The sequence below is a fragment of the Sipha flava genome, unplaced genomic scaffold, assembly GCF_003268045.1.
Source record: "Sipha flava isolate LNK unplaced genomic scaffold, YSA_version1 38_pilon_pilon, whole genome shotgun sequence".
Classification (NCBI taxonomy): domain Eukaryota; kingdom Metazoa; phylum Arthropoda; class Insecta; order Hemiptera; family Aphididae; genus Sipha; species Sipha flava.
Window position 1 is genome coordinate 2,933,387 of NW_020273099.1, and position 72,089 is coordinate 3,005,475.

The 72,089-nt window shown below is 36.3% G+C and overlaps 4 protein-coding genes across 5 annotated transcripts in view; 1 reads left to right on the forward strand and 3 right to left on the reverse strand.

Moving 5' to 3' along the window:
* Positions 1–2,206, reverse strand: part of LOC112688385 — a 10,888-nt gene extending 8,682 nt beyond the window's left edge. For both annotated transcript variants that reach the window (XM_025561550.1, XM_025561549.1), the window contains exon 1: positions 1,980–2,206. In XM_025561550.1, coding sequence (XP_025417335.1) covers positions 1,980–1,999 — 20 coding nt within the window. In that variant the 5' untranslated portion in view covers positions 2,000–2,206. The remainder of the gene's footprint in view (positions 1–1,979) is intronic.
* A 19,302-nt stretch (positions 2,207–21,508) lies between these two features.
* Positions 21,509–23,755, forward strand: LOC112688401. Its single transcript, XM_025561566.1, has 2 exons — positions 21,509–21,855; positions 23,103–23,755. The coding sequence occupies exons 1-2, from the start codon at positions 21,513–21,515 to the stop codon at positions 23,519–23,521; spliced, it is 762 nt and encodes a 253-aa protein (XP_025417351.1). The 5' UTR covers positions 21,509–21,512; the 3' UTR covers positions 23,522–23,755.
* Positions 23,756–28,414: 4,659 nt separating this feature from the next.
* LOC112688453 lies at positions 28,415–39,963 on the reverse strand. The gene is made up of 4 exons (XM_025561634.1): positions 37,813–39,963; positions 31,076–31,270; positions 30,109–30,260; positions 28,415–29,476 (listed from the first exon to the last, which is right to left on the reverse strand). Exons 1-4 carry the CDS (start codon positions 38,132–38,134, stop codon positions 29,162–29,164), a joined length of 984 nt encoding a protein of 327 aa, XP_025417419.1. The 5' UTR covers positions 38,135–39,963; the 3' UTR covers positions 28,415–29,161.
* Positions 39,964–45,283: 5,320 nt separating this feature from the next.
* Positions 45,284–47,448, reverse strand: LOC112688353. The gene is made up of 2 exons (XM_025561517.1): positions 46,805–47,448; positions 45,284–45,748 (listed from the first exon to the last, which is right to left on the reverse strand). The coding sequence occupies exons 1-2, from the start codon at positions 47,274–47,276 to the stop codon at positions 45,438–45,440; spliced, it is 783 nt and encodes a 260-aa protein (XP_025417302.1). The 5' UTR covers positions 47,277–47,448; the 3' UTR covers positions 45,284–45,437.
* Positions 47,449–72,089: the final 24,641 nt, after the last annotated feature.

The window sequence follows — 72,089 nt, forward strand, 5'->3', positions numbered from 1 at the left end:
CAAATTATTTATCCGGAACATTATATTTTTATCGTTTCGTGAATGTATCTCGAAGAAAATATTACGACATCAATAAATCGGTGTTCATACACGCTCATATACGACCTTGTCAAATGCAGTCCTGAAGTGAGCATTTTTTCAAAGCATAACTAATTGAAGTGTTCGATTTACATGTTGACGAAGTACCTACATACTGTTAAATATTTTAATCAGCACGTCGATTATTGCCGATTTGACATGCACGATAATATAGGATATTATTCATTCGCAATCGTTTCGTGAAGAGTATACGATCGACACGAGTTTATACGAGGAGGACGTTAGTGAAACTGCTAAAATCTCGAATCGATGGCAATTATTGGCATCGAACGCAACGACCGAGTCTCGCACGAGAACGACGCGCTGTAAATATATATATATATATTATTGTGACGATTAGAAGACGGGGGGGGGGGGGGGTGAAACTAATCGTCGTAGATGACGAGCTAGTGTTTAAGACAACGGAGGTTGGTAAAAACTGATCAATTTTACTACGTCGGTCTCGGTGGATACCGGAAAAATGCTACGTGTACGGAGAAAGAGATTATAAGGATATGAAAAACCGAAATGAAAACGAATTGTTTATTCGATAAAAATTAGGAAAACCCGATTTATTTCATCAAATTAGCTGTACTTATTATCACATTATCAAACGAAATATTTTAAAGCGCTGCAGTATTCATCCTTGTAATTGAATATTAAGAATTACAATACCTACTGAAATGACAGATTTTAAATTTAATAAAAAAAAAAAAATCTGCAGTAACACAATAACGTATTAACGTATTTAGTAAGGAGAAATGTGAACTTCCGACCAAAAAGAGAAAAAATATTGACCATTACGTTTCTGAAAATACGGTTCTTGTGAGAAATTTTACGTACCGGGAATTCATATAAATTGCTAATTTAGTGTGCCATAAATATATCTTATATGTCTTAGTTATCTAATGTATGGTTTTGAGATGTTTTTTATGTAAATAAAACGTTTTTACGACTTTAAACCGTACAAATATTCGCATAGTGAATACATGGTTGTATGTGGAATATAAAAAACAATACGTGACGAGTGCTGAATCAAAATGTACATAAATATTACTTTCTTAGGCAATTAAATTGTTAGAATGAAAAGTAGTTTGGGTGGATAATCTTTAATAAATTGCATTTTTTTAAAACTTTTTGAATAGATAAATTTATTTCGCTATTAAATGAATTAAACTGTCGTAAAATCGCGAAAAGAAACACCTTTAATCACTGCGAATATTAAAACTATGTTTAATAAAAACAACATGGACTCTCAATTATTTCGTCTACCTTGGATGACAACTGTTACAGGCTTCTGAACTGCATGAAATCGATCCATTTTTCATTAATTACAATAATATTATGAATAAACTTTGTCTCTAGATACAAGCAGAAAACAAATTCACCTCAGGAGGTAAACATAAAAATTCACCCTCGGTTTTATACTACCTAAAGTTTACTATTTAATTGGCTCACAAATCGAATTCAAGCATTAAATCGATACCCATATGGCAAAGGACCCCATTTTTGTAATAATAACTTCTTAAAACAAAAAGTAAGATGAGTTTTTGTGCATTGATAAACTGTATTATGACTTATGCTATCATTTCAGTTAAAATATCTTATAAATTACAGCAAACCCGCGCGGGAAATAGAAATCAAAAAACATTTAATTTTTGAAAAATCCGTTACAGGAAATACGTGATACGCAGAACTCATTTCAAGATTGCAAAACTTAAACAAAAATGAGCCACGAGGCATAGTTGATGTTTTTTAAGAAGTTCTAAATTATAACCGTTTTCGAGCGAGGAGTAAACAATTCAATGTGATACGTTTTTGAGCGAAAGCGATAAGATTCGGAATTCGGCAATTGAACAACACGAACGATAATAATAATAATAATAATTAAAAACATTTACCATAGCAGGGACGTATCCATGTCTGCGGGGCGGTGCAGGCGTGCTCGGTTTGCCGTACGGAAGGATCGACGGTCTCCTGATGTTCCTCTATATAATGCGCAAAGTGCTGAACCAGACTGCGGAGGACTACAAGAGACTGAATATTATTTCTAATAATAAAATGTGAGTGCTATACGGGACACGACAGCGACGGTTGCTGGTCGGGGCCGACTGAACGTCGATCGGCCGGCGTTGGCTCGTTTTATCCGACCGGCGATCGGCTATCCGGGCCGTGTGTAGGACACCGGGGTGGGGGTTGGTCGGCCGAGTAGGCAGGCACTCGAATACCGTCGCGTAAAGGCGTGTGCGCGCGCGACGACGAAAACGACGTCGTAACGGACCGTAAATAATGAAAAGTGCTCCACTTGAGAAGCTGATTGGATTGCACGGCTTCCATTGAGTTGTCCGGGCGGCCTTGTGCAAATATTTAAATACGCTTCGGCGACGCGCGTCCGTCAGAATCGTTTAAGAACGTTTTACACCGTTATAACAATAAGACAATGACAAAATTATTGATTTTTTTTTCGAACAATCACCACTTGGATGATATTGCTGCTGCGATTTCAATAGATTTCTATCGATATTACTTAATTTTCCATCGTTTTTACTTTTGTGAAAATCAACAAGAAGTCGGTTATCATCTCAACGGATAATCCCCTCGCCCGTTTTTTTTTTTTTTTTTTTTTTTTGTTACGAATTGTGAAAATACGAAACGAATAAAAAACGCTTATGAAACCGAAATGATACGGAAATACCTTACAACGGAACTATATAAAATTAAGTATTTCTTCGTTTTAGAGACGGAGAGGTTATGCAGACGTAATGAAACAATGAATAATAAAATTAACTGTTTTCAAACGCAAATTATGGTCCGAAACAAAGCTACTGCTTAACACCCAATGTCAGCAAGTACCAGTGGGCATATCACACAACTATAATAATACACAAAAATTACGTTAAACACGTACCACTTTAAAAGATAATTGTAATAATATTTAAAATTTACATTTGATTATAGATTTTTCATAATTTCTCGTTTTTTTTTTTAATTTTTATTTAAATCAAGGGAAACACGCGCATTCCCTTGCACTTTCATCGCGTTTCCCCTAGTAATACCCTTTTTAAGTTCCAAAAATATATGGTATTATTATTTTTATAACATCAATAAAATATCCAACAAATTCTTAAAAAATAATTAAATTTGTATTGAAAAATTATATTTATTTAATGCATACAATTCGTAAATATCGTTCTTTGAATGTGTAACACACTAAACTTATACTATATACGATATAATTATGATGATTTTGAGTGGGCATATCGACGGTTGGCTGTGGCCATAATTCACTAGGTAACGAAACTCACATTATCAATTCTTTTCCCCTCGTTCGCCGACTGGATAATCATAATGTACAGTGACAGAGAGAGCTGGTTTTCTTTTTACTGTCACTTGTGCATACGTATCTCTTATTATTATGGCACGATGTACTGACGTCTTCCGCGGGATGAGCAGAAAAATGCGATATTCGGCCATAATCGGTCGTCAGTTTTTTCGTCTCAGATGACGGACATATGTGCGATATCATATATTTTAACGTGTATTTCAATATATAATCTTATTGTTGTCATTATTGTTGTCAGCTCAAACGGCATACGTATGCACACCGAGATTCCGACCGTTGGCGTGCTCAGCGTTTTCAGGCGGGAAAATTATAAGGTTTGAAAACGTTAATTCACTTTCCATCGATTCATTTGTTGTGTCTAATCGAAAAATAATAATATTCCATCATAGCGTTCTATACTACATACTATATATATGAAAACTATTAAAACGAGATAAGGGACATAAAAACAGCTTCTATGGAAAAAAGTCATTAAAAAAATGGCGTCTATACTACATATTAAAGTACCACGCTGTTACATCAAATGCGTGTATTTTTAACTCAGAAATTCTTCCTTCTGTTTAAGTAAGTACCATGAAATAGTTTTTTAATATATTTTAATGGTTTGATGAGGTATGATCTTTGTGTCCGACTTCCTAAGAAGAATATACATAAATAGTCATTAGAATTGAACGAAATTGCAGTTTAAAAAAAATTATTTTCAAATTTGATCTGTTATTATTATATAAGCAAAAACTTTTATTTATTATTATTATTATTTTTTTTTTTTGATTTTATAAATATAAATTTTCATAATGAGCAAAATTGATGTGAGGGTTGTGATTTTATTCTTGATTGTAGAATCAAGACGGTGGACAATTCTTTTATCATCTCGGCACCATTTAAGTCACAAATGTCTTCTGGCAACGCCTGGGAAGTTGAGAACATATAATTTTGAAAGAAGAGAACTGTGGTGGTTGGATAGGTTTCAGTGGAAGCGTTTATAGGGATTTTTAACTACTTCTTTTACTGTTGGAACGGAGTAGTAATTTTGGAGTGTGTCATTTAAGTTAAAGAAAGGAGCTTTTGTAATTTTTCGAAGGAATATAATCAAGTATGAATTAGAAATTAGTTTATGACGAACAACTCTGCACCTAATAGAACTATCACAGACCTTATATTATACTATGTCGATGGATTATTATAAATTTTCCTTTAAATTGTACAGTTTTTTAATCTAAATATGTTAGCCAATAATAATAATAAAAAATAGAAAAAAATTTAACGTTAATCTAGTCAATAAATGCGTTAATTGAAAATAGATAGGAAGAGAGGCAAAGAAATGGAAAATGATAGGGACATTGTCATGTTCCGAGACCACGGTACGAAGACCGTAGAAACTATAGAAAATGGTCGACATAATTGCACCGGTAGTTCAGGATGAAAACTGAAAGCGTTTTTCCCTGAAATTCTTCGTCGTATGGAATATCGTCAAAGACAAGCCACGCACGTACACATTGTCTACGGCGTCCGGAATTTGTTTAATAGCTCGATATTTTAGCATGATGCTGGGCAACAATGGGGCACGCAATGTCAATAAACGGGTCGTTATTATTGTTATTATGAAAAGTGTTTGAGCATTGTTACAAAAGTGTGTCGAGATGATCCTGATTGCCGTTGATCAAATACCTCTGCATGGGGATCGTAGAACTGTAAATGTGCGCGTAAAACACGTACGGGTCAAAGAGTGCGGCAATAAATCCGTCGGGTATTACGCAATAATAATTCAACGGACTATTAGATTTTTCACGAATCCAGCCGTTAACGCGGTTCGAAAACGTGGTCCCGAACAACAGCATGTGTTGCTCGAGCATTCAGAGCGAATCCTTAAGAAAAAAATAATAATAATAATAATAATAATAATAATGATAAATGTTAATGAAGGTCAAATGAGGCGTTGTAGTTGTGCGTTAGAAGCACAAACGACAATGTTGGAACCCGGACGATAAAAATATAGTTTTGAAATATAACGACAATAATCGCTAACAACAATGACAACGGTCGTGCACCGTACAAGACGTAAAACCATCGGAATCGATGAAACGGTCCGGTTTGTAACCGAAGTTGCGATTTAAAAAACGTTGTGATGTTTCGGCCGTACACTTGACGAGTACGCGCAACGTCGACGTGTAAAGCATTACCGATACGGAGGTGTTAACGGAACCGATAGCGCACATCAATGTCGGAGATAAACGTCGCGAGTTTAAACGTACGACGATTGTACCGCGAAACCGGTCGAAACGCGGTACACGGTCGATATACCGGTATCGCGGTTTACGGTCGTATTCTGGTAATCGCCGGGTTACCGTAATAACTCGGAAGACGGTTGACGAGATGTCGACGACGCGGACCTCGGAAGACCGCGGACGGCAAGGCCGAATCTAGAAATTATTTTCGGAAGGGGTCCAAAACAAGTATATTGTAATTTTGTTGAATTTAGATTTTAACTTTTGATATTCGGTTAAAAATAAGACAGAAAACGATTTAATCTTCTTTTATCAAAACTAATATCATATTTTCATATGATATTATGATATAAAATTAAAAGCAGTCAATGGAGCTTAAGTCATTTTTGACTGAAAATGTGTTTGTTGGTATTAAAAAATAAATAATTATTTTAAGCATTCGTAAAATATTGAAGAAATTTTGAGGGGGGGAGGAGTCCAGGGACCCTGATACGGCCTTGGTGGACGGTACGCGATTCGTACTACGCCGCGCTCGAGCATAACGATAAATTCGCGTTATCATTCGACAATCGATAAACATTACCAATGTACATTGGACTTTTTTTCAATCGAAACTACGATTGTTATTAATTGTTTAAAGCGGTCGAGTACGCCAAAAAATGTCCGAATTAGTACATTTGAAATTACTAACGCTTATTATTGGGTTTCGTATATTTTCGCATAATTGTGTATTTTTCCCATTTCAATTGCATACATATGGGATTAAAATATACATCACCATAGCTTTTGTTCAGTAGTACATCGTAGTAAAATGTATATACGTGTACTTACGTGTTGGACCGAGTAAAGTTCATAGTAAAATGTTGTCCTCTTAAAACTTACACAAATCATATGGCGTCATTGATTGGTTTAGGAAACGGATTGTTACAATTATTATTATATTGTTAATACTATTAACTGTCCATAACCAAGAGGTTTGATATATTTTCGATTTTTTTTTTTTGTGTTCACATCAACAAAATAATATTGTATAAATCGTAAAAGTCTTAAGCACATTATTATCGATTCGAGTGCTAACAAATACATGTAGTTCGGTACATCGTCGTCCGCGAATCGGTCGGAGGGTTGCAATCAGATCCGAAAAATATTGCTTAAAAATAATATTAATTAATTAAAACATCCGCTAATTATGTTTCGTATCAACACTACGATCGAACAATAATGCATTGCGATCCCGCAGCGATGCGGACATGGTTCTCAACGTACGTCATGCGTGTTTGTCTTCTCCTCGTCAGTGCCGTGACCAGAATTTAACGGCGAATTTTACGAAAAATAAAAAAATAAAACAGATTTCGATTTAACTCAAACGCGCCCTCTACGTTGCTGCGCCCTCGGTAACCGCCCAATCTTACGATAGCCGCTAGGTCCACGACCACCTAAACTGCGACCACAACTCAACACAGTGTTACCATGCAGTACGATAGTGTAACAATGGGATTACCGTGTTGATGCGGTGACCGACCGCAACGATTTACGGTCAACGTTTAAAGGAGGAAGAAAAAAAAGAAACGAACTGACGGCCACCGCAGACGTATTCACCGACGCCAAATCGGTTTCGGTGCTCCTGATGTTAGCCTTTCCGAAAGGGAAATCCGTTTCGCTGGGCTTCACCACGTCGTCGTTCATCGCTACGTTGGTTATCCTCCACGGAACGCAGTCGCATTCGTTCGGCCGACGTCGACGGCGCAACCATCCACGCAACGGCCTAGCTTTCACAGGGGAACAGTAGCAGTGCCCTCCCTTCCGGGGGGCCCTAGAGCACAACAGGTCTTTTGACGGACAGCTTTGAAACTACTCAATCAATTAATGCATATTGGTATATGATGTATGAATCAAAATTCGCGTGAAATATTATACATTTGATTAGATATGTTAATAAATTAATATAAATCTAATATTTCAAACCAAACAATCAATAAAAATAGTATTATGATCTGATAATTAAGGTTTTTAAAGTAAAAAACAGAATTCTCGTTTCATTTTGTATGTTTATTATCTATTTATTAATTATTCGTGATTTCACTACTGACAGAACAATTATTACATGTACATTTTGAATTTTTATATGAAGATAATATAAGTCAGAGCCTAATCCGGGGTCCAACCCTATCCAGCTACGCAACAGCATCCAAGGGATAAAGAATTTTTTGCCGAACGATCGCGTCACGTCGTGATACAGTCCCGTCGATTATTGTTAACGTCAGAATGCCAATGATTGTGGTACATCGCTCGTTCGATCGTTTTTCCGGTTTTCAAGTAGAGGGGCACTAGACGAAAATTTAAGTGTTTTAGATATTTTTTTTCATATTTATTTATTATTTTTTAATTATATTTTTATGGAATTTTCAAAAAATTTATAAATAATAAAACTCCCTTTCACTTTTAGTTAATATCCATTAACATCGCAAAACATTTGTAAAAAGACAACGAGGACAAAATTTTTTTTTTTTTTTGATGTTTATCGTTTATAAAATATTTCATTATAAATACAATTTGATAATGCGAAGTATTAAGTATCAAGCTAAGAATTTTGGGAATTAAAAAAATTACTTGATTATTAACGGTTACCGACGTTGAAGTCTCCCGAACGGATTTAAAAATTGTACTTACGTATAAATATAACCCTGGTGGTTAGAGTTTAATTCCACGAGAATTGAAAAATATTCTAATCATAAAAGTAACTGTACTGCATTAGATGGTATTCGTAGGCCAATATCGTAGTACGGACTACCAATTACGTTTAGACGTTCACATTTTAAAATTAATTTTATATTTTTTTTTTCTTACTATTTAGTCTTGTTAATATCGTGTATAATACGAGTATAATTCAATTGCATTTGTTCATAATTTTATTCTTAAAAAGTATTAGTATATCATAGCCAACTAAATAATTCAATCATGACTATTGTACAGCGTAATATTATGATTGATGTAACACGTCTCCAAACAGTTTTTTCGATTTTGAAGACGCCTTTAGGAAAAAAAAGTTATAACTGTTTTATTTGTGAAATTGATATGGAAATAAATAGTACAATTTGATCGGTTGTGAGTACGTGCGATCGCGTATAATTTCAATATTATAATAATTAATCTGTGTACCCGCTCACGTTTACAGAATTATGTTATTATGACTCGCGGTTTTCTATTAATTTCTATTCCAACAAACGTACACTTCACAACTTTTTTCATTATGCAACGGTTTAAAGTGTTTTACACTGTAACAATGCATATTTCGACTCGAAATTTAACGTATGACTATGCGATAATAATAATCGTAGATATTATTTTCATTTATATTTTCGTATTCCACAAAAGAGAAACGCAAATTTCAAGATAAACATTTATACGTGTCATGTCTCATGGCTACCGTTTATGACAGCTATTGATTCTATATATATATATAAAGAATTAAACATGGTTTATAAACGCATAGTGTGATATATTCAATATATTATTATGTGCATATAAAATCGTTTCTCAAGTGCGGAGTCATTTATGTCGCTTTTATTATATTAAATACGAACAAACAACACGTGTAGCATTTAGGTATGTGTGATGATTATTTGGTTCACGCATAAACGATAAGTTCCATTACAGAAATACTTTATTAAAAACATTATAACAAATTGTATGCCGTTGTGAATCGCGAACCCGTCCTTTATCATACGAGAACGTTTTACATAACGTAAGTTTTTACGGCAGTAATAATACGTACGAATTCAAAGAATAACAGTGTTGTTCTACGCGATATAATACGAAGTGCCGTATTCAATATTGTGTCGATAAGCCCGGGGCGAGATGTTGACCATATTATAATATTATCGTAGGACAACAATTAATATTATTAATATTATTTTTAAACCAGACTGTGTTATTATAAACTCTCGGTAAGTATACAATAATAATGATATGTAAAACATATTACCATATAAATATATATTGTCACAACAGGGAAAATTAATCTTTTTTCAGTGTGACTGGAATTATATGCGTTACAGTTCATTTTGAATTTTGAAACACTAATAATATGTACATGTAAACATATAGTGTCATTCAATTGTTGTAACGAATATAATGATAAACCGAAGAAGTGACAATGACGTGAAAGTAAAGTTAAAAATAAGAATAAGATAAATCGTATTTTGATATGAAGAGAATTAGACACTTCAATATTCGACTAGGCCAAAAATTTCAGCATCAAAATGATTAAATTTTGTTTTAGGAATAGCAGTGGATACAGTAATTAGAAATCGTGGAATCATTTAGATGGCTGCCACTTAACCAATTTTATTCTGGGTAGGGGAAAACATTTTTCTTATTTGCATATAGCATTTGTATTAATATTGTATACTTCAATATAAGTCTAAAAGAAAAAATATATATATTTACATTTTTCGTAATCGAGTCATTATAGAACTTGTTATTAATATTCAAATCTTTGACCTCTCCCATGTTTTTGTTTGATAGAATTTAATATTTTATAAATGGATTTTATATAATTTTATAAAATTATTTCATAATTTTCAGTATTATTAGCTTATATAATATATTAGAACATATGTTAGAACCTGATTTAGGGGAGTACCTGGATGACTTGTAACCTGATCACCAATTTAAAACAACCTCATAATATTTTTATTTCTTTTGTTTGTAATCTTTTAAAGATCACCATTTTTTTATGGAACAATAAAATTTAAAAAATTCAAAATTTTTTTAGAATCGTCATTATTCGTAATATTAAATATTATCTTTGAGATCGACACATTCATTAACCACAGACTGTAGTCTACAGCTTTAGATAATTATTTATTAAATTAAATAATATATATATATATATAATGAGGTTTTGAACGTATTATGAAACTCAATTTTACAAAGAATCAATAACATTAGCAAAGTCTTAAAATCAACTAAAATTAACGTATCATATGTTCATTTTCATTCATGATATTTGATTGATTTGATTTAAGGTGTCCGGGAAGATTTTGCAATATATGAAGAATAAACGTTGCACGATTTTAGATTATTCGAGGAAAATAAAAGTAATAGCACCCCTAAAGTTAAACATTTGGATGTAAAATCAGTGAAAATGTTGACTTGACGTCCAAAGAAAATTATATGTTCTATACACATAATATCATATGTGATAAATTCATGTTTGAACTATGACTGAAATCGTATTTACACAAAGATAGGAAGGCTAGACAGTAGTGCTCTGCATGGTCTGGTCTTAATCAGTCCCGTCCGGACCGGACCCGACCGTGGTCCGGTCTAGTACGGTCCTAACATACAAAAATTATTGAATCGTCAGTTTGGTCCGGTTCAATAATTTTTAGGAGTAGTTCAGTCCAGTCCTCAGATCAAACGCATTAATTTCAGTCCGGTCCGGTTTCAAAAAAATAAAATGAAAATCAGTCCAGTCCGGTCTCAGTCCGGTCCCAACTATGGTACTTAAAATCTAAATACTGTTATGTAAATAAAACGAAAAAAACCTACAACTTTAGGCAAATATTTTTTTTATAAAGTTGAGTAATCCGATCCAGTGTAATACCAAACGCATCATGGTACGGTCTGAGCTAATACAAACTGAACCTTACGAATCGGTCCATAAACGGTCCAAAATGTAATATGATCGAACCGAAAGTCCGGTTCACGGTCTACTTTATTAAATGTTATTTAATTAGTAGTCCGGTCCGATCTAAAATTAATATGAAGTCGTCGGTTCGGTCCAATTTTGGCCTTTGATTAACGTTTAAGTGTGGTCCGGTCCGACTTCGGTCCCCTGGTAAAATTTGAAGACCGGTCTGGTCCTTAAAATAACGGACCATGCAGAGCACTACTAGACAGTTTGACGTTACTAACGGTTGAACTTGAAATAAAAAAATAATTATCGTATGATGACATAATTGATGAATTTGTGAAAGACTCTTGAAAAAAATCGATGTAATAAAGACTATTTTTTATGACTCAATTTATACATTTATAATATAAAATAATTATATTTTATTTTAATAACCAAAAAATTTTATATGAGACATCTTTTTATCAACGTCTTTAGTTCCAAAATTTGTAAGTCAGACTCTGGATTAGGTGCATTGGTATTAAAAAACTTAAATTATCATCGAGTACACACACTTTATATATATGTGTATACAGTTATTGAATCAGTGTTCACGTTTGTATTTTTGCCAATTAATACCACCAGTTCATTTAACTACGTGAATATGTAATTCATTTGCACGTTAAAATGTTGCTGTTCGGAAGAAAAACATAATGCTTGTGTCACATCACACCTTCACTTAAAGTGTTATAACTTATCAATTATCATTAAAATCAACTTCTGTAATACTGGGCTATAAAAGATCATACAATTGACGATTGGACGTCAGTGCGTTTTTTTCTTGACGGTATGGTAAGAATTACTCTGCATGTTGACTTACACCTTTAATAACGAAATTCTACTGGGTATTTGAAACGTAAAAATTCCGATCTGACATCTTAAGTCGGTATAGCAAGCTTTCAATCGATCACAGGGTACTGAGGATAATTTAGCCAAAATTGTCGTGTCATATATTCGTAAATAAAATTCATGATACTTATCAATTTAAAATGTAGTCATTTGAGTCATTTATTTCTTTTTCCGTTTACCAGGATGATAATTAAAAAAAAAAATTGGATTTGTTAACATAATTGTAATCACTATAAATATAAAACATTTTTTTTTTTTTAAAATTAAAGGACCGATTTTTACTAACAATAAAACAATTCAGTTTTTATTAATTAAGTATTTAACAGTAAGTTCATTGTACATATTGCACACTATTACTGATTCATTTTTTTTAAATATAAGAAAAATAATATAAAATCAACTATTTTTATTATTTTTGAATTTGATAATCCTTTTTCTACACTTTTCACTCTTTTTCGTAGTTATCTGATAAACTTATTGAATTTAACAATTTATGATGCTTCAAAATAAATCCATAAAATTATGAACAAGTTAAACTTTTAAATTGTGTTTTCGCAACAATTATCAACCTTTGGTTTCGATATGCTTATGGTTTGTAGTATAAAATTGTTTTTTATTTGTTTCAACAATTTAGTTTTTTTTCTTCTACAAATGGAGAGGACGGGATTAAAACAGGACTGATAAAAAAGGGACAATCCTATGTTAAACGGGACGTATAGTTACCCTACGCATAGATCATATTGAATAAACAAATAAGTACATAAGTTTTGTCATAAGTTAATAAGCTGTATAAGAGTATCCCTTTTTCTGCCTACTAGTTCTCCCGGAGTGTAATAAGAAACATGATAAAAAAAAATAAGAAAACAAAACTACCAACTGTTAATACCTCAAAAAAGTTTCGGTACGAATTCTTTATTTATCCCTGTACTCAATACACATAATTATTTTTGCGTCATTTATGTATTCGACTTTAGTGACTGTCGACCATAAATGTTTGTTATTTTCTCACCATTTACATTTAATTATGAAATTATATATCATTGATTATCATATATTTAAAACAATTAGTAGTTTTCACTTGAACAGTATAATTTACATTTAAATTGAATACTAATTAAAACATTTTGCATAGGTGATTGGAAAAATGTTTGTTTTTTTTTTTTTTTTATCAGGCCAATACTTGTGCCGTGAATATGGAAGAATCAATGAACTCTGGTAATGATAGAAAATTTGAATCGAATAATTCAAACATTGTTATAATAAAAATATAAGAATATATCGATACAAGAATCCTAGCTAGTTTTTTTATAATTATATTTTTTGCCATTTAACATTTACAAACTCTATGAGGTTTATCGATAAGGTGATTTGGTTACACTGTGTTCAGATGTGAAATACTATTTTATCATTTTTCATCATTAGGTTCAATATCATGAACATATTGTTTTGACTAGTTTACACACATATGATCGCAGTACTTTTCTATTCACCGTTTTTGTCTCTCGAGGGAGACTTTCTATTTTCGAGTGCTTATCAAGGTATTTATTCAACTTACTCATGTTCGAACAAAATGCCTTTTCTGCTCTGTTACGATGGGTGTATCCGAAATGGGTCACAGATAATATTTATAATAAAGAAAAATAACTTATATGGTCCGATTATAAAAACAATAACATACGAGTTCAGACCTATTATAAAAATCATAACATAATAGTTCGGTTCGACCACTACGACAATAAAACCTGTAACTTACAAGTATTGATACACTTGATAATATTAAAAAATTAACAGATTTGAGTTTGTAAAAGCTCTATCATTTCAATTTTTACCAATAATTGGTAAAATTAATACAATTATTGCGTAAAGTTTTAAATTTTTTATTCATTTAATTAATTTATTTATCATAAATCAGTAGGTATTCTCATTTTCCATAATAATTATATAACATTTATAAGAAACTTTAAAAAAAAAAAAAATCATACCTGTGTTCTAATTTATAGGTAACTGACAGTCTAAAGTCTGTAAAAATGAGAAGCGAATTTTTTTTTTGTATGGACCCAACTAAAGTAATACTTGTAAAATCGTGGCACCCAACTAGTGTACTACCTAAAAAACACTGATTCCTATTTAGACTAAATAAGGGTCTTCGGAACCCAACTAGTAAACATCGGTTACGTCATGTGATAATGTACTATGTATTTGCTTTGTCCAAAATAGCTGGCGTATTTATTTTTAAACCAATCGGTCCCTGAAAACATTTTAAAGTTTCATATTTGCAAGGGTTCCATCATTATTTTTAATTAGTCTCGTTGAGATGAATATGCGACCGGATTTCACCTCGTCCGCGTCTTTTTGAAAAAAAAAAAAAAAAAAAAAAAACAAAAACAAAAAAATAATATAAAAAATTCCGGCATTATTGTCTCCGTTGTTACTTTCTATAACTTGTGCTCTATTTTTCTCCCATTGTCCTTTGGTCTTTATTCCACCTTCTTCAGTTTCCGCTGCTTCCTCGCCCAGTGTCCTTTTGTTTTCCACGCTGTAGCTTAGTCCTGCAGCAACATAATTTTCAACATACGAATATATCAATAGCATTACAAATTCTAAATAAATAGGTATCCGGTAATGAACAAATACATGTCTGCTAACACTGTACGCGATTATTAATCATGTTTATTTCCACTATGATATCATTCTTAAAACAATTTGATTGAAAAAATAAGGAAATTAAATACGTTGACGGAATATGGTACTATATATAATACAATTGTATTACATGCGACGTCGATTTTATTAGTACAACGAAAACTCGCAATCTTATCTACGTACACAAATCAACATTATAACATTGACTGATTGTTAACTAGATTTACGTTAACGATGTTAATCATGGTCATCGAATTATTCCTTATCGGAATAAAACAACAAACAAAAAACTGGTCGGAGGATAATAATGTTACAAAGACGCGCGCATTGCTGTTTATCACGTTTAGCAATCGAGAACCGTGAACAAACGAATGTATTTATTAGCGTCGTTATAGTTCACTTACACCACTCGTGTGCTGCTGCAGCACATCGCGATAACGAACGCACGCGAATCATCGCAATAACAAACAATTAGCCGCAGCGGCCAGATCGATTTCAGGCGAAATAACAATAATTTACTCACCTACTTACGAATCGTATAGGTACAATAATGCAAATGCGCGATTCCTTTGTCCTACCTACGGCATAATTGTAATACGTGTTTGTGCGATACATTCGAACCACACTGCGGAGCATGTCTAATGAATGTTAACGAATCGCCCGTGTACGTACCTGTGTTGTACCTTAAGTACGTACAATGTCCCGTTGGACGAGAACCTATATAGTATGTTGTACGTAGGTATTTACCGCGTATTACAATATCATAACGCGTATTACAATACCATAGGTATAACGTGCACGTCCTGTGCCGCGCAGACTCTTGTGCTTTACGATCCTCCCCCCGCAGCGACGATAACCGTGATCGAGAAAACAATAATATTATTATGTTCGGACTCCACCGTTCGTCGCAGTGATTATTATATTATTAAAATCGTACGATATGAATTGACACACACATGTATATACGGTTTTTTAACTTCAGATCTTAAGCCAACAATGGGGTGATGGTATAATCTTTGAGTTTTTATCTAAAAGTGTTCACTCTTGTATAGACACTCCAGTGTTATTGAATATTCAATTTTCTTTCCTCCTCCTCTTTCTTAGATAACAGTCTAATTTACAAGACGATGAAGTCGTCCAACAAATATCCATCATTTCTAATGTAATTTATTATTTCTACTGTAACGATTGTTACACGATTATTAGTCTATACACATAATATGTACATTGCTGAGTAGACGCTATGTTTCATCTAGGGCATCATATATCACTATTGTAAATCCCACGACTAATGCCGAATATGTAAGACGCGGCAGTTCGGCCACAATGACCATCCGGTGCAGGTGTGCTGAACTCCGTACTGCTTAGATGAGAGATCCATACTCGTGGGTTATTTCATGTATTAAATCATAGTGATTATCTGAATCAATCTGTAATTGTTTGCAATATTAAGATCCGTTCCTCTTATGCTCCCGAGCTACGGTCAAATATATTCAAAAGGACTGGAAAACCTTTCTCGAATATCCTGTATTTAACTGGTCACTCCCAACCACTTTACACCACCATCATTATCATTACTGTTGATCATCAAAATGTTTGTACATTTATTTGTCATGTTTATATTTCTTTAGTTTTTATATTTTGTTATTATATTGTTGTTACATACTTTTAATTGGACATCATCTGTTTCTTCACAATAAATAAATCAATAAATAAAATGCATGCACTCGTAACAAGTGTATACGTATTAGTCTATGAACAGAATAAATAAGTACTTGAAAAATGCAAATACATTGTTCTTGATGGGTGAGTTGGCATATTAATATTTAATTTATTTATTATTTTCGAGTATATTATAAATATTATAATTATAATTACAATACTTAAATGATTCTCAAAAATCTTTTAATATGGTTAATTTTTGTTTACCACTTTCACACTGTCGTTGTTAGGTATTATTTTCACCAACTATAGTAAAGTACATTACTATACGATTATCAATAATATTAAAAAATCCTTAAATGTCTGTACAATAATAATATTATGATAAAACGCGCAAGAATTAATGTTGTACCATGTTAATATGATACATAGTGCGCAGCGTAATGATATGTTATGTTAAAATAATATTAAATAATTTCTTAGCGGTTTTTTCTTATTATATACAAATGTTTTACATTCTAATAGTCCAAGCAAATAAAGTAAGACGCGTTTTATGCAAATTACTAGGTGCAGTGCGTTGATTAATATTCACGGCAAGACAATTAAATTTAATGACTGAAATGTATATTATTCCGTGAATCCAGGAACAGTTACTAATATAATATATCACCATTAATCTTATATCTATTATGAAATCAATTGAATCACCAATTTGTTCTAAGGTATGCGACGTACTTGCACTTGCGTTTTACTAAATTATTATTATCTTACGATTTACATAATAATTCGCTATTCATCTAACATTTTAATAGTTGGTTTTTGAAACGGTAAGGAAAGCCCATATTGGATTTCTTGTAAAACATACACGATGCGATAGTTTATTATAGTGAGATAGGAAATAAGAAAACAAGAAAACAACTTGGCAAACTGAAATGGAACAGCGGTGTTTTATCACAAATGAACGTGTTTGGTAATTACAATTTATTTTTCATTTTGAATATTCAAGCGATAAATACTTACGAGATTGTTTAAATCATGAGTAATTATAACGAAAGTTTTGGAAATATTGTATTATTTTAATTGAAAATCAATACAGCGGACGCGAATAAATATGAATTTTGGCCACATGAATGCATTCATCGTGGTTTTTCACCTTGTTACCGTTTGGCTTGAAAGGTAAAACATATTCACAGTCCAGTATAAATATTTTAATAAAAAAAAAAAAATAATAATAATAATAATAGTAAAAATACTGAAATAATTTACGTGAAATCTTTAAAGAAAAAAAAATTATAAATAGGATTAGTCAATCCTTCGACGCGGTGATGGACAAAACGCACAGATACTTTTTACATGAAAATTCAAAGCGCTTTGTGCTGTCAAACTGTATATTCGCATTGACATGCGCTCAAACGAACGAGCGAGAAGGCCTAATTTCTATATTTTAGAAAAATAATAATACACATGCACAGTATTCGTTTATCACGCACACGACCGCGCACAATATACAGCACGTAATCGCTACATAAATATGTATTGTAAATAACTGCAGTTTAATACTTACACACACACACACACACATACGCACGCACACTCACTCGGCCCCTGTATACCATAGATATATTATATTATATTGTTAAGTATTATACTAGCTGAATCACCCGGTATTGCCCGGAAAAACTATTGCGAGTGTTCAACTCATTCGGGTACAACTCGCCGAGGAAGCAATGTCTTTTTTAGGCAGTCGTCGACGACCATAGGGACGTCAAGGCAGAGCTGTGCTGCTGTGTCGATTTCCGTACGATGACGATATGAAATCGATACACGTGAAACTTCAATAAGTATATAATAAAAAATAATGATTTATGACAACAGTTTTATTCGAAAACTTATCTATAAGCTACATTCGATATAATTATTTTTTTGTGGAATTAAAATAACTAAGCTTGCGGGCGTATCTACTGACTATGGAGCATACTACATAAAACTGTTGATGTGAAAAAACGGTCTTCTCTTACATCGATCCCTGCAATTTTCAATATTTTACCTTGCGATTTGTTTAGTGTCATAGCCAAATATACTTTGACAGAAAATTACATTATTTTAAATTGGAATAGGTAATCTGATTGGTAATCATTGGTATGCGAAGAATAAAAACTGATTCGCTTTTTGCAGATCCAGTCATAATTTCAGGTTCTATCAGATTTTTTTGAAGACCAGTTATACGTAGAAATGTCCAGTTGCACAATTTCGGCCGGCTAAGATTTCTTAGAAGCATTATAGGAGTGCCTATTTTTAATGTTAATAAATGTGGTGGAAATTCTGTATGGCTGAGTGAGTTAAAAAAATTAATCTGGATAATATTTTGTTTATTTCTCCTGCTGCATCATGTATTATATAATAATGATAATATTACTCAATTACGTTTCGTTATTATATTTTATATAATGAAATGCATCGATTTTCTAATATGAACTTCAAACAGAATCTTGTCTTTCCAAACAAGCACAATGATCGAGTATAATACTCTGTTTATTTATACATTTTTCACTTGACAAGATTGGTTTACGTAGTAGCTTCATTAGTAGTGAAGTTAATAAATTAGTATGTCTTGTAGATAATGATAAATAAATAATGAACAATAATAATAGTAATAATATTTACACAGCACACCATAACATTTATTGAAGCTTTCAATTCAAATGTGATATACGTATAACGTACAGTTAGAAATTAACGGCTTATAAACCTCATCGATATAGTATATAAAAAGAAAGTATATACATATACATCCATATAATTCAGACGTAAATTTTTTGCTTATTCACCAAACCCTTAAAATGAAATTTTTTAAAAATAATTTCATTGTACAAGGTTAAATTTTATATTTCAATTATTTATCATGGTTGATGAATCAGCAGAATAAAAATGTTACGCGTAAATTGTATATATATATCAACCTATATTCTATAATATACTATCATAAATCTACCCTTAAAATTTCAAATCTAGAGCTCTAATAGGCTCTAGATTGATTATAAATCAGTCACTCAGGACAGTTTCGTTTATGTACATAGAATATAATATTTAATAACTATTCATAGTATAATGTATCAATCGTGTCAATGAATCAAAAACTGAAGATACTTGTACTACGGTCAATACTATAATACTCGGTTGTGTAACAGGTTTGTGTCGATACAACCAGTGTTCGAGTATCGACATTTAAGAACATTTAGCTGTAACGAATTTTAAAAATTTTAACTCTTGACTGTGAAACGTTACCAACATTTAAAGTCTTCTCACAGCAACATCAAAAATTATTGAAATGTCATTTTTATCATATAAAAATGTATACTTTCACGTTCCCTCTTACAATTTTCTGTACCGGCCGCATCAATGCAGATAAGACTGATATATCGATGTCATCGACGGCGCTGTTACCGCACATGTTCAACTGTATTACTAACGGTGATTATTTTGACATTCACTTAAAAGTGAATTTAAATGTTTATAAAAATATTATAATCCATTGAAAAACACAGTGCCACTTCAACGCGTACTAAGTACAGCATATTATTATCAAAATTTCCTCCTGCAACGACAAGATTTCGGACTTGAACCATTCCGTACCGTCATCCATACATCGACACACCGGAACGTTTTATTATGATCATTCGAGCTTAATTTTCGATGAAGTCAACAATCATGATGCCCGGTTATGAAGTGGATATGGCTTCAGGTGTAATGAATTAATGGTTGACATACCTTACGAGTACACGAAACGTGGCTCTTAAGTCCCGTAAAAGAACTGATATGTTACAAGTGTTTGATATGAAATATTTCAGATAGAATAATACACGAATGAGTGACATAAAATCGGGTTGTTCCGTAAGCGTCGCAGCTAGGAGAAATAATTAAATTTTTACAGTTTTCCGGGTTACTCGGCGGTGTCCGACTTGGGCATAGGCAATATCATAATGTACGATATTATGCGTCATGCTTCTTGTTTTTGCATTTATCTACACGTTTTATTCTACTGCGTACGCCCTATTTAATGTATTGTATTATCGTACGTTTATAATGACATGGTCGGAAACGGAGACTTAAACGCAAAGTTGTGATATACATATTTCGGTCGTCATTATAATAATACGTCGCGTATCGCATTATAATAATAAAAAAAAAAAAAAAAAAAACACTTGGCCGAAAATCCGTCTTCTCGTTAACCCATCTCTAAACGCGGTAATTATATTCACACGGTCGCGTATCTTATACAACGTTTATGTTATACTCTAGCTGACCCGAGAAGGCTTTGCCAGATTTCATTAGGTGTAAATAGTTGTCCCGGACGTGAACACAATGAACGGATGATCTTAATGGCATCTATGGTGGAACGACGTGGAAAAACGAACGATCACTAATGACGATCCGTAGTTTTCGTTACCTATTACAACTATACGATTGCACGTATTTAAGCCTTTTCCGGAGAACTCGGAGAGGGTTTATCGAAAAAACACCAACCACACGAATCATTTCACCAGTGTTTGGGTCTATTGACGCGTAGGTGAACGTCGATTTTTATAAAAATGAAAAGATGATCGCGTAACGTATAGCGAGCGCGTACGTACTACGCACCTACTACCCAGTGCTCGTCTCAGACCATCCGGGAACAAACGAACAAACGTTTTCTAGGGGTAATATCCTGCCCCACACCAGCCGACCGGTCATCCACCCGGACTGAACGTGCCCGCGGAAGTAACAATAATTGTTCGCGGTCCGTTGTGCCGTACACGTGTCTGGTTCCGCGAGGCCGGAGACGCGGCACCGACAATTACGGACCCGCTCGCGAACGGTACGGCATTTTACGTCGTCGTCGTCTCGTCATCCGGTCCGTAGTCGATCTAAACGGCACCAGAGCGTCATTACAGTGCTCGTGCCGCGTGCAGTTCGTCGGCGGCGGGCGAGCAGAGTTCTGACCTATAAGAACGAGGTACTCGCACCGTTCCCGGCTCAATACCACCTACGCATCATGCGCGTGCTGTACGTCGCTATCGTCGCAGCGGTTTCGGCGCGCGCGCAGACCACGCGGCCCGCGAACCATGCGACCACCCCGGCGAACATCGCGGCCACACCGGCGGACACCGTGGCCACCCCGGCGGATGGTTGCCGGTCCGGCGGTGCCGCCGAGTGCTCGGGCCGCGAGTCCCGCGGCAACCGTACGTACCGGCTCGACCCCTACGTGACCGCGACCGCGGTCGTAGCAGCCGGCAACCGTTCGAGCAGCAGCACCGGCGTAACGGACTCGTTGGACGTCCGCTACGGACCCGAAGCGGAGATGGATCGGCCCATCGGGGAACGAGGCGTTTTCGAAGGTACGTTGAATGGTTAACGCTCGTCGGCACTGGTTGCACGACTTGGTACCAGGGGCAGCTCCAGAGCCTTGGTTGGGGGGGGGGGGTTATAGTTTTACAAAATCTTATAACAAAAAGAAAACGACAATTTTTACAACACAAATTAAAGTCGTCTATTTTTAAAACTGGCGAAAATATCAATAATATGATCCACTTGATCTAGAATATCTACTTTATAACATACATTAATTAGACATAATGCTGATAGTCTATCTTCAGCCATCCTCGAACGAAGCCAGGTTTTTAGTCTCCGAATTGCGGAGAAACTCCTTTCATACCTCTACGGCTCTATCTACATACTTGTTCGTGTCGTATAGTCCATATTATAATATGCTTTTTTTTTATAAATACGGTTATAAATAAGGCCCCTAGGCCCCTCCCTGGAACCACCCTTGCTTGGTACGGGGTGTGTACACGAGGGGCACTCGGATGTAAACACGGAAAACCCCTCGGACGAAACGATCACTAACATAAGACCGCGTGTTGCCATACAAATATTTAACCGGCTTTGTAGCGGAAAAAGAATTAAAATAAAACGTACAGCTGGTGCGCGTCGATTTCGTCGTAAAAATCGTACACGGGGTAACACGGATGTTACGTGTTACAAATAACGGGCAGGACTAAAAATCCGAATCGCAATACATTCACATTTTGTCTTGTGGTTCTTGATCACATACTCGGTTACGTACGTTTGTGCAACGGTATTTTATCAACATTGTGTATTTTAAACTCGAACGTGTTTGTTGGAAAGTATGATTTTTTCGAAAAAACACACACTATAAGTTTATATTAGGTCGTTACAGCGACAAAAAAATCTATTCCAGATTACGCGATTAACAGTTTAGGATTTATAAAACAATTATCCCAACTATTTACGGGATCTCTATAGCGACTGAAACGGAAAAATCATTCGAAACGCGTGCGTGGTATACCTCTCTCCTCACCAGTACAGCTTTAAACTTTTATTATAACTTCAATTTCATCAACAAGAAGTTATCCTCGGTGATCAATTGGGACATTACACACGTTATATTGATTGTAATCTTGTAAATACACCATTCGATGTTCGATAAATGATTATTGTTATTATAATATATTATATTATACTTTGTCATGAGTCGGATCACGAAAGTCGAACCGAGTTATTTTTTTTTTTACAAAGCGTTTGGAATATTGTTATATTGAAAGTGCTCGGAAAATGATTACAGGTCGTAAGAAGTATAAATTCGGCAAAAAACACAAGATGGGCATGATGATGGCGGCCACTTCGATGGGTATGACCATTATCGGCGGTATGTTCACGAAAATGATGATGGGCGGCGTGTCGATGATAGCCATAAAAGCCTTGATCATCGCCAAGATCGCGTTGCTGCTGGCGTCCGTCTTGGCGATCAAAAAGCTGACGCAGGGATTCGGCGGCAGCAGCGTTGGCGTCGGAACAATCGCGCAGCCGTCGTGGAGCTTCAACGGCGGCGGAGGAGGATCAGGAGCAGGAAACGAGCACGTTTCGGGGTACCGCAAGATTTCCGGCCGCCATCTGGACGACGAGCGCAGTGTGTGGGCCGCGGCCAGCGAGTTGGCGTACAAAAATCAACTGGACCGCAGCAGCGTACGGGTTCCGCAGTAGTCCGCGCGACAATAATCGGAATGTAGTCGTCGAAAGCTGGGTCGTAGCTAAAAACGCGTCCGCGTTCAACAGTAAATCGGTGGTGTACACATATTTTTTTCACAAAAAGTATATTTTTTTTTTCACTTAACGCGTTCGATAAAAACATGTGTACAAAATCGATTCTTTCAAGATTTTATTTCTACGGTGTAATACGTTTCTGGGATTGTAAATACATCAGTTTTAATTAGAATAGGTGATGCGTGTGCTTAATATTGTTATACGTCTTTTTCGTATAGCTGACCCATTTAACTATCCTGATGCAGTTAATTATCCTTTCAACGATATTGGGTTACGTACGTTCACCCGATGGATACGGAGAAACCTTTGACAATAATTTTAAGATAATAAGACACATGTGGCCCTTAACATTTGCAGGTAGAAAAAAAAAGTCGTTATTTTAAAATGCCATGGTTGAGTCATGATTGATATTCATTGGTATGTAGGGGTGAGTTGCGTACATAGATGTTTTTTTTATATTTATTATTGAGCATAAGCACCGGTTTCGATGTTTTTTTTTTTTTATATAATAGCATTTTCTAATCGTATTGAGATATTTAACGGCGATGGATGTGTAACAGACCAGTTTTATCATTATTCTAATTTTTTTTTACTGATATTGGTGGTACATTTTATTTCGGGATGTCCCATCGTTCGGCAGGCGTGTCCGACTAGTCCACAGATTAGTAACTCTTCGGGAACGTATACCAGCCGTACTTAAACGGTAGGTACGCCATGTTGAACGGTCGGCAGGTACCCGAAATCGTTCATCGCACTATTTTGAAAAGTGTAGGTATCATATTTTATTTTTGTTAAACTATATTTTTTTTTTTGGTTTGATTCCTTTAAATTTTATATGAGGGTTTTCGATCGCTCGATTTTTCGCCTCACGTTAACTTAAATTATTTTTTTTTAATAAACTTAAACTTTATATCTTTTTTTTTGTGTGTTCTGTTATCAACGGTCTCACAAAATGTTTAATTATTTCCTTTCGAAAATCATCTTTAGTCATATAAAGTACGCGCAACAGTCTTTTTAAAGATCATCCTACATGGTATGTGACAGAATGTCACAAGGTATGGCGTAACACAACGACTCAACTATTATCTACATTTTTATTATTATTATTTTCATATTAGTTTTCAGGTTTAATTTATTTTAAAAACGAGTCATTAGATGTTTAATTTTAATTTTTTTTTTTTTTTTTTTTTGATGTTACCTAATGGATTATTTTTATAAAAAATCTTATTGTGGTCCAAATTAATGGTCTCGCCCAGTAAGTTGGAGACGCAATTTTTATTATATTTACAAGACGCCATGTTAGTTACAACGGGATCCGTTGCGCCCGGTCAAATTTTATTTATTTCATCATTCGTTGTCGCCTTACAAGTACAAAAATAATTAATTATGATCTAACCAGTAAATTCCATTTTTAAATAAAATAAAACGGAAATAATTATCTATTTATTTTTAAACTAAGCGGGATAAAATCTATTTGCGTGGTTAGAAAAGTTCTCATAACCTGTAAGCATAAACGAGCATATACGACTTTTATGTAAAATATACACTAAAATAAAAAACGCTGTAGTGTTCTATGACAGAAGAAAACGAACGTACAAGTATTTTGACGAAACTTTTAATGACGGAAGAACAACGGCTTATAAAATAGCTTCTATAGTTACCGTTGATTATACGGTACATTATCATAATAAGATAATATTCTTAGAGTGCACGAAGATTTTTTTTGCAAGAAATCAAAAATAAACAATTCTGGTAAGAAATATATGTTTAAAGCAGTTCGGTAATTTTGGTTGTAAAATATTTTATATTCAAACCCATCGTAACATAAAAAATTGAACTCAATTAACAAGTCGTTACACGAGTATAATGTGAACGTACCGTACTAGTTCTATTATTCTGTCGGTTTAATAGTTTGTGTATATAAAAATTTGAAATACAACTTTTGTCGTTAAATTGGTCATGAGAATTAAATTGCTTATTTTGATTGTATCTTATTTTAAACACTACTTTGATCAAAATATACCTTACGCTGAACATGATCATAACTGAACATATTTTATCACGATCATTTAAGTGTATATGATTGTTATCATTTTCCGAAATTTGTTTTGTAGTAAATCTGTATATATTTTATTAAAATATACATATATTTATGCATAATTCAAATACCACTCGCTCGCCGATCTCAAACGATTGCCATCGTTGCATCACTTAATGACTACTCAATTTTACTGTGTTTAACTGCGGTATCGCGTTTATTTTCCGTCACGCACGCGACCGAATAAAATATTATACATAAATTACCAAATAAAATGATCATATTGTTTAGGACCAATTGCGTATGTATTATCTGAGTGAACTAGCAGGCAAGTACAGCAATAATAATGTACATTTTTGAGCAGTCCTTGTTGTAATTTGACAAAAATAAATAACAGTACAGAATGTTGATTGCATAATAAGCTGAATTGTGTTGTTTCCTCACCACTTCAGCTTCTAACCAATTATACTTTTGCATTATAGACAATTTTATAGAATATTTTTATAATATTTTTATCACACAAATCCTTTTTTTTTTTTTTCTCCAAGTGAACAATTAATCCACATACTAGAGTCATTATTTTATTATTTATCCTATGAAGATTTAACTACAAAACAATATTTCTCGTTTGTCCATAATTTGTTAATTTATTAAATTATACGCATTGACTTTTTATGAGAAAAACATTAGTTCCAGCGAATATTTAATTTAGTTTTGCTAAAACCCACGATTTCATGAACTAGTAAATCTGAATACCGCGAAAAATTCCTCTACGCTTATAAATCATAATACCAGTCGCGTAGCTAGCTATTTCAAAAGAGGGGTGTTATTCAAAATTATACACAACAAAATAAATACTTTACGTACACTTTATTGTACAAGAATACAAAGACATTAGTACATTACAGATGAATATATATTCACGTGTAATGTACTATTGTATTAGTATTTAAAGTATTTAAATATTTTATTAAAATTTCAAATATATATTTTTGTCATATGTACCTATTTTAAATCGCACATGATACGACATAAAACTAAGACTTAGGTTTATAAGATAAAACGATGTAACGAGAAGCTGGATCCTGGCTTTACATGTCTCTTCGTACAAAAATACAAGAAATTATTTCAAATTTAGATCCAGTAACTTCTATCGATATTAGAAAAGCTCAAAATATTATGCAAAATAAAACATTGAAAACTAATTTAATTTTCATCTCAGTGAGTTTTAGTTAAATTGCGCATACATTTACAAAATTAGAAAAAAAATATGTCTGTGAATAATAGTATGCAAATTGTCGAATCAACGATTTAAAAATGAAAACTTGTAAGCGGAGCAATAGATGTTGTAAAAAAGAAAATTCAATCTGTTGCAGAAAAAAATTCCAGGCTATATTGATTTTAAATTAATCAATAACATGAGTGGCAAACACCCTTATAAAAATTTGGAATTATCGCCTTCTGATATTATGCGTTTCAAATGCTTCAATCGACCGATGTAGGTTGATGTTGAACGACCATTTAACAATTTTAAAAATATTTTCAGATCTAATAGGCGACATTTAATATTTGATAATTCAAAAGATATTATAATAATTCAATGCAACAAACCATTTTGATAGTTTAATAATTATAATTTTTTTTTTTTTTTTAATTTAATTTTTTTCCTACATATTTGGATGTTTTTAGGATATATTTTTTAAATTTTACTTACATATATATGTACATATTTCTGTATTTTTATTACATATAAATCCGTTCCTTAATAATTAGTATTGTTTACCGTTTACTTTTGCTCAATTATTCTAACTAATATTAACTACGTAGTTAATATTAGTTAGAATAATTTACGTACTATTCACTGTTGATAAATTCTTCAAACTAAAATCAATTACTACAAAATAAATGTTATATTAAATTACTAGGTTATAATAATTTGATTAATTCAAATTAGCTAGTAATTAATTATTAACTATTAAATTAATTTCAGCCTAAACAGTTGTTATACATGTTAGTATAAGATCGTGACACAACTCGATCATATTTTCATCATCATTGCTCGTCTGTTCTTTTTTATTTCGACCATCATTGGCTAGTAATCAATTACTATTGTGTATTAACGGTCAAACGAGTATAATAACAAATCGAAATAATATTAAAATAATTCACATACGAGTATTCTCTAAACAAACGCTTTAAAAAAATCAAATGAAATTAAAATAATGCACTAGCGTGTATACTGTCAAAAAAATATACTAAAATAATTTCGTTTTCTTGATTCGTCTATAACACAAAAATCGGTTTAATTTTGGACAGCATATTTGTTGCAATACCGTTTGTTAGTGCCAACATCGAATATTGTAATTTATAACTAGCATACACTTGTACGCCTCGTTCAAAATGTAAGTGATAAAAAGTACAAAAATACATAAAAATTTAAATGAAGTTTAACACTTTACGGTTTTTGGAATCATTTTTACACCGGCCATGGCTGTTCCAAGGCTAGTATGATATTATTGTAGTAATGATATTATTGCTAATCACTTTACCGACTATTAGTTTATCATGAATCTATTCGCAAATGTCGACCCCATGACCCCCATGGTCGTAATAATAATTATTTGAACACGTCCCAATTCGTTTCTACGAGGTGATTTAGTTCTCTATACGAGAAACGATTTGTAGTACTTCACGTACACTGCGCATTGTATGTATACGCGTTGAATACATTGAGTATACCTACTCAATGTATGAAGTGTATCAAACGTGAAAAACATTATCAGAATAGTCCGTTAAGTATTTTTTATTCAGCCGTATTTGAATATTATTTGATATCTCTATTGACATACTTTCAATTCTCATAAAATTTTTCGTTTGGTTTGTATCGAAATCGAATACACACGGAGAATCCTTAAAACAAAATCTTCCATGTTACATTTTCAAGATATAAAAAAAAAAAAAAACATAAAATAATACGAACAAAAAAAGTTACTTTCAAATGCACTCAACTCTAGTCACGTAGTGTAAACATTAGTTTATAATTTAATTTTAATCATAATTCCGATTGTTTAAATATTATTATTATCATGTACAACGTACTATAATATGCTAGGTGGTTTAAATAAAAAACAAAGTATTAGCTTAATATAATGGATTACTAAAAATAAGTAGGTCTTGCGAGTTCAACGTATGAAAATGTATAGAAATAGTTATCACAATAAAGGTGCTACGAAATATTCAACAAAAACAGGTGTGCGTGTGTATTACCGATTACAGTACATAGACCTTAGGAACTAAATATATATATATATATATATATATATATTATTATTATTATTTAAATACAGCCGTGGCGTCGGTCCGCAATAATATTTTTAGGAAACAATATCTGTACAAGAGGTGTACGCGTAAAAAAGTTGTAGCCCCAACGAATGAACGAACAGTAATAATATTCAAAACGAACGTATCGTACCATAACTACGTTGATGAATACCGGGTGGTAAACGCGATTTTCAATCGGAAAACGTTAGCCCACAGTTTTGTCATTCCGCTTCGCGTTTGGTCGCGTCCGCCGATTCCTTGTACGCGGCGTGATCATCTTCTTGCGGGAAATAGTTTACGCCTCTGAATAACGACGGTGGCTTGGAAGCGGACGACGAGATCTGCTGGAACCCGTTGAAGTCTCCGGTGAACTTGTCGCCTCTGATGTCACCGACGAACGCGTTGTACGGACCGCCGCCGATGGGATGATGATGATGATGTCCGTCCGCCACGGGATGGTAAGACGGATGACGGTAACCGAAAGAATGGCCGAAAGGCTTGCCGCTGTGTTGCAGGAACAACGAGCCGTATCCCACCTTGGTCGAGAACGGAACAAATGGTACAGATTAAATGTGTTTCGCGATCGCTTACCGAAAATCAAATGACCAGAGCTGGGCCAGTTAACAGTTGTTTTTTTTCTAAATTGTTCAATTTAAGTTGGCACAGAGAAATGTGAGTTAAATCTAACGTTCAAAGTCATTATTCTTTTCTTCTAATAACTAGTAAAAGTTACTTTCGGCTAAAAAATGTTATTACTTTTGTATTTTTGATATTTATATAAAGCTATATATATATATATATATGTGTATGTTTTGGTCTCTGTTGAAACCCAGTAACAATGCATTCAACGCTTTCATAATATTTAAAAAACAAAAATTGATTTGGACAAAAAATTGTCATTTTGGACACCTTAAATCATTGGCATTTAATTAACCGAATGTGAACCTTGAAATTAATTGAGTGATTAGTAGCTGTTTATCACAAAAACAGTTCAATTCAATAGGTAAGGAGTTACTTTTAAAAAAAAAAAAAACATTAAGCTGGTTAGCTAAATTACTTAGTAAGCAACTCAATATTTTATCTCTACTTTTTAACACGTTAACGCCCATCATTGATAATAACTATTGTTTGCGTATAAGCACTAGAACTCTATCGGTCGTACACTTACTACACTAGTGATGATCAACGCGAACTTCGACAGCAGGAAAGCTTTTTTCGTTAGAAAATAAAGCGCAGCGAATATGAGCGGGATCACTGTCGCGACACTTATTTGCGTGGTCAACAGGTTCGGTAAAAAAGACCTTTTGAATATCATATGGCCTAAACAAAAACGATCACGTTATGGGTAACATAACATAATATTATACGTGAAAAATATATTTGCGGTAAATTTGTAATTCTGCGTTCCGTAGAATTTTGAACGTTGTAACTTGTGAATACATAAAACTATTATTATATTTTTCATATGCGTGCGCACAGGAGCAGCAGGGTGTTCCTTTTCTTGCCTTGGATGGTTTAGAGTCTAAAACATTTAGTCTAATCTAAACTTTAGACGGATTGCTAGGGGCCAAACAGATCAAGCTGGCCACCGTGTAATACTCAATAAAAATAAAGTTGGTTATCAGAAAAGCGTATTCGATTACCGAGCTATAGTCTTTACTGTGTTCGAATAAGTTTTGGATTACAAAAAGACACAGTCACTACAGCCCTCTACGGTATACCAGTTATGTATAGGCAGTTTGTATGAAAATAAATGGTAAAAATATTCGCTGCCCCGACTTGAAACTCTGCGCACGCCTAATGACATTATTTATCGTTTAATTTATATTTTCATGACTGGAAGCGACATCTGATGGTACGCTATGTTATTAAGTCGACTCCACAGTACGTTTTTTTTTTTTTACTACATTTCACTAATTTTGTTATTTATTCGCTTCGGTTTCCGATTGTTTTAACCGCGTGCGCAATGTGATGCATGGCGATCCGACGAATAATTTTCGGTGAATGTTATTTTGTTTTTAAAAATTTCTCAGTACAAATTAAAAGTTTGATTCCGCCACGATAGTGTTAACACATTCGGAACGCAGAATTAAGCTTAGAACCATAAAACACGGTAATTGCAAATAGAAACGTACCGTAACCGAAACTCCTCTCGTCCAACTGTTTTCGTTGGTCCACTACGAAATCGATCATTCCTCGTCCGTTGAACGTGGGACCGATCCGCATCTGTAGTCCCGGGTACAGGGCACTCATGTCCCAACAGAACGTTCGCCTGGACAGCAACGAGGATGCCGCTTCAACAACAGCACCGATGTTGTACGGGTTATCGCCTGCATGCATTTCAAGGAACAGACGTCCAGTTAAATACAACTCATCCGTTCACAGCAATAATAATAATAATAATAATAATAATAATAATAACAATAACAATAATAAATGTTAAAATGACAATTTTTCCTTGTACCGGACGATTTTATTTATTTTATATTTTTATAATGTTCAACGATAATCAGTTGTGTTCCTGTACACGATACCGTGTACTCCGGATATTGGTTCTTGAGACTGGTAACATTTTTTTGCGAGTCTTTCGTGTCAACACGGTTTTGCGACAGAATATCTTTGGAAAAACGAAATTTTTAAGTCTAACATAGAATTAAATTAAATGTTAATATATTCATAATAATATCAGTTCAAATGAAATGTAATATAATTCTTATATTTTACAGCTTTGAAATTTCTGGTATTTCGCGCGAATCCTATCAAACACTGAATATCCGATTGAACTGCCTTGTACCGTTTGGATACACTACATAATATACACCATGCACTCAAGAGATTATTTTAAAAAAAACATGGTTTATGGTTATAACGTTACGTATAGGCTAGAGAAATTTACGAAAAAAAAAAAAAAATAATAATTCGTTTTTACTCGTGTGACGCGTTATATTTAAATTATTTAATTTTAATTTTATTCAACCAATATATATTTTTTTTTTCAGTAAATATTTTAAGGAAATGTAATATGTTACGTACAGTTTTCTTTAAACTTCGAATTAGATTTGTCATCAATACTCATTTCATTAGCCATTGACCAAATGCAAAATGCTCGTGACGACACTGCTTAGTATTCTTTCAAAACTTTCGAATTTAATATCAGTGATCACTATAATATAGTGATCACTGATATATATTATGATATCATGTTACACCACTAAACTTATAAGCCGTACGCAGGATAAAAATTATCACTCGGGATTAATAATCGTAATTAATATATTGTTCTGCAAACGATAACTCGACCACCGTCGATTGAAAATGCGATCCATAATCATCATGTCGTCGTTGTACCTATTGATCCGATACCGACATGTTATTGTCTAGCCATTCGTTTATCGGGGACCACAAATATGCAAATTTTTCATTAAGTTTCTTGTACGTCGTACAAATACGTGACGGGGAAAAAAACACGTTATCGGAAAACAAAACGCCTTTGTTCACTTTCAGCCTTACGTTTTAAACGTGTTAATGTACAGTACGTTGTTAAACGTCTGGACGTACATAAGGACAGAGTTGGGCAAAAACAAATCAAAATAAAGAATAAAAAATAAAAGCATGAATAACTAATTTATTTATGAATAAAGAATAAATTTATCCGTTAAAACCATAAATGATATTAAATATAAAAGTATATTTAATTTATTTTTGTCAATTATTATATGTATTAATATGTGTTACCTTTGTATATATTATTTAAGTCTAAATAATAAGTTTATTATTATTATATATCGTTATTTAGAATTTAAATTTATTATTTATATGATTATAGGGAATAACGAATAACGAATATTAATACAAATTAAAATAATGAATAAAAATAAAAATCAATGAAGAATATTATTTTATTCAAATATTCAATCGAATAATATTTTATTCGGCTAATGCCCAACTCTGCGTAAGGAGCAGTGGTAAAGTTTTTATCGGTTTAGAATTATGTATTATGAATTATGTATAGCCTATGGTGTTATTGCGCGATGAATGAAGTTTACGAATATATTTGTAAAATATTAAAGTTCCGTCGGCTAGGGAAAGTATTAGACAGAAGGACGGTCAATATTATTCGAAGACCTTTTTTTCCCGTTTCGATATTTTATTTTAATAGCTAGTTATACCAATACATTTTGCACAGCATTTGTGCGGTAAAATAATATTATTGTTGTACAAAAACTCTTAGGTAACCGAATCAACCTTTCCCATACACCGGGTAAAACATGATGATAATAATAAATTAACATGTAATATTACACACTCTGCGAGGATATGTAAAATAGGCTACTGATCAGGAATTTGGACGAATCACCCGGCAGAATGCGTGTCAGAGCTACGTTATAATTTTAAACATGATGGCCACTCACGTCGTATACCTGCTCAATACACTATGTAAGACGGGTTTAAACGACTACGCTCGTCGTGTAAACGATTACAAATGGAAGTATATTTACCATTTTTCAAGATTTTTTTTTTTTATCGTTGTTAACAAAACTATTATTGTCGCTCCAAGTTTCAGCGATGTCCGCCGTGTACAACAGTATATGCTGTTCAATATTTTTCACATTTCATATTCAAAAGTTGTTTATAAATCTGGTAAATCTTACAGTACTTACTATTGCTTTAAATAACACGTGTTCTGAATAAAACTTTAAGTTGGTTTTTTCAAATTAAGTTCTTTAGGTCTGGAAAATCAAACAATTCTTGTTTTGATAGTTGAAGTTTTGAATCTTGTTAAAATCTCATACTCATCATTAGAAACGCAATTCGATACAGCGATAAAATGAATACAACTCTTTACAGAACATTTGTCGGTTGGTACGAAATGAATATATTTGTTTCATTGCAAGAATGGTAATTCAAATTAAAGTTATTTAAAAAAAAAAAAAAAAATCAATTTATCAAAAATGTGTGACAAAAAAATAATCTCATTACAAATAAAACAATAAATATTATCTAAATATAAATATTCGGATAATCTACGCGAAGCGTTTCATCGAAATAAATAACGAATTAATAAAACGAATAATCTGCGATCAGCAAATTTTTCGACGTTTTGAAATTGTTGATAATGTTATCGGAGCGATCTCGAAGGTTGGAATTGGAAAAGTCTTCTTTTTTTCGCTTCACTCGAGTACAACGAAATAACCAACATTGGTGGTGGGGGGAGGGGGCTAAAAAGATATTTCCGTCTCGAAAATCGCGACTCCGAGTTGCGACCGAATAGTTGTTGGCGACTATAAACGGATTTCGGTAAATCGGTCATTACGATATTGTAATTATTATCAATAACAGACGGACACACGGGCGCGTACAGTGAACGATTTTAATTGCTTATCTTTATCCGAGTAACGGTTCGTACAAGCGTTGAGCACCGGTGCGCGGACATTAGGCGTACGCGTTAATTCATTTCGGACGTACATATGTGCGCGCGCGTTTATAATAAAAAAAAAAAATAAATATATATACATCGAACTTCTCTCCCTATAATTATACGCGTTCAACAGTGATAAGTGTGTCAAAATTACCTGTATAATGTACGTACGCTGACAAAAACAAGTCGTAACACGTGTTCGGCGTACGTCGTAAATCATAATTGTTCCAGCACGACGACGACGTCGCATTACGCATTTGCGCGTAGGAACGACGAGTTCGACGTAGTATAAGTTATGAGTAAACGCGCGGGGTTAATTAAATTTTCGTTTTCTCGCGAAAAAAGAAAAAATGTACTCGAACCGTACGGCGATTATTACTAAACACTGTTGTCCCGCGCGATCCTGTCCTATTATCCTACGCGCAGCCACACACCGCCCAATGGTCGTTTGGCGGTCGAACGTTTCGACGACAAATAGGCATCGGTAAAACGAACTATGCGATGTCCGGTCGGTTCGTATTATCGCGCGAGTCGACCGCGTTCGCCGTTGCGTTTACGACCGGAGTTGAATCGATTATCCATTTCCGTTCATATTCAAATAACGTTGAATATTGGACACACGCGTCGACGTGGTGCCGTGTTCGTTCGGCCGGCCCGGAACACCGCGGGTACGCTTTGCAAAGCAAATGCGTACGTTTGATACGATAAAGACTACGAGCATTTTAAAATATTAACAATGTTCGCAATCAAAACTCATTTGAAAATTAAAATATTGTAAAAAACCGACGAGAAAACACAGATAAAGTTCTTATCTATAAGTTTGATAATAGGTTAATTCACTCTAATATCAAAACTAAAAGCGAAAATTTACCATGTCGCACGTGTATACGACCGAAACAACACATGCGGGTACGGCGTCCTCTTAAGAGTGTACAGATTCACAGTGATTGTCGAATTAAATTAAATCGAACGGAATTTTACAATACGCCGAGAAATTAATTTATTATAAGAGCTCGAAAAGAAAATAGAAAATAGAAAAAGACAATAAAATCTTCACTGTCTTAAATTTTTTTTTTTTTTTAATTCTTCTCGCTTTACCTTTGAAACAAGTACTTTATTATTTTTAAAACAAAATTTTTAAATTATTTTATATTCATCTTTATGTAATTAGTAAAAAAATAATAAATAAATGAATAGAAAACAATTTTTTTTTGCTTTTCTTAATTTTTATTTATTAATAGCTCAAAGCCGTTATATTTTCATCGTTATCGTTACCTATAAGTTTTTACGAAAAAATTATTATTATTAAAATTATTTTATTCCATTTTATTTTTTACTGGGTTTTTTGCACATTTTATATTTTATGCCAATTTTTTTTCCACTATGTCTATTATTTTTTTACGTGCCAATTATTATACAATACACTGTATCATTGTTGTACAGACCGTTGATTGTTATTGTATGTAAATAATTAACAGTATTTAATTGTAATGCAATAATATCGTCCCGAAATACTTTCGCCAGGAAACCATATGATCCATACAAATCTTATCGGACAGATTCGACCCGGTCGGTCTACGACGACCATTTAATACTTCGCCGTTATCGAACTATACCGTGTTCGTCGCGACCGCACTGATGTTTGCTGTGTTTCAAAACTAGATACCACCCTAAATGGAGACACGCGAACATCAACTTTCTTATTTGAAAGTATTTAAGAAATTACACACACACACACACACATATATACTCGTACATACTAATCGTATCATGAGACTATCGCACACGTTGAAAATATAGCGATACTTATGAAGTCGCAGGAGACAAATGATTCGCACACTTCACCACGAATGTGAACGCGACCTCGTTATTTTTTTCTATTATTAATAGTAGCAAAGTATTCGAATACGACTTTTTTAGTCCGAATGCGTAAAACTGTGTATTGCGCGCGTTTTTGTTATATTACTGATTTTCTGCGCAACTTTTTTTATTTTTTTTTTTTGGTCAAGTTTTTATACGACTGCCTAACAGCTGTGTAATCGTAGACATAAATAGCTAGCGAGCGATAAAAAGAGCTCAGACGAACTCGTCGTTTCCTTCAAAGGAGCTTATAGTTCAATCCGCGAAAAACGGCGTACAAAAGTCATGGCGATACGTGTTCGGCCGATAAAGGACTGACGATACTACTGAAATAATTACAAAAACATTATAACAATATTTCAATGCCATAACGTATTACGTTTTCTTGTAATTCGGTTATGAAATACATTTTTTTGCGTATAATGTAAAAGTTAGGTTACTTTGCTCGCACCCTATCTTAATGACGAAAAATATATTTTTCGAAGCTTCAGCACGTCGCTCCTCGAAATATCTAAAATAATCGAACCATTACGACTCCCGGTCGCGAGCTTGACGGATTATGTGACCGAAAATGTTTGCTGAGCATTAAGTCACTGCAAAACCTTTAAACATCCCCCGAACGGATAATACAAAAATTACGAGCACAACACGCACAATTATCAAGCGTCTATTTCAATGTCGAGGGAAAATAATTTATACGAAAAAAACGACGCGTTGTCGTCCTTTAGGTGCTGTCGATGATGCGTACATGATATCGCATTAGAATCGAAAGCAAGTGAATAAATAAATAACAATAATAAAAATAAATAAAAATAGTGTCGGTCGCCGAAATCCGTTTTTAAAAAAATGTTTTTAATTGTACCTACGCTATAATCATTTTTCGCACGTCGAACGACCTACCTATGCGGAACGTTCCCCGTCAAAGGGTAAACTACGAGTAACTACCGTCACGATCGCCGTGCTTCACGGGCAGGGTTGTATTTAAGGGGTGATTCGGCGAGGCAATAGATCCCCTGAAATATTTAAGGGGGCGGCAATTTTTTATGGTGATTCCAAATAAAACCAAGACGATTTTTGTGCGTTCTTAATGGAAAATTATTTATGAATAAATAAAATGATATAAAAAATAAATTTTATACTATAAGATCATTTATATTATTTAGTAGCTTACAAAATGTATATCTATTTAAGAACATTTTATTTTACATGGAATTTTAATGAGGATGGCACGTTCAGACCGAAAGATACTGAATTATTTAAGAGTACCACCATCAGTCTTGTGAAAAACAATTTTTTAAAACCTTATTTATGTAATTATAACTCGTTCATTATTTTGGATTCGATATTAATTACAAATATTGTGCAATAGCGTATTGAAACGGAGAAAATGAATCGCGAGCAGCTTTTTAACGAATAGTCCGAGACGCTTATTTTTGTTTTTACACATCACGGAAGAAGGGCGGCAAAACGTTATCGTCTTCGGGTGAAGAAATTTTAAATACGGCCCTGTTTCCCGACAACTGGCGCATACTATTATTATAACATTACTATTGTGATAAAACACGTCGAGCGTGTCGCGCGGACGAAGCTTACCGAACGTATAGACTCCTCTGGGCGCGAACGCCTCGGGACCGGGCTGCTTGAAGATCTCCAGACCGGGATCCAAGCGCACCGCGTCCATCGACTCGGTCTGCTCGATGGCGGCCATAGCCCGTTCGTTGATGCACGGCAAGAAGGGATCGGCGCCGGCCAAGCAACTTTTCACCATCGAACTGACCGTCAGCGTTTTGTCGTTGTCATCGTCGTGGCTACCACCGTCGGTCACGGGCCCCTCGGAGAACATCACGCATGCCGCGAAGCCGACGAAAATCAACGGAGCCGCGACCGTGTAAGCTGAGCCCAGGATGAACGTCATGACGACGAAGAATCCGCCGGAGGACACTCTGTACGGACCAGGAGCAAAGGACACGCGAACGAAACAGAGGACGCCGAACGGTGTGCAGAGGACGCCGGACGCAGTGCCGGATATTGAACGGAGGACGAGATGGACCCCACGCGGATTGTGCGCGAAGGACGATCGCGTTTGGCAGAAGGATCTTTCGGGCTAACGGCTGTCGACACTTGGACTCGGTCGGCGGACGGCGACTGCACCGGTGGGCAGTGCAAGCCGGTGCACCGCGCACGCATAACACAACCTCGGGTATTACACCACCGCCTCCGCCGACCGATATTATAACAATATAATGATCGAAGAAAGTTTCCGAGATTTTCCTTTCGAGCGCATCCAACTGTGAGCGAGCGTTCGCTTTTACCCGAACAACGCGCGTGTACATAATACACGTTATTATGCGCAGTTAAATCGCCGATGATACATTGCACGGAAACGCGCAACGATCAGCCGTGTTTCAAATCGTGCACGTGTACGTCGACCGCGGTAACAGTCGTTATTAAAGGGTTATCGGTCGTCGCGTTCGCCGGACCGAAACTATCGGCCGAATCGAAACATTAAACGTCGGCGAACCCACCGCTTTCCATTGCGCGCGGAACAATACGCGGGACTAGGGCCTGCGAGTACAACCGAAACATCCGAGATACACCTCCGTGATATCCGATCTTATCGATCTCTCACCGCGCACTCGGTTTCAAATCACAAAGCACACCCGTTGAATGGCGACTCGCGCGGTTCAGGTTCTCCGAACACGGATATTGTGTCCACAACGTAACGTCCATACCTAGGCAGTACACACGCTCGATTTGGTAAAACATTTCCAGTTTTCAATCGAATCAATTGCAGGCCGTTGAAAAATCACAACGATTATGGTAGGCCTCCGTAACGTGTGTACGAAAGCTGATTGTCTTGACCGCCGATCGTTAACCGTTCCTCTGCGGTCTTTAGCGCTCAGATGGGTCACCGTTCGAGGAAATGGAGAATCGGATATTTGGTTGAATTTCCCTGCACCATCCAGCAGGTGGTTGAGCCTTAAAAGGTAACAGTCGAGACGGAAGGGGGGCGGGATACACAGTTAGAGAACTGCGGGACAAGCTATTTTAAAGAGGCCATTTATCAAGGCTGAAATTGGATTATAAATGTAACCTTGTAACGAAAAAAAAAAACATTAAAAGATCATATGCGTATTTTGGTTAAATCATAACTCTCAATGAAAACATTCATAATTATTTTATATTATTATTGAGTCCTACATGGCTTGGATATGTTTTACCGTTCTGTACGATTAAACCAGTGGCATCATTTGGGGGATGGCAACTGAGTCATTTGTCCCAGTCTAGTATCAATTTCGACCTAATTCACTTAAAAAATATAAGAAGTCTTTAAGAGGCCGGTTTTGTCAACAAATATTAACGGTTGGTCAACCGACCTCCTGAACCACCTCACAGATCCGCTGTTGAGATACTGCAACAGCTTCGGTAATAACAATATTCGGAAACATGCTTAATATAAAAAAAAAAAATAACGCTACTTATCTTAGAACCATCTACTTCTAACACGTTTTTCTAAAACAATATAGTAAACGTACGGACCATTTGTCTAATTTCACCGGAATCGAAAGTATCGCGCGCGTTCAACGAGATCGGGGTTCGTGTAATGTTTGCGAGTGTCCGGACACGGTTGGCATGACGGTGACAGAAACGGCCGTCGGGTTCGCGAGACTGTCGACGTCCGAAAAGTCTTGCGGTTCCCACGCAGCGGTAATTTGGTCACCGGACGGGAGAACGGGTCGGAAACACGTCGGACTCGTCCCCGCGATCTTCGACGAACATATTGCAACGAGACGTTACACCGCGGCGTGTTAGCCTGCAGTAGGTAGAGGCGCGCGCCCGGATGAATACGATACGTTTTACGGCACCGGATCGCGGCGATTTACATTAATTCCCGTGCACGCACCCATGGATGTTTTACGTCCGCCGCGGTCGGCCGTGCGTGTAATAACGGCACCGGGACGTTGTGATACATTCCGCGGACGCCGGATTGGACCGGTTTGAGATTATTTTTTTACATTTTTTTTTTTTTCCCCCTTATTATTCTTCTCCGTCCGCGATTCTCGTTCGTCGCGAACATTTTCGAACTCGGCGGAAATAAACGATCCCGTTCGCGAAATCGATCCGTCGCACGAGGTCGGCGCTCGATCGCGTGCGTGTGTACGCTCTGCGGCCGTCGGCCGATTTGGATTTTCGCCTCGTGATAATCGGACGAATCGCGCGCGCTTACTTTCCGAACCCTGTGCAGGGTCTGTATAATTAACGTCAGCGGCGCGATCGGGTGTTTAGAAATCGCGGCGGTAACGGCGTACAAACATCGCCCGGGATGCGTCGCCCCGGAAAACTGTACACCGAACTGCGTCGGACAATTATTATTACGATATCACAACGATTACCGGTAAGGTCGTGTTCGGGAAACAGTGATCGTTACGAGAACGAAAATCGGAGTGTTTTTACCGTCATCAAGCACACCACTAAAGTTCTACGGAAACAGAGGCGTCATTTGGGCGAGGGAGGAGCATGTATTTGCCAAACCCCAGATTTTAATGTAGCTTTGGGCCGTCTATCGGTTCCGCATTAAGTGTCGTGATCAGTGGCGCAACCAGGATTGGTTTTCGTGGGGGGGGGGCATGATTGTGAATTTGGATAAAATAAGCGTTTTCTGCAGGTGTTTGGTAGGGATAAGGAAGTAAGATTAAGTTAGATTTATGAGTAAAATATTGAAATTACAAATTAAACTGTTTAACTTCTATTTCACATCGTGATACCACAAAAAAAGTATTATACAATCGACTATCGAGAAATCGTAGTAGCAAGGTTACTGATGTTTTAAAGTTGAACGGAACGTTACAAAACGTTTTATATTGTCATGTTATTATTGTTATCAATTATTATACGAATAATATTCATATTTTATATCGATCAGCCGTTTCGCGTTTTAAAGATATACCATTTTTTTTCCTACGTAGAATTTGTATAAACCTCAGAAAAATTTCGGGGTTTTACAACCTCCAAACCCCATCACTAGTCGCGCCATTGGTCGTGATACAGCATTACAACATAGCACAGACAAATGAATATTTTATTCGGAAACTGTTATTCGCGTTATGGGTATTTAATATTTTAACTTTTCAGCGTACAGTTCACCGAAGCTTATAATGTATGTTGGTTTGAGTGAGGGGATTATATACATCTGTATTAGAATATGTTAACAAAAGTGAATGTAGTTAGCATAGTATAAATTATAAGTATAAAATAGTTATATCAATTAGGGAGAAGCTTTTTTTTTTTTTTGACGGTATTAAATATTTTATTCTCATCGGGCCGGTCATTATTATGCCCTACTTTAACAAATATTGAGCTCCTATGCGATAAGTTCATGTGTACACTTGGCTTTTTAGAAATCAGCTTTGCTCCGCTATCGGAATGTAAAAGAAATTTTTAATTTCGGATTACGGTGATTTTCTTCTCGATTTAATCACATAATATCCGGAGTATCCGAATTTTAAACTGCTATTGTCTTTATTTAACGAGCACATCGCAAAAACATTTAAACGTCAATCGGCTTTAATTCGGTAAAAGTGGCCAGTTATATATCTATTTGTGCTCACACAATCGTAAATCCCCTCGAACAGCATTCTGACTCGGTGAAAAGCAAACACAGAACGATTCGCAAGAAAGATTGTCATACGTAACGTACGCGCAGCACACACGAACGATCGTTTTTGAATATCCGACGACGATTTCCTGTCCGAAAAGTGGAACCGCTCGTTGGGAACTGACTCGTAAGTGGTTATCTGTCACTGGGTTATCCCGGAGACCCGCTGAGTCGGTTTCCGGCGTTTAAAAAAAGACACTGGTTCGGGGGTTAGAGGGTTAGGGGTTGTCCCTGTCGTCCGAAATAACGTGACGACGTTGAAATCGCTTTCGTACGAGTTCTTATGTTTACTGCACGACTTGATCATTCGCGTTCGGTTCGGCCGACGCAACTTGTGATTAACAAGAGGTCCGTTGCGTTTTGCACGTGACAGTGCCGCGCACACGAGCCCCAAAGCTTATATAAATTTGGGGGTCCTCTAGTCCAAGCCTAAAATAAATTAAACTTTACAAACACACAATTATTTAATAATATTATATTATTATTTTATAATAAAAAGAAACTTTTTTTAAAATTCAAGTAAGGATATTATAATATTTTAGAGTAATATAATATTTATTTAAAAAAAGTAACACCATTGAATGCATATTTACGGTGTTTGATAACATGATCCGGAATGCGTTAAGTTATTTTAACAATGAGTCCATTGAGTATTTGAGTAGGTATATGACATACCTAAACTACTTAAATGAATTTACTACATAAATATGTAGTGAAGTATAATATACAAGAGTTGTAGGTATTTAATTTAATACATTTATATATATATATATATATACATATATCATACACTAACTGATGTGAAACGTATTTTAAAACCTATAAAATCGATACTTACAATAGAATCCCTCTCGTCCGCTCTCGGCTAGTCGTCCACTCCGGTTGATCCGACCATAGTATCATCGATATGAATATGGATTTTCCAATTTATAGTATGTGACTGGATATATTTATGAAATAAATTGCCCGTTTACTATTTATATATTTTTTATTTATTTTATTATTTAATTATTTATTTAATTTAATAAATGTATATAATTAAAAACTATATTAAAAATAATTTAATAAATAAATTTGGTAACATTTTATCTGCAATTGTTTCTTTATACTCTGATAATTCGACCTTTTTCGCGTTCCGACCACACTCCCAGTCCCGAAGGTTATGGATTAGAGGGGTTCTACTGTATAAATAAGACGTACAACAAAAATAAATCCTAGAAAGGGGCCTAATATAATTACCGCACACCGGCCTCCTATTTTGTAGTTGCGGCACTGGCACGTGAACTCGAATGCAGAAAACGTTGCACTCTTCTGGGGTTTTACGTTTATAAACGTGTTCGGATAAGCGGAAACAAAAAAAAAAAAAACAAATCCGTGTATTCTGACATCCTGTCGATCACTTTGCCCAGACGACATAAGTCTCATGATCGCCTTTATAACCGAGACTAAACTTATCAATGGTTTATTTGTAAATTGTATATGTATCCTGAAATGTGAACCATTAAGACTATACGTATGCCACAGATTCCGAGGCGTATATGTAATTAAAAAGAAAAAAAAAAAGAAAAACAAATTCGTGTAGCTCGTACCCCGTCAGCGGATAAAATGTGATCGAACGGCACGAGAACAACAATGGTTATTATTGTCGTTCGTCGCTATCGGGTTTCGTCTTGCCCGCAACAGCGGAATGCAGTGTTACGATTTCACTCGCATCAGATCACTGCTCGAGTCGGTCATTGATGAAATACGCGAAAATAATAAAAACAAATAAATACAAGTACAACCGCGACGGTGAAACCGATTCAAGATCGTCGGACCGACCAGATGTCAAACACGAGTCCTGTACGCGTACGTTTACTCCGGTCGGTCCACGCTCTTTGGTGGCCGCATCGGTTTTTCTTATAATTCTTCTTCTTCGTTTTTAAATTCGTATTTTCGTTCAATCGATCAGACTCAACCGAACGGTCAGACTTAATCGTGTTCGATTTAATACGGCGACAACACACACCCGCCGGCGCATTGTATACGTCGACTGCAACGAGAACTCGTCAAAGTCCATTATGTTCCGTATACTACAATAGTACAAGGAGTTGCGATGGTTTTAACGAAAATATATTTTTGTTTTCACGTTTTTTGTATTTAAATTATAAGTTATAATTTTGACGTCTTTTGCACCATACAACATGTCTTTATAAGATATATATAAAAATAAAAACACTAGTCAATTCATTAATGGCAATAATGAACGATGGAGTAGGTCAGGTGAAATGTTGTTTTTCCTTTAGAAGAATAACAAGTTCACGTATCACAAACAAATCGTTTTTATTCAAGCATTCATAATACGTTTTTATATCATCAATCAAGTACAAAATGGTAAAAAAACTATATAATATTCATATATAAATATATCATTACAATAATAAATAAAATAAATAATTGGTTTGTGAGCAATATATTTCCGGTCAGTTAAAAGGTAGTCTTTGGTAAGTTATATAAGAAGTTTTGTACGAGTGTGTAGGTTGTGAAGATGGACAGCACAGAATAAAGCGATCGTAGAAGTCATCGTGTGCATGTGTGCGAGTGTGTGTGTGTGTGTGTATGTGTGTGTGTATGTATTTGTATGATTATGCGTATGTAGGATACGAAGAATGGAAAATAAAACAAGTTTGGTAAAACGAGTATATTGGGTATACGTGTATGTGGTCGATCGTAGTCGTCGCAGTAGTGTTTTAAAAGTAGAGAAGGTCAAGGTGGCGGGATAGAGAGAATAGATTTCTAATAATTTCTATTGGAATTTTATAGGTAAAACCAGTTTGGGAAATAGTTATTTTTTTCCTCTTTTACGATTTATACTTCTTCTTCTTCTTCATCTTCGCCGGCCGACGACCTATATCAACACACACACACATGGTGAACGTGTGTGTGTCACTAGGTTAACTTCTGTATTTTTAAACGACCGCCCGGGGTAAATGATAATCGTGGCGAAGTAAACGTTGTTGTTATAACATGTTTGTGTGTGTGTGTGTGTATGTTTGTGTGTGTGTGGATGTGTGGATGTGAGCGTGTGTGTTTGCGATCATTGTCCTGAAGTGATTAAGCGGAACCCGTTATTGACCGTCGTGTATGCGTACGTAGAGTCGTCGCCGCCGGCGTATTCGATTGTCGTGCGAGTCGGGCGCGACGGGCTGCGGCCACTCCGGTCCGCGGTGCGAAGGGATGGAGTGAGTGTGGTCAACGGATGGATGACCGAAGTCGAGTTCGTCGTCGCGAGGACCGCGGAAAACGATTAGGCATAGATGCTCGGAAAATAGAAAATAACAGTCGTCTGCGTGCGATAATAATATGTAAGGAATATACGATCGGATGTAAGTAAAAAAAAAAAAAAATTTAAATAATAATAAATCAATATATAATAAATTACGTCGCGTTCTCGGGAGAATGTTTGTTTTTTTTTTCGAGCTATTTACAAATAAATATCACCTCGTCGGGGATGGCGAAAGAGTCACGGGAGATGGGCGTGACGGTTTGGGGAGAAATTCAGAGAGATGTATTGGTATTGCGGTTAGTGTTGGCCGCGGTACGCCATGTCTTGGGCGCTTTCTAGCGAGCGTCCGTATCCGTGGTGTCCGTGTTCCTCGGTGTAGTGAGGGTGGGAGGCGACCACTTCGTACGATTGGTGACCCTTGTTGGCCAACAACTTCTGGATTCCGATGATGACGGCCAGGACGAGGGCGAGCTTGCCGACGATGAGTGCCTTGAAGGCCAACAGAGCGAGACCACCGATGGCCAGAGGGACGAGTGCGATAGCCTTCATTTTCAACAGCATCAACAGGGGCATCAACATCTTTTGTTGCTTCTTCTTCTTGCCACGGGCTGTGGACATAAGTAAACAAAAAGGTTAACAAAACGAATGCATACGAGTGGGCCTACATAGCGATTGCGTAGAGCGTGATCGTTTAGGGATCACGACGATTTCGAGTGCGATATGATTCGGTAAATAAAAGACATAGCCATGTATTATCGCAGAATCTCTTCGTCATCTCGATCCCGCCGCCACCACCGCCGTACAGTATCGGAACGGTAATAGTGTTTTTTGGTGAAAGGATCGTTGCGGCTTTCTCCGGTACAACGGTGACATCGTCACACCCACCCGGGGCCCCCCTAGCGGCGCGATATTTGGATTCGCGGACCACCGGCGACCGCGCCCTACGGGCTCGTAACACACATACGACGCCGTAAACATATACTATTGCCGTTGCGACGCCGCGGCCCGCGTGACCCGTGCGGAATTAATGTATTTTTATAATTATTGTCGACGGGTGTGTCGGCCGAGTGCAATAGCAATACGAAACGCGTTTTACAGTTATCGCGGGGCCCCGGGCCAATCGATCGACCCGCGCGCGATGACTGACGAAAAACTCGGCACGTGTTGTCACGGTTACCGACCAGTGTTTTTGCGGGTACCGCACCTTACCTCGGTAACCGTCAACGAGGCAGATCGACAGCCTAGGGGGTGTGGGACGGACGCGCAGATAGGTTGACAAAGGATACGGCGACCGCGCAACGTAAACCGATACGATTACGCGAATATCTTCGTAACGAGAACGTAATGTTCGCGATGGAAAAAAAAAACGGATTTCCGAAACGATTGACGAGCGTTTTTACGTTTTCGTTCTGTTTGCAATAGATTTTTCCGCCCAAGTAGGCTAATCGGTACGTGTATCGCGGCGAATAATAGCGCCAACGCGCACGTGTACGTCGAATCGTTACGCGCCTACGCGTATAGTTTAATCGCGGGAAACCATCCGGAGTCGATATGTGAGCGGACCGTGAAAGAGAAACGTCGTCGAATAATTTGACGAGATCGAGTGTCGGCTCCGGTAACCGGTTTACCGAAAACGTGTGCGGGCAACGGAGTGCGATATTTACCTTCGTCGAGAGATCTCCTCATGCTGGAGATGGACGATTCCGGAACCTTGAGTTGAAGGGTGTGGCTTTCCAAGAAACGGGCGACGCGGTCCAACAAGAGGTTCTCGACCTGCGTGTCCTTCTCATCCTCGTCCTTGACCATGGACTCGTCGAGTTCGGATTCGGATAGCGATCGGCCGTTCAGGCCCCGGCTGGACTCGACGGACTCGGACTTGACCAGAGAGATGCCGTCGAACACGTCGATGCTGTCGGACTTGCGCAACGCGCGGTCCACGTACTGCAAAGCCTTCTTTTTCAGGCACGTGGCCATGTTGGACTCGGCGCATTCTTGCATCGCCCTGTACACCCTTTCCAGACCGACGGTCTCTTCGGCGGCGGGTGGCGGAACCTCGGCCCCGTCGGTGGTCGGATGGCTGTGCGCGGCTTGAACGGCCACCAGGAGCAGACACGTGAACGCAAGTTTCCTCATCATTGTGCTGGGTGCTTGTGGGTCGATTGGACGCGAAGAGTTTCGGTTGGTTTGGCACACGACGACGACGATATAATTATTTTATGCTGCTGCTGTACTCTTCACTCGGCGGTGCTTCTCTGCGTGTGTGTACCTCTTCACCACTGAACGACTGCACTGATGTATCGTTTGCTCAGGTAGTTGTCTTTTATTCCACTGGGTTTCCGCCTGTTTTTCGACCGGCGCGCCACCGCCACCGTCGTCGCGGCGGCCGAGTTGGTGGGGTGCCCGGACCGCGGCGGCGGGGGTACGGCCGTGTCTGGACACACGCGCGCGCGCGCGCACGCCGGACTGTGTCAACCTTGGCCGATATAGGGCTCGTGCTCGGAAACGGATGTACAACGCGAGCCTCGTGTTTCTCATTTCTACTTTTTATTTTCCTGTCTCTTTCTTTTTCTCCCCCTCTCCCTCACTCGCTTTCCCATCACTCGCCCACCGAGCAATGCGGTCTTCCTCTCTCTCTCTCACTCTATCTCACTCTCTTACACACATGCACGCACCCGGCGATCTGCGCGCCGGTCACTGCGACTCCGTGGGTTTTCGCAAATCGACCGTCTTCGCCGATGCATATTAAATTTTTAATTTTTTCGCCACGTCTGTTGCCGCCACTTTGTACAAATATATATTTGATCTCGAACACGCGGGTGCTCGCCACGTCCAAACACTGTCCTGGGATAAGATCAACGCGTCTCTGTGCACAACGCTTCGTGAGCTCCGTCGTCGTCGTCGTCGTCGTCGTCGTCGTCGTCGTCGTCGTCGTTTGTTTTTCCGTTTTTGTTTCGTTTACACACCCTGAAAATGGTATTACAACAATATTCTCTTTCGGTTTTCCGACGGTCGCGAAACGTAATCATGTACCGAGACTGCGTAATCATGCACGATATCTATTTTATTCGTTTCGTACCGAACACTCGAAATAATATTACTATCACCGCTATAAGTAAATCATATCGTCTTCGATGTCACCTCTATAAAAACGCGGTGTTTAAGGTTTGATATGGTTTTTTTTTTATCTAGATAGAAATATCAAAAGAACTAACGCCACGGCTCTAGTAGACGTATATAGTTTTGTTATTTTTTTTCGGTCCGACGTAATTCATCCACTTTAAACATTTTTACTGTAGTGAATTGAATGTTTAAAAACAAAGATTTTTTTATTTAAAAATACATTTATTTTTCATCAATTAGAATACTTTGAATTTCCAATATTTAAGAATGTTTAAAACCTGTTTTTATTTTTTCTTAAATAGTTTTTATGAAATCTATTTTTATTTTCACTCGGGTTAGTAGGTTGAAAGTGTAGTGAAAAATATACATTCGACTCACAACCCCATGAATTTAAAATTTATTCTTATTAATAATAATAATGCTAATTTATTACACTGCGAAGAATAACGACTAAAAAATTTAATTTGGTCCAGTAGTTCTTACCGATATTATCACATTAGTGTTATGTGTATATACATTTAATTAGCCGATTATTATATTAATGGTTGGCCAATAAAAATGCGATCATTAACGATCATCACGTGTAATATTTATAATTTATATTTTATTTATTTTTTTTTTTAATTCAAAGCAATTATTCTTAATTGTAGCATCCATATTAATTTATGTGACTAAACAATACACTTCAAATAAATGTTTTTTCAATCAACAGCATCATAAAATTATATATACAATTAGCCAACTGTTGTTTTCTTTACAACTCATATATTAATTTACCCAAGTCTTGTAGGTATGTATCGCGATCAGATCACTTTCCATTTCTTATTGTGTGCGTGACACAAAGTTTTCAAACAATATTCTTTTTATTGTCGACATAGTAACCGAATACAGTTTTCATATTTTTTCGGGCAATTGATTGAAATAATACGCCGCATACATAACACTAGTACACAAAGGGTATGTGCTGCATTCTAAATTATTCTCATCACAGATAATTTATATCTAGCGAATCTATTACGGTCTTGTAATTATACGTATGTATTTATATGAAAATCGTCAACTCATTCGGATCTTTAAAAATATAGCGTTTCTCGCGAGGATATAACAGTAATAATTATAATATAATGACTATGACAATACTTAAACAAGCGGTCTGGTGAGTTGTTAAACATCGTTATTACTTTTATATTGTTGTCCGTGCACGCCTTCTAAAAACAAAACCCTAGAATTGTCTACCGTTGGACAAGTGTCCGTTGATATAATTGTACATTATTAATAGAGTCTAGATTTTGTTGATCTATAAATCTCTAAGCGCTAAAAACCAAAAAAAAAATTAATTATATTTTAAAAATTAATAAAATAGTTGTACTAGTTTCCTTAAGATCTTATTATAATGGTCGTTAATATAACTGTACTTTTATAACAGGTTACGTTCGCTTTTAAATTAAAAATTTAAATTAATATTAAAATGCATACAAATATAGAAAATAATTTAACGTCGACTCTCTTGTGCATGTTAGATTGATCAAAAAAATAAACCAGAAATAATAACTTTATTGTTATTCCACCCAACTCTTCTAGAATAAATATATTTTGATAACTCATTATGCAGTAAAAAATATGACAAAGTTAAAAGAATAAAAAAAATAAACACCAACCTTTCAGATGTTATAAATACGTTGATCTGGATCTTATTTTGTGAAAACCTTATAAAAAGCAAATTAAAAGTAAAAAAAAAAAAGCACCCAGACGAAATGAGCGTTTAAGAAAGTTGTAAGCCAAAATGTGAACTATTTTGTTCTACATAGTATAAGTAAAAATGTTTAACTGACATATCTGTAGTTTCGATTAAGACCGTTAGAATGTTAATTTTGCTTCGGTCGTCTGCACTTACGGGACAGCGAAAAGACGATTATTAATGATCTTCAGGACGCACACCCGGGAAACGAATTGATCGTCGACGGGATCACACCTTTGATCACGGAATCGTACGATCCCGTTTCCCGAATGGAGCGAATGCATCGTGTATACGTATCGCACATGAAATAATGTCCTGAATCTCGATGGTTGCACGCGTGCATTTTAAACAGACGGGTGCACGCAAAGCCTAAAACAACGATCACCGTCGTCCAAGAGCTCGGCGTTCTCTACGGTTTCTCCGACCCGAACGGGACGACGAAACCCTTCAAGCCCGTCTGGTACACATTTCGTTCGATCACCCATCGTCTTCGTGAACTGCGAATATTACCACTGCAACAACGATGTGTAGGGGGCAAAATCGTCTGTTCACGGCGGTTTATTATTCTAATTTTCCTCCCGCACTGCCCGCAACAAAGCGTCGCACTGTTGTTTCGTTTACCGTCGGAGGATAAATCAATTTAGATTGATTGTATTCGACGCGACGTGTCACGACAATAACAACTATCTATAATGCAACAATGATTATGGAAATTTGCATGTTAACAAAGAAGTCGGACGGCTCGTCTATTCACTGATATCAACTAACCGCGTCATACCGACGGAAACATTTGTTGTTTATTGCTAATACATAACATTACGTGACTCGTAAATATATTTTTTCTCGTGAGACCTTCTTCTTCTCCTTCGACTATTTGGGATTAGCCACCCTTGTCCTTAATTTCTACTCGTTTCGATTTTCCACATCTCCTACGCACACACCAACAGCGCTCATATTATTCTCAAACGTATTTGACCATCTCTTTTTTGGTCTTTCTTTTCTTCTTTTTTTTCTTTTTTTCTTGTGAAACCTAATGGTCATTTATAGTGTATAAACGTATTGATTCAAAATATAATTATTTTTTATAAAACTTAACGAGATAGTTGTATATTTGAGTTCAAACTTTTGAATAGTAGTTATGAAAATGTACTGTATATATTAATTATTGGTCTTAATACTTATCGTAAAATACATTTCAATTTTGAAAATATTAAATAACTCTAAATAAACATTAATTTTAAATAAACTTTATTGAATTGAGTTGATTAAAATGGCATAAATAAGAAATAAAGTTGAAACGAGCACAATAATAAAAACATTTATAGTACGTAATTAAAAATTCTGTAGTAAAATATTTATAAAATACCTAATAAAAAAAAAAAAAAAAAAAAATAAATAAATAAAATTATTGCACCGGTAAAAGTGTCCCAATTTCGTTTTATGGAAATAAGAAAAAAACATTTTATAGTCAGTTAAATGAATCAATTAACAGTTAACGAGATGAAATACTTCTTTAAAATATTTACTTTTGATTCAACCTGATTCTCGACGAACTTTCAATTTTATTTAAGCATTATGTTTTGTAAAATTATGCGACAGAATTTAAATGTTTTTATACATCTTTTTTGACACCTTGTATATAAAGAAGAGTTTAAAGATAAATGGCTATTTTATTCGATGGTTTCAATTATTCGGAGAAAATAATTAAGAACCGAGAGGCGTGTGAATATTTTTACTCACGACATTCGTGTTTAATAAATACAATACATATAAATATTTCAATATTTTGAAATAAAGAAAGTGCATCATTCATTCTTGAATCTTATTTAATGATAACATCTTAAGTGTCTGATAGATACATTTTTTTCCAAGCAATACGGTGATCGGATTATGTGATAAACTTTATGTATTCCGCGATCACGTATCATAAATTATCCACTTTCATTACAATGGATTTAAATTAGATTCGACGGAAAAACAAACGAGTACATCAAACACATTAGTAAAAGTCAGTAAAGTGAGTGTTAAACCAAGCGAGGCAATTACGTTTAACACAACATAAAAGCGTATAATTGTGCATTTCTTTCTTTTTTTAATATTATTTATTACTGGGAAATAGATTTTCGTTTCTAACGGGAACCAAAAATCTTAGTTGTTCGGAATCCAACAATGCATCACATTTAATCCTTAACGGGAAACGTCTGATAACCAGGGGTGTTCCCTTACATTTTTCTGAGAGTATACCAAAACAGGGATTTTTAATACAATACAAGTAATTATCTTTTGGTCTATTAAGGGACGTGTACAAATAAAAATAAATAAATTGAAATCAAATTGTTTTAAATATTTTCTAATTTTTTATGTTATAAGTTATATAGGTATGTATAAAAGTGATATTTTAAACATATCTTTATGTATGCGAACAATAGGTCGGTATTTAGATGTGACTACTTTAGTTCTAAATCCCGGTGAAATGTTAAGTTCCAGTCTACCCCTGATTACTGTAGCCAAATAGTGTTTAATATTTCGGCTATCGATATCGTAAATAATTATTGACTTATCTCATCACGGGAAAAATGTGATTTCAAAAATAAACTAAATTTACTTTCGAGCCATTATCCGAGTAACCAAAGTTTTATCCTTTTTTGTGGTTTGAGAATACACGCGTATACCCGTAATTTTGTAATAATTTCATGAGAGTGTACGGCGTATACTATATATACGTATAGTACGGGAACACCCCTGCTGATAATCCCACGGTTAGGTGGGTTCGCGTCAACGCGCACATCAATTTCGGCGCACAAATAATAATATACGGGTTACAGTGATTTTCATAATATTGTTATAATGTTGCACGGGCGACGAAATCTTCTGAACCGCTTTTCGTACGACGCGATTAAAAAAATCCGAGTTGTGAATTTCGGTGTCGACGTAGGCGTTTCACAGTGTTGATAATCGATAATGTGATCGTTTTTGAAGCGTTCGGTGATAGTGTAATATCATTATAGAATGATTCGCAATAATAATAATAATAATAACGTGTATCCGGAATAGGTACATCCGGTAGAACGAAACCGTTTTGATTGTGCGGAACGAAAACGAACGCGTACGCGCGCCGACAGAAATACGTATGCGTAAGAAAATAAAATAAAAAAACTTTGTTAAATAATCTTTACGAAATCCGATCGTATTTTAATAAACGAAACCGTATCGATACAACCGCGAGACGACGGTAAACAATGTTATTATATATATTATAATCCGTCGCGTTGCACACGTGCAGCAGTTCGGCGATGTTTCGGTTTTTTGTTCGATGTTTTCTACATCATTTTCTCGGCAGATTTCTATTCACGACGACGACGGCGTAGACACTACTAGTGTACACGGCCATTAAAATAATATTAAACGCCGTTAAACATACGATTCCAGCACCAAATGTGTTGTGCATCTGATCTGCGCAGCTACGACCCTTCCGTACACGCAGTGCCAAACATTGCGCCCGGGGGCGAAACTTCAAAATTTTTAATTTAAAAATATTGCGCGTATCGGATATTATTTTTAACGATTGCTTCAATCAATACGAATCGATATTTTGCGTAAAAAAATTATACGCCATCGACCGTTGAAATTTTTAACGCAAGACTTTAATTTTTGCGCTCTCCCAGGAATCGCGCCCGGGTCGTGGGTACCTCTCGCCCACCCCCTTGCTACGACCCTTCTGTACGCGTACGATATGATGCGAATAATGGTACACGTACGACGAGCAGGCATACGCTTCGGCGGCGGCGGCGTTAAATACGTTAAATAACATTTTAACCGCGACGATGACAGCTCCCTATTGTGTGATATTACAACCGTATCGCGACGTCACGTAAAAATAAAACCGAAAATCGTGATAGCAAATATTATTATCGTCGTCGTCGTACGATAACACGTCGTGTGAGGTGTATTATAAATTATAATGAAAGCGACTCTTTGCGGTCGGACTGCACTGCTCGGCGTTTCGCTTATAACACGATGCTATTGTAACGATCCGGCCGTCTAGTTTTTCGCGTACCCGACGTAAATAATAATAACAACAATATAATAATACGTTTGTACACATATTAAGGACTTGAATACACGGCGCAGCGGTGTGTGTTTAACATTATCGTGTACCGCCGTCGTAAGTAAAAACGCCGTAAGTCGCTGCAGGACGATTTTGAAAAAACATGTTTTTGTATTTAGCATTTTCTTAAAACCATAACACTTTGTACATTATAATTATTCAAATACGATGTAGGTTTTCCTGTGTAATTTTACCAGAGGAATAAATATGATTCAATTGATTTTCAACCAGATATTTTACTTTTCACGTTACACCTTTGTATTAGTAAACATTTTTTTTTTCCCCGGTGCTATACAGGCCATTAAGGCCTTTTGCACGCTTCAACCAAAATTCTCCAAACATTCCGGTCCATTGGATCCTCCAATCGCTTTGTCTCGTCGGTATCTGAAATATCTTTTTTTAACTTTGTCTAACCACCGCTGGTGAGGACTTCCCCTTGGTCGCTTTTTTGTTGGGTTTCGGATTAGAACATTTCGTACGACACTTTCACCAGCCCGCCAGACATGACTAGCCCACTCTAATCGTTTCGCTTTTAAGAACAATCCGATATTTGGTTTGTCATATAACCTTCCTAGTTCATCATTTTTTCGTCCCTCATACTCCTCATTTTGATTTCGAACAGGTCTTTAAATTTTCCGTATAACTTTTTTTTCGAAGGTGAGTAGCTTCTCTTCGTCCCTCGGTGTTGTGGACCATGTCTCGCATGCGTACATTACTATCGGTCTGAGGTAGGAGGTGTACAGTTTCTCTTTTGGAGCTTTGAACAGTAATCTGGAGTAGTATGAACAGTAATCATAGCAAAATACGCTTTGTTTGCATTACTCATTCTTAACTGAATTTCATTATGCATATTATTTTTTGTATTGACTCCCAAGTATTTAAATTCATCTACTTGCTCAAAGACGTAGGGGCCTAATTTTAGAGGTGCTGTATTTACCATACATATGTCTAGTCATTACTAGGTATTTAGTTTTATTCTCATTGTAAAAAATTTATAAATTAAAAAATATATATATATATATATATAGTGTATTCTTAATACATAGATTATATAATATAAGATAAAACCAATAAAATATCGAATAAGTTAATTAGTAATAAAGTGTTCAATTGTCGACTTGCTTCGCGATAAGTAAACCGGTCCGTGTTACTAAGCCAAAATTAGCCAAAATTCCGTAAATCATAATTAATACTATAATATGTACTAAGATAAAATGCCGTTTCTTCAACAATATTAACCGCGTCAATGCGTAGTATAGTGTATTTACGACGTTATTACCATGAACCCGCGACATTTTCTACAATTTACGGCGTTTTAGTCATTTGATTATTGCTTATATTATCCTATTGGAGTAATATTTTAGACATACGGCATATACATATGCACAAGCCGAATTTTACAATTATTAATTTGTCTTTACCTCGTTTTTATGTATATATATATTTTTTTTTGGACCTACGACGGCGGTGTACCGGTGTGGCATGATATGTGTGCTCGCGCGAAAATAACGTCGGAAAAAATAATACGATACATAATTGGACTGCACACGTTCACGTCGAACCATGAATAATAATATTTAGACCAATAACGCGGCACGGAACCGGAGGGTATTACAAATTAATGTTCATCACGTTCGCACCCAGGTCGTCTGGCCCAGATATGAAACCGCGCGCCCGCGTTTCTGCGAGTAAATCTTGGCTACGATATCTAGGTAATCCGAGCGTTATACGAATTGTATGTGTTGAATGTGTGTAGAAATAAAAATTAAAAAAAAAAGAAAAAAAAAAAAAAAGAGTGTTTCCCTACAAACGTTGCTTTCGCCCGCGAACATCCTATTGTTGACGAATTAACATTCGGCTGTTTGCACATATTGATCGCGCAAACGCGCACGAAACGTCGCAGCCGATTTCGTGCGGTACAATAATAACAAGGTAGAACTTGCGAATGTGTAATTCGTTTTCGTTTCAATTAAACGTGTGCATCGTACGCGCGTATAGAAAGTGTGGAAAACGTGAATATTTCGTAAACCCGCGAGACTAAATGTGTCGCGTCGTCGTGCGACCGGACGGTAAAACGTTTGTTGCACTAACGGATCGACGACGCGTCGGTTTCGAAAACTGAAATCACTCGATAAACCGTTCGTCCAACACCGCGCGACTCGTGTGTTAACGATATCCGAGTAGTTGGAAGCAATAGAAAATGACGCACGTGTGTTCTTCTGAAGGTGAGATGGGATTCGAAAACACTGGTTCGAACTCGTAGTCGCGTGCGAGTTTTTATTGATTCGTTTGTTTGTTTTTTTTTTTTTTTGTATTTTTTTACCATCTCGTACTGCAAATCGGTTTGGAACGCAATTACGTCGTGCTACCGACGTCGTGACGACGACTTACCGAGGCGTACGCGAACGCGTTACGAAACTTTATAGGTACGTTTATGCAAATATTTTATTAACACGTAAAGTCGTCCACCGCCATCGTACACTATATTTATATACGTGTAGAAGGGTAACGTGCGGGCGGCGATCCTGACCTTCGTTCGTCCGAAGACCGTGACCCATAACCGGGTCAAGGTTGCGTATCGCGTACCGCGCAGGACGTGTGCACTGGCACTCGATGAAAGCTCTTCGGTACGACTCGAACGGTACACTACCAATACCGCGGTAGTTACGCAGTGCTGTGTTGAACGATATTTATGCGCGTGTCGGTCGCGTAAAGCTTTCCGGAAACGATAACGAGTCGGTAGTTCCAGCGAACTTTGGTCTTTCGATATTATTTTCATTATTTTTTGATTTTTTTTTTTTTTTGTACCGTTTCCGATTTCGTGGCTCACTTCCGGTTCGTCTGCAGTCGACTCATCGTCGAGCGTTCGGCGCGTGTGCCAAACCCATCGGAGCGGCTGTATATCTAGGTCCGTCCAGCGTCCAGTTTCATCGTCGCGCTTACGCGGTGGTATTTCATCCACATCCGTTTTGCCGCGCAGCGGTGAAAGTAAAACGGACGGATCGCAGACGATCGAATATCTAGTTTCTATAACCTAAGCCCAAGTGCGTCGCGAGGGGCAAGTGTGCGTAGATATAGTAGGACCGCGGCCGGTAGACGTACAGGAAGGTAGATCGGGTGGGCAGGTACACGCTATGTACATAGAAAACGCGGAGCAACCGATAACGAGTCTTGTGTCATGTGGTAGGAACGTGTTTTCTTTTTTCTCTCCTCCTGCGCGACCCGTTCCTCTCGCTCGTGAATTGAAAGTATATTTTCAAGTATGCGTACACGTATACGTATTTGTACAGGACGAGTGTGTACGTACTCGTGTACAGGATATCATGATGTATAAACGAAGCCGATGAAAAAATTCAACGAAAAAACACCACCAATATATTTGTTTTCCGACTACGTTGCGCCGGGCCCGATGTGATGGTTTTGACGCGACGCACAGTGGGCGGAATTTCGAAAATAGATGGAAAAAATATAATTTTCACCTATCGTATAATTGCTTTTATCCTTTACAACTTGTTTATTATAATACTATAGTCAAGATAATATAACACCTATCTGTAGTAATTAAGATATAATAATATTTAACAAGCTTCAAATTGTAAACGATAATCTGCGATAGATTAATTGTTGGTCTGTCGTACAATATTTTGAGTTATTTGCGTTTGACTTTTCGAGTTGTAAGAGTCATTTGATTTCTGTATTATATATTTTATTTAATATGGATGATACTAAAGAAGGTGTGTTTGAATTAATTTTTTATGTTTATAAATTTAACCACCCATTTGCTAGTATTATAAATTACCAATGCAACATTTTACGTTTAATTTTAAATATTTTAACCTTGATAGCAGTTTAAAAAAAATTGTCAAAATTGAACTCTGAAAATTCTATGCTAAATTATTCTAAAGTTCATAAAATACAATTAAACATATATTTTATTTGCTCTCCATTGCTTCTATCAAAGTAATAATTATTTTTGTTAGGTGTCATGCGTAGAGAATTGTTTGAATTTTTAAAAAAAAAGTATGCTATGGACACGGCAAAACTTTACATAGAACACTACAACTGGTACTATATGCCGGCTAGTGTTCACAAAATTTTATTACACGGTACTGATGTTATAAAACATTGCTTACTAACAATTGGACAACTATCTGAGGAAGCCTCGGAAGCAAGAAATAAGCATTATAAATCTTTTCGAGAGCATTTCACTCGGAAAACCAGTCGAATTTATACAAATATTGATCTTCTTCATCGTCTAATTGTTACTTCTGTTCCAGTTATATCATCAATACGGCCACATCCTTCTAAAAAAATGATGTCATTATCCTCCAAAGTGTTGACTCTTTTAACTTGTTCAAATTCAATTACTTCCGAAAAAACGGTTATGATTACCGACTCAAATTTTAAATGAAATAGTGTATTGCATGTTAAATTTGTTTAATGTTTTCTTAGGCTGATAAATTATAAAAAAATCTTAAATGTTATTAAAAACTTGTACTGTAACGTTTTATAAGTACATTAAAACATTTAAAAATAAATATATATTACATTTGTTATTTGTTTCCAGCTATTTTCGAAATTCCGCCCACCGTGCGACGCGTTGGTCCGTCGACGGACGGCCCTAGCTCGTACACTCCATCGCACCTGATACATGCCTACTTGCCCTAGCCCATATGAACACACAGCGTACTTCGATATACCGAGTTCTACATAGGCAAGACGGTATTATTGTAATAATAATCGCGCGTAAGATTAGCCTCGTCAGTCCGCGTTGCTATTACATTTATTTTTTTACGTGGACGATTTCAATTCGCCATACGCATTTCGTATTGCACTGCTGCGTTCGACTGCGTTCGTATCGCGTTGTTTTTCGGTGTAAATATAATCGTAATAATAATATACGAACTGATTCACACGCGTTAACGACGAGCGCCGCCGAATGGACAACGAGAAATCCGATTAGACGCCAATGCGCTTACACGTGCGAGGTTCGCTTGTCGCGGTAACAATACGATCGCTGAAAAATGTAATTTATACTGCCACGGTTCTGGCGTTAAAGCCGTGGCGGTTGAAACAGCCTCCGTGGCTGTTAAAATACGCAGCGAAGGCTTCGATTCAACAGATGGTATGACGACGCGTAATGTGTACAATAATGATAACGTTATTAAAATATTATGATAATACTACGATAATATACTCGCGTTATATATACAGTGTGATCACGAAAAGTGGAACCGCTCGATAAGTACGTGCAGGCTTTATATATTTCAATTCTGCTTTTTTTTTTTGCTGACTAATAAACATTATTGCACACTTTTTCAAATAATTAAATTATTTTCGTGACAGTTAATTTTGCGCTTGCGAACAATAACATTTTTTTCTTAAACGGCAACCGCCTATTTTACCCACTAATCGTTTTTCGCCTAAATATTTAATGGATTTTGGTAGCTTAAACAATTTTCTATGTCCAATATTGACCAAGTTATAGCTTTTTAAAAAAAAAATAAATAACGGTAAAATTCATGGGGTTTTCTGTATTTTTGCTGTGATTTTGAAAATAATTCTTTTAGAGTTATTCAACTCAACATTTTTATCCGTATTCGTTAAGGTGAGATTCACACGTTATTTTAATTTAATTACCGTTGATTTTAAATTGAATTTGTGCAAGAATTATTATTTCTCTATTATTAATATTATTTATACATATTCTTTTTCTGTTATTTCCTCTAACATCGTGCGTAGATCATAAAAGAATTTAGCGTTTTCAGCTAATTTACTTAGATTTTCCTTGAACTTTTTATTTTCTTTGTTTAAAAGTGCATTGTTAGGATTTTTATTAGCTATTTTGATATAACCTTTGAAGTTCAAAGAAGCGTTCAGTTTAGAAACAAAATATTAATGAACTTTTGAGGTGATTATTTATTTTATATTAATAAATAATTTATTAAATATAAATATGATATAAATACAAATAATGTATAATATTTATATTAAAATATTATTTAATACATTCACTTAGTATACATTTTTTTAAAAGTTCTCTATCAAGCGCCTCTATCAATGGTAAGCTAATTTAGAGCGAGACAGTAAATCGTCAATAATATCGAGCGCCTCCGTGTTTGAGTTTGACAAGATAGAAAAATTCCTGTCAGCTTTTTTTTTTTTATATCTACGCGTGACTTCCTGTCACTCTGAACGGCGACAAAAATGTTGAGGCGACACAATATTATTGCGCCGCGTGTGAATAGTTATGACGTATAGTAATCCATCCCAACTACAGGCACACATACACATTAATAATGGGCGTATTTTAAGGGGGCAAAGGGGCGATCGCCCCTTCCCTGGATCCGTTTTTAAGGAATTGATTATATGTGAGATACACTTTTTATATTTTTTTAATGTGTATCATTTTATAACGAAATAAAATTACGCGTGGCTATGAATACTGAATTGGGTTTTTTGTCGGGCCCATACTTTGTAAAAAATCAAATAAAACACAGGCGTTAAAAAAAAATACACAAAAATCCATTATAAGTCGATCTTGCATTAGATTAAAAAAAAACCCACAAATATTAAGGATTCAACTGATTTAAATATTACCAAAAATGTTACTTGTAAATGTTGAGCCTGAATAAAATATGAAATTTGAGTCGCCCCCCTTCTAAAAGTAAGTCTATATATGCCCCTGACAATAATTGCGTATGTGTATATACGTGCGTCTATAACAGTGGCGAATTCTCCTGGCATGCTTAGGAATAATAACATTATTCATCAAAATGCAAAAATTATTTAGTAATCAAATATACATATATTTCGTACTTTAAAAGAACATAATAACAATTCATTGCAATAATGTAATTTAATTCTGTTATACTTATCTTGGTTTATCTTTATTGTAACATTTAATACCAGAGCATGCGATGGATGTGTGTGAAGTCATACGACGCTCGTTATCGCTGTAAAATACTAGTTATTCCGAGACCACCTCTACCAGCACCCGCGGTATTTATTACCCAGGGCATGCTCATTCTGTTGCGCTTCGTCAATGTCGTAATTTATAAAATTCACGTGTACGAGTATATAAGAATTTTTCTTCAATTTTGTTTTATTGCGCTATTTTTTAATATTGTTTACTTAGTTAAGTATTATTTAAGTAAGTGCTATTGTACATGTATATTAAATTTAAGTCTTCTTTATGAATTAATACAAATTTGCGTATTATTTATTAATTATAAATTTTAATATAATTACAATACATCATGATAAATGTGCATGCCCATACATTAAAGTCAGCATTCTCCACTGGCGTATAAAATAGTCGTTTGAATAACGTAAGTGTGAATTCATCTGTGAGAAGACGTGGAGTGTCTTCACTGCCTTCTCGTAAATACTTCTTCATGTCGTTTTTCCAAAAGAGCACCGCTGTCACCAGTTGTTGTGAGCCGCTCGGTTATGTCCGTAAGCTCGAATATTTTGGTTAATTCCACCGATCACAAGGCACGTTTTGAGTTCGCACTTTTGGAAGTCTTATGAGGAAGTTATTGATTCACACAATTATTGTATGAACTAACACATTATTTTTATTTAGTCATTATTTAAAATATTAATACGCTTACAAGAAATGAATACACTGTTGCTTAGCTGTTACACGACTGACTTTTCGATAACGGGTGATCAGGCGTGTACGTATAAAATGGACAAAGTGTATAGTCAACATTTATTCCCACATAAATACTAGAGATAATAATAATAATATAATATGATGTTCATAACAGTATTATCAACGTTATAAACATCATCAGGAAAATATTAACTTTTACAAATCTCTCATCAACCTTTCGTTGATTGAATACAGAGCTATTATTTACAATTCAGCAAAAAATAAATTACTGAACACCATTAATCACATTCATAAATAAGATATACGTTTGCCAACTGGAGCTTTTTAGACAAACCCAGTAAATAGTACCCTGGCATCATTAGTGAACTCCCATCGAATTAAAAGTTAAAATTACATACTTAAATATATATATATAAAGTTAAATATCTACCTGTTCACATCTCACAAAATATTCTCCGCAATCCTCTTTCTGCCAATTTATTTAACAACAGGCACATGATATTCGATAACTTCAAAATTATCAGTGAAATTCTTTACTGCCAAACACAAAACATTAAGCAAAATACAACACAATTGTTGTTGTGATCACCCAAAATCAATACACAACTAACTCATCACTGCAAGCATTCCACAGACAGCACCGTTATTAGAAACCTTTTTTTCGAAAATAATGTCCCAACAACTGTCTAATTATACATCTATGTACGCCGACGCGTTCAAACATCACAATGGAGTTGGTTTCACCGTAATCGTAAGACATGAATCACTAAACGCCATAATATCAATTACAAATCCCTACTCAAAAAACGAGCTAGTAAAACCCATTCGATACGGTCGTCGAATTATTATAATAATTGTTTTACAGTAAAATGTTCATAGTACCCATTTGTACATTTATGATCGGAATTAAGTTCTAAATGTCTGATAACGAAACGAATGATGTATCAGTCATTGCTCGACCTCGAGTAATCTACAGCGGCGCAACCAGCGGGTAGGTTAGCCAAGTGAAACTTTAGGGCCCCTGACTTATCGGGGTTCGAACGAACGACTATAATCGTACAACGGTGAGTAACGGATGCCGGCGGAAAACACACGTGTGCATTTCAACCGCCGAATCATGGGAGCTTTAACGAGAACGAGTCGGGACAGTGCACTCGATATTACGTTACGAATAAATTAACGCGCGTGCAGTTGGATATAATAGGCGTACAGGCACATCACACGGTTTGGCCTGCTATCGGGTACACGTGTTCGTCGCGTTTTCTCGCGCCGTGGGCGGTCCAATCGTGGTCCGGAAGGCTTGAACGTATGTGATACACGAAATAATATAACATATTACGATACCGAGTCGTACACGACTTCGTTATAGGCATGCATATTAAACGGTCGCCGTCGACCCTGCAACCACTGATCGAACCGTAGACCCACGTGAACGGTACACTCGACTGCAGCCTATTTTGTGGTTTCGTACGATTTTACCTATTACCATCGCTGCTACGTAGAGCCGATTTTTTATGCGTCCGAAATAATTTCCCTCGATCACGGTCGTTTTGATGAAAAAACGTCGAGATCGTCTGAACATAAGGTTCCGAGCGAAAAGAACGCTCAACAGATGAAAAAACGAAAACAGCTATGTCGAATATACGGACTTATTATCATCATCCGAATGCAAATAATACTAACATTTTTTCTGTAGTGTTATTGTGAACAAATGTTTTCAGAATCATTTCGATTAGAACTATGAATTAAACTTCAAATAACGTACGTATAAAATGTAATCGATAAAATCCGTGTACATTAACTCTGCCAACAACTGGGGATGATGAACGAGACATATTAGATTCAGGATCTTGTGGATTTAAAAAATAAATTTAGCTTTGTTCAAGATTCCGAAAAATCTAGCGCTGGCACTGTGATTCCGATCACATTAAAAATCTGGATCATCATTCTATGATTTACGCGCATTTTTCTATAAAAATAGAGGCTATTTTATTATTTTTAATCATATAGGAGAAGTGTAGTAGATTTAAGATTTATTTTTTTTAAGGAGGAGGGCCGAATGACCACAACTTTTAAAGACAATATTTAATACATATTTATATAATAAGAACTCTTATATTATCGTAAAAGAATGCATCTTTATTAGCACAAGTATTAATATAAATTTGGTGGGTGTACATTCGAAATACAGTAGAATCCGCATATAACGATCTTCAAGGGACCTAAAGAATCAGATCGTTATATCCGAAATTCGTTGTATCCAGATGACGAAAACATTACCTACATGAGATAAAACCAACCAAATACATGACTAGGAATCGTTTTATCGGGAATATCGTTATATACGGCATTGCATTAAGCGGATACTACTGTACTTGTATATTACGAAAAAGATAATAGCCAAAGTAAGTACTAATCATAAACATAATATCTTAAACGCTCAAAACGTTGTTTATCAAATAAATACGTAACATCAAACTCCATATCATCGTTTGAATCCGTATGACGGTTTAATCGCTGTCTCGCGATGTTGTCCCTCCGAACGTTTAATAATTTTAAAACGTTTGTTCGAAGGACTTTCCTTAAAAACCAACCGGCATCGTGTCTCCGCGCGATATCGTCGAATGAAAAATCGTCACTACGCGTCCGGATACCGGCACACGAAATCGTATTGTTTACACGATCATTGGTAAAAAAAAAAAAAAAAAGAATAAAAATAAAAACGAAAATCGAAATATAAAAATTATTTATGAATTTCAGTACGCGCGCACACGAATCTATAATAATAATATATATTATTGCATCACCTACGGTTGGAAAGTGCTGTGGGCCGACGAGAGAAAGGCGTAATACTACGCTATCATACATTATCACCAGTACATACCGGAGGAGTGAGCGTCGTCGTATACGTGTAGGTACCTAAATCTCGTGTGCGCGCACACGCACACATTTACGCGTTTAAATATATATTTATAGGTAGTGTGTACGCAGACCGCCCAAGTGAAAGCCGAGCGCATATAATATATATGAAGTCTATCGCGCACCCTTTTGAACAAACAAATATCGTTCTGCCTAGTTTGGCAATGATATGATCATTGTTTGGACAGTCGTGCTCGGAAGAAAGTCATGTACGTATACATATATTTTTAAACGATGTGTGTGTGCGTGTATCGTATCCGTAAAAGAAAAAAAACCGACTGGTCGTAATATTATTATTACACTTATAACGGTGCTCTCACGTTTATTTTATTTTTTTCCGTTCATTTTCGTTTTCCCGTTTCCATTATTTCGGGTGCGCGATCGTTTTTCCGCAAATAGTTATACCGTTCATCGTGTTATTCGCACGTTACACGTGGACACGGCATCGTAAAAACGGACCGCGGGGCGAGAACCGTGTTGTACGGGCCGGAGGGGGGAGGGCGAAACTATGGAGTGAAAGACGGGGATTCATCCCCGGGCGTAAAATTTTAGAGATAAACTTGTATTTAACTTTTGTAATTATTAACAACTAATTTGATATTTTTAACTTCGTTAAATACACTGACATCAGGTTAGAACTCAGCAAGTATGATTGTATGTTAATTGTTAGAAAACAATTCTCGAGAGGAGCATTTGACAGTATTGGTCCATGATAGGGCGTAATTTTAACATTTTCTCCGGGCATAAAATTCTTCGTTCCACCTCTGGTTCGGACCAAGTGTACGTATTTCCAGTCCGTTACCGCGGCCGCCGCACGCCGGATCCGTTTCGTTTTCCTACCCGTCCCGCAGTCCCGATACGATGTTAAATAATCGAATAAATAGATGGCGGCCAACGGTACGGGACAACTGCGCGGGGATTAGCTGCGTCGTGCGACCAGTCCGGTTCGCCGCGAGACAATCGGTCGCATCCTGCGACACGTGTTCCGTGCGGCGCATCCGAGTTGGGTCCCGAGTACTAGGGGCTGATCGCAGGTAGTGTACTAATCGGGTCCCGGATTTTCATAGGTACTACACACTAGTTGGATCCGGAATTATTATACATTATTATTATACAAAATTAGTTCCTGAATATTTTTCGGTAAGTACTGCACTATACTAACGTTTTCTTTGCCATTTTAACAAACTCAGGGCTGTCTATGATCTATTTATTTTTCAAATGCTCTCCGGAAGAAAACTGTCCAAAATAAACACCGATAGAAGTGCTTCTCAGCCTGAGGGCAACGGTAATGTTTTTATATTTCCTCAACGATTTTCTTTACGTCTTAATTTATTCGTACTTATACGTGTTTAACGTTTAATACTATTTTAAAGTTTTTTTTTTTTTCAAAATTCTATTAAAAAACGTCATTTAACTTACATTAAGTTTCAATAATTTATCTGTATGAAATAGTAGCATGCGATTTCGGTACATAATTAATGATTTTGATTAAGGTGGCCCTTTTACGTTTAAATTTAGGGCGGGTCCTAAGACAGAAGCGTTTTAGAAGCACTGATCTGCGGACTAAAATCTATATTCTAAAACGGCACGACCTTTGGTGGCCGCTACTAAGTGTAGAACAGTAGGAGGAGACAGAACAACCACGTGCGCTTCTATACAATTGAAACGGGGTTTCGGGGTTATTTGGGCGTGCGAAAAAACTGTTAGAACTTCAAAGCGGACGTCCCGAGTAGAAGAAGGCGCTGACGGTGGCCCGACGGAGAACAACACCACCGATCGACTCGTCGTCGTAGTGCAAAATGATATTTTACCGCCGGGTCGGTTAACCAGATGCCGATCTTGCGAGGAGTGTGCACGAGAGACGTTTTCGCGAAACCCATTCCGGCGAGGCGCGTACAACATAAGTATTATCAGTAGTAATGACAATACGCCGGACGATATTACAACGGCGGTAATAACAACACTAACGGTAAAACCGCAATCGATTTCGACCGTTCGTTGTCGGCGCGCGCGTTTATTTTTCTATTTTTACGACTACCGCTCTTCCTAGCCGGTATCTGTTGAAACGCGTGCGCTGTCCGACATCCATCGATTGGGAGGAGGGGAGGGGGGAAGAAGCAATTCGAATAGCACTTCGCGTATCGTTTTACAGTTTTTCACCGCACGTATTATTTACCTGGAATAATGCGTTTGGTTTTTAAACGGAGAAGCAAAGTTGACTTATCGTTGACACCGTACGATTTCTCCGGTTTAACAATGGTTTCAACATGTTTACGACGTGGAAACACTAGATTCCGATTAACGCACGATGTCTCCGTTCGTCCGGCGTCCTGCCGTGTCGTTCGCGTCGGATTTACTTGTGTATCGAGACGCACTAAATCGAACAGGACGAAATCGATAGACGAACCGATTATTTCGTCCCGAGACGTATATTCTCCTACTGGTAGCCGTTATCAAAAAAAAAAAAAAAATAAATAAAATCCTCGTCCAATGTCGTACTGCCGTCCGGCTAATGCGTTTCGTTATCCGGCCGACGTTCAAATCGAAACGAACGTCGAGATCGCCTGTAAATCATTGTTCGCACACGTCCATCAGTCGTCAACCGGATAGATGCACGTTGTCGTGGTGACCCCGAGCACGGGCGCGACGTGGTAGGTGATTTACACCGAGTTTCGGTGAGTTTCGTCGACGCGACGCGGACACCGGTAATGCAAAATACACAACGAAACGCCTCGTTTTCTCCTGACCTTTCCCCTGCTGCGTTGCACGTGACACACGTGCACGAGTCCTGCCCGTTATTAGGACCAGCTACAACGCTGCAGTTGGTGTTCGCCGCGTAGGCCATTATAGCGTTATTAAAATTTACCATGCGCGTTAAAAGTTCGACCGCAACGAATCATCGGAGAAAACGAGATTCTTATTGCGCGCTAACCGAGTTGGGGACGAAATACGCCGATGATCATCCCGACGGAATCCTAAGCTTGTATATTTCATTAGCATTTATAAATTTAACAATATTGCAATGAAAATTCTATAAAAGTTTTATATATATATATATATATATATATATATAAAATTACTATTATGTTAACATAAACTTCCTGTAAGGTATGCTTGTGTTGCGAGAAAAGAATTTATAGTGTTTGATTGACCTTATGTTGATATTATAAACACAAAATACAATTATAAAGCATACAAATAACCTTCATGTAGACGGTTTGTAAGTTTTTTTTTTAAATTAATAAAATTATTATATAAATAACTTAATCCACGCGATCAATTTTCAATCAGTAAAACATGAAAGATTCGATTTATCAAAAAAAAAAAAAAATAAAAAAATTATAAAGTACGTACACATTCATAAATCGTTTCCTAGTCTTACTTACGCTTAGGTATAATATTGGGAAATTTGAAAATTCATTTTTGTCTAAGGGTCAAACATTCGAGTCTCATTTTCGATGCGAAAAAGCATAAGAGGGTGTTGCGGAGACTCGCGACAAGTTGTCGAAAAAAAAAAAAAATTAAAATCATTCGACGAAATAATGGAAAAAACTTTTGAAACCATAATCGTCCGATATACATGTGTTCACGCGGAAACCTAACGAAGCGCTACCGTCCGATTCCCTTACCATTGTTGCAGTTGTATGTCATCGTAATTAAACCGCAGCGCTAAAAGAATGAACCGATACGCAGTAGTAATGGGAGCGATCCGGATTGACCGTAGTTCGAAAACCCGGATTTTCGGAATTCGAAATTCGTATTTCGTTCCAGATTCGGATTTCGGACTTTGAAAAATCGAAATATTATTCTTTCGCGTATGACTTATAACAACTGCACATGTTTCGCAATAAACCGATGTTTTAACTTCGGAACACAGGATACTGAAATGTTAAGTCCGAAATCGGGATATCGAAATCCAGGATCCGGATCCGTCGGGTTTTACGGAAAATCCGGATGTATAATTTGCATGGTTCACACGCGGTCGCCTCGTTATCGTTGTCACTTAGCGTTCACGGTCGATCGCGTCACCGTGGTGTAGCCGACCCGTACCGCTGCCCGCTGGGTAGAGCCGGGTTCAATTATCCGCGTCCGGACCTAACCTTGTGCCACGCGCGTGCGGCGGGCGCCGTGATGGCTGGCCCACGACGAACCCGTTATTACACTCGGGCACACGGACACACCGCGATTGGAAGAAAGTGGTCGTCGTGTGTACGAAGAAGGAAAAAGGATAGAGAAAACGATCGGTAACAAAAATCCGTTCGACGACATTCCCGTAAAACGGACCTGGTCTTCGAAACTTGTACGAAACGCGTACACGCGAAGAATACGTCGTTTGGGTCCAGCATTCGAGTACCGACCGCGGTATCACGCTAACAATCGTGGCAGGTGTCAGTGGGGTGTTTTCAAAATGCTTGTGTATGAGTGTATGTTTGTGTGTGTGTGTGTGTGTGTGTGTGTGTATGTGTAGAAGGGGGTACAGTTTTTCTAAAAAATAAGTTATTTCATAACATGATAAAATAGCTCATTAAAGGTATGAGTTAACGATTATATTATTTTATTGTTATTATAAATTTAAATGAAGAATTATTTAAGACCACGTGATATTAATTAACGTTCTTTCTCGGTACATTCGTAGCAATAATTTTATGAATTTAGAACCTTTTTTCTTCTAAAGGGTGGGGGGGGAGGTCGAAACCCTTGTTACAAGTAACAAGGTTATTGGTAGGTGGTTTCCGGTTGGCATCGATCATAGAAAAGAGATTAAAAGAATAAGCATCATTGTCCATTATAAAGAACTATTCTTGCCATAGATGATAGACCTATTAATTTAAGTTCCATGATTCTAATCGAAATATTTGTAAATCGTAGTGATACGTACGATAAGTGCTAAGTCATAAAATCAAGTTATAAGTCATAATCGTAGACAGTAGACTTCAGTATAATATTATACTAAATTCTATTATTCTATTTAATTACCTACAGGCTACAAGTTAAAATTAATTGAAGTGCATTAGTTACTGCTTCTTTTTATAATGAGTTGACGCAATAATGTCTAATATTATTGATCTTACATTCTTATTACACTCCGGCAGTTATATATTTAACAATTACGTAAACACCATAACATTTTTGTAAAATACTTTATTATAAACGTATAATACACGTATTATACAATTAAAAAATAAAATATGGTATTTTTACATCACTGAAGAAGACCCATGCCAGGCTTTCTAAATAAACTATAAACGACGAGCTACGGATTTTCCGTTGCCGCAACGGATTTGAAACGATTTCAACATGTTAGACCATAACTCTTATCGTGACGTTTCTAATCAAAACATATAAAATGGAACTGACAATACGCGCGTTCAAGAACAATTGGTCGAAGTCTATGTTATCTTTCAATTGTTGATGGTACAACTGCGAGATTCGAAATGGTAACAATCGTGCAGAGTTCGCCTTGGATACCGCTCAATTGTCTTGTTCGATTGCATTGAATTAACTTATTGGCGGTGTTATATCTGTACACAAATTTTATTCTCTTAACCCAAATAAACGTTTTTACACGTGCAAACAGTATAAAGGTTTCGAATTTTAAATGGATATACTTTTTTTCATGTCGATATTATCTATGCATTGTCTAAGATATCTCCGGACGAAATTAGCATACGTTATATAAAATGTACCCAGGCTGCAGTTTAACTACGTTTAAAAAGATATTCGGACCGAAATGTGTACAATAGCAACTATAAACGGTAATCTATAGCGACCCGTTCAGGTAAATTATTCATTGAAATCGCATCAGTTCAACAGTTGTATTCGGCCAATAAATAATTGTGAAATTTAGAGTCGTGTTCGATTCAGATTTATTTGAAAAAAAAAATTCACTGTGCTCTCACCACATCCGATCAGTCTGAATCCAAAAAATCCTAAAGGGCATCCGTCGAGAGGTTGACCTTTATTTCCGGCGAGATTGTAAAACGTGTTTTTACGTATACAATTAAAAATGTAGTGGTTAATGCTATATAATTTGTTACAATATAACAAGGCCGTTAAGTGCTATTCGAATAACTATGTAATGTTACTATAGCTGTTTTATTCAAAATGTAGTTTATTAACTCGCGAAACCTCGTTAGCCCTTTAAATGAAAAAAAGCGCTCTAGTAAATCTATTATCGGTCATTGTCGTGTCTAAATGATTATTGCTGAAGTAATTTTACCCACGTAAAGCTGATCGAGAAAAGTCTAACTAAACCTGAGATCGACATCAATAAACGATAGTGACGCGTTCGTCGGACGGTTCCAGAAGACTTTAACAGCCGTTATCGTCACCGTAAGTTTTCACCAAGGACGTACTCGTGTCGCGTATCGTTTTCTCCTCGATCGCAGTGTTGCTGTGCGTTTGCGATAATATTATCGCGTTCTGTCCGTGGGTGCGGTAAACATCGAAATGTTAACGACAGCGGTCAATCGATTTTTTTACGATGATGACTATAATAATAATAATGTACGATGTACAATATACTACGTGTGTAAGTTCACGGCGGGGCAAGACGTTTGCCCCCGAACCGGAACTAAGGGACCGGCATATTTTCGGGGGTAAAGACGAAAGAAATCGGTGTGTAATAACGCGCGTGTGTAGAAAGCGCTGCGGTGGCCACCTTGGCCGGTTCACTTTCGCCCGGCCGTGACCCGTGCGACTGGACCGCGGTACATAAACGTGTGCCGCGCGCTCGTAGTGGACATGGGCTCGACCGTTGCGGACACGGATTCCCGTCGGCGACCGGAATGGTTTCCATCGGTTTCGAGTGTACCGGACGAAAATAAAAAATTAAATCATCGACAACGATCTTCGGGCGGAGAAGGAGAAGGAGAAGGAGAAAACCGATTCGTAACCGTCTCGGAAAACCTGCATCGCAGCCGGTCCGGACCGGGTCCCAACGGACCGACATATCGTTACGACACGTGTACGATGATTATACTACACCGTTTTCTCCTGTTTCGGCGCACGTCCCGAAAAAATATTCTTTCTCCGATCGCCCGTTATCATTGTTGAATATTGCGCTGTTATTTTATTACGAACACGGTACTGTAACCGTCGGGTGACTTCCGGAACGTCGACGTGTGACGGCGCCCGCGTTCGACGCTTCCGCCTCCGCCAATGCCCTGCAACACTGCGACGTACGTACCGAACGGAAGAAAGTAAAAATGACACCGCACGGACGATTACTGTCTAAACGTATATATAATATTATTATTATTATTATTGTATTATGCGCTCTGCACATCGGGCCGTTATTATTTTTTATTATTGTTGTTCGCGTACACGCTCGACATTGTTATCGTTATCTACTGTTGTTGTGGTCGTCGAAATTGTGATCGCCGTCGTCGGCGGAAAATCATTTCATTACTTTTGTGTAGTATTATTGTACCGAGGTAAGTA

Excerpts from the sequence above, each read along its gene's own strand:
- LOC112688453 (XM_025561634.1), bottom strand. The coding sequence starts at position 38,134 with ATGACGTTCATCCTGGGCTCAGCTTACACGGTCGCGGCTCCGTTGATT. Across the intron at positions 31,271-37,812 it reads CAGAGGAGTCTATACGTTCG|GCGATAACCCGTACAACATC; the intron begins GTAAGCTTCGTC and ends AAATGCATGCAG. Across the intron at positions 30,261-31,075 it reads CGAGAGGAGTTTCGGTTACG|GCCATATGATATTCAAAAGG; the intron begins GTACGTTTCTAT and ends GTTTTTGTTTAG.
- LOC112688353 (XM_025561517.1), bottom strand. The coding sequence starts at position 47,276 with ATGATGAGGAAACTTGCGTTCACGTGTCTGCTCCTGGTGGCCGTTCAA. Across the intron at positions 45,749-46,804 it reads GAGGAGATCTCTCGACGAAG|CCCGTGGCAAGAAGAAGAAG; the intron begins GTAAATATCGCA and ends TTATGTCCACAG.
- LOC112688401 (XM_025561566.1), top strand. The coding sequence starts at position 21,513 with ATGCGCGTGCTGTACGTCGCTATCGTCGCAGCGGTTTCGGCGCGCGCG. Across the intron at positions 21,856-23,102 it reads GGAACGAGGCGTTTTCGAAG|GTCGTAAGAAGTATAAATTC; the intron begins GTACGTTGAATG and ends AAATGATTACAG.